Genomic DNA, 68,137 nt, shown 5'->3' on the forward strand with positions numbered 1-68,137 from the left:
TCGGACTGCCTTAAGGTCCAACCCAGAGGCCTCTGACCTCTCTCTGTATAGGGTTGGAGCTTTGGGGGATGTGGGGTTTAGAAAAACCTACTGGAAATGATGATCCTAGCTCTGGGGAAGTTGAGAAGCCACTTCAGTGAATCCGTTAAGGCTAAGGGCTTGCATCACCTTGCTGCTGGGGGGTGGGGTGTGAGGTCCCTCTGCTGATTGGCTGGGAGCCCACAGAGCTCTGTGAGGTCACTGGCTCAAGGTCGAGCCAAGCAGGAGTATGGTGGAGATGCTGCCAACTGCCGTTCTGCTGGTCTTGGCAGTGTCTGTCGTTGCCAAAGATAACTCCACGTGTGAGTAAGTGTCGGGGCACATCCATCAGGTGAAGAGGGTCTTCTGAAGAGGGGTGCCCAGGCTCCTGCTGCCTGGGGCTGAGGAGGAGGAGGTTGGGCCTGGGCCAGAGCTGTTGTAAGCTCAGACACTCCTCACTTTCAGAACTGTCACTTGGGGCCTCTGTGCCCCACTCACACACAGCTTCTCCCTGAATTGGACCCTCGGCTCCCGGAACCCCCACAGCCCCAGGAGCTTGTCCCTGCTGTGGCTGAATCCTGGCACCTTGCAAGTTTTCAGGGGCCTATCCTGTAGAATCCCCAGGGTCCTCAAAACAGGCCTTAGCATCCCCCACTCTCTTTAACCTCCCTTAGCTTAAGACACTAATGACCAACAGCTTTCCAGCTCTTGGTGGCCACATACCTGTGACCCAGTCCTCAGGCCTACCCCTTTTAAGTCCCCATGGCTCCTAACCTGGCACCTCACTTCTGTGAACTTCTATGCCTGCCCATGGCCACTCTCCTGCCACTACATGTGCACCTGCCCTACTCCACTGCCTCCAGGAACCACACAGGCCCTCTCTCTGCCCATAAGACCCTAGAAATGACCTCCAAATGGTCCCCTGCAGCTCTGTCCAGCCCCTACCCCTGCTCCCGCAAGCATGTGGAGGCTGAGGCCCAAGTGGGGCCTTTTCTCAGTTTGAGCTGTACTCTGGTCTCTCCTCAGTGGCCCCTGTGGGTTGCGCTTCAAGCAGAACCCACAAGGGGGGTTCCGGATCGTTGGTGGGCAGGCCGCACAGCAGGGAGCCTGGCCCTGGATGGTCAGCCTGCAGCTCTTCACGGCACGCAACAACCGCAGATATCACGCCTGCGGAGGCATCCTGCTGAACTCCTACTGGGTGCTCACTGCCGCCCACTGCTTCAATAAGAAAAAGTATGTGTGGGAATGTAAGGCTGGGGGTTGACAGGGTGGCTCCTATCTTACAGGGACCCTCCCAAGGGCCTCCTATGGACTCCAGGTGGGGGAAGGCCCAACCAGCCCATGCAGCGAGTGGCTGGCTGACCCTTACTCATAGAAAAGTGCACGAGTGGAGGCTGGTGTTTGGAGCCCAGGAGATAGAATACGGGACCAACAAGCCAGTGAAGCCACCTCTGCAGGAGAGGTATGTGGAGAAGATCATCATCCACGATCACTTTGACTACCTGGGTGAGGGAAACGACATCGCTCTCTTGAAGATCACCCCTCCTGTTGCCTGCGGGCCCTTCATTGGACCTGCCTGCCTGCCCCCAGCCAAGGCAGTCTCCATGAAACCTCCCCAGATCTGCTATGTGGCTGGCTGGGGGTTCGTCAAAGAGGACGGTGAGTGCGGGAGGGGCTGCTTGGGGGGGCACTGCTGCGGCTCCTCCTGGGATCTTGGGGGTGCCTGTTTGTCCTGTCCCAGGTCCCATGACTGGTGCCTGCTCCTGCTTCTTTGGGGAAGGCTGAGCTGAGGACACAAGTAGGTCCTGGCACCTTCCCGATGGCGTCTGTAATTGACACCAGAAACCCACTGGCACTGGCAGTTGGGGAAGAGCCCTGTGTGTGGTTCTGGGGCTGTGAGTGGTAGGGCTGAGTTGGTGGTCTCTGAGCTGAGCATTTCACAATATGTGCCCACCCTTGGCCAGTCAGGGCACCGGCCTTGAACCCCCAGTAGTTGGGGAGGGGCTCTCCAGAGTTATATACTCCAGCTTGGGAGGCCCCTTGCAGCTGTCCCTCAGCTTCTGTGCCCTTCAGGGTGGGCATGGCTGCCTCCTTAGATCTCTGTGTCCCTGGCCAGGAGATCTACTCACCCAGCATGACCCTAACCACTGAAAACGCAAGCTGTGACTGAACAGGGGGTTCTCATACCATAGCAGGCTCACCAGAGGTCTGGGGGAGTGACCCAGAATGACAGCTGTTGCTGCGAGTCACACTGAAAACTTTGTGGCACCATTTACTCCAGAAGCAACAGCGACTCCCCACTAACTGGCAGTAATGGGCAGCAATGCTTGGACAGGATGACAAGATCACATAAGGTCTCACCCAAAAGCTCTCCATGTCTCCTAAACAGCCATGTGAATTTTTGTGCAGACACACTTTAACTGAAAGTGCGACTGGTTGTTTTAGCCATCAGCCTCTCCTTTTCTTTGATATTGGAATATTTAAGCCCCTAATTCAAGGCAGCAACAGAGAACAACCCCAACATTCCCTCTTACCCCCAGCCTTGTCACAGAGACAGGGCTGAGTATCTGACAGGTCTGTCCCTTGCCTCATGGACACATAGGCACCCCTCCCTGGCCCAGGGTGCCAGTCTCTGCCTCAGCTGCTGATGCCCAAGGCTCAGTGCTGGTGTTGGGAGCAAGGGTGATGTTCTTCCTGTCTGAGTCTCTGACCACCCATGTGACCACACCACAACTCTGGTCATCCCTGAGAGGTGTGCTCAGGGTCCCCACTGCCGCCCCACTGTAGCCACCCCATTGCACTGGAGGGTTGTGGAGTCCCCACTGCCACCCCACTGTAGCCACCCCATTGCATTGGAGGGTTGTGAAGTCCCAGGTGCACCTCAGATGTCATACAAGACTTTTTGCTTCTAGAATCCCTTTAAAGTTCGTGGGTCTGTCTCTCTGCGTATGTTTCTGTCTCTCTCCTTTTTGTAGACACATGCTCCATCCCGAAGCCCAAGTCATACAGAAGTGTCCAGTTTCCTTATGCCTCTCATTTTCCACCTCCTTCTTCCACCTTTTTACTTTGGTGGCTGAAAGAGCTGTCCTAGGTGCTGAATGCTGGAGTTCCTGCAGCCTTTGTTTTCAGACACCAGGGCTGGCAGGAGTGTGCTTTGGATTTAAAACGTCACCCTAATAGCTGGCAGGCCAGGGCTGCTGTATGTCATTTTAGTATGTCTCAGGGCAGTGCAGGTAAGCTTCCACTGCTTCTTGGGTTGTGAGGAAGAAAAAGCTGCAGGAACCAGGAAATGGCCCAATAGCCACTGATGAAGCCCTGCCACAGGGGCAGCTCTGTTCTTCCTGCCTGCCTCCTGGCCAGCACAGCTGTGCTCTGGAGCTGCCATTCCCTCTAGCCATTCATAGACGTGCTGCATCCAGATCCAGCAGCCCTGATTCTTGGGCTCTAGGCGACAAACACGATGCTGGCTGTATGAGTTGCTGCACAGCCTTAGCCTACAAACAGCCCTGACTTAGCTTCAGGATCACCAACAGGTTCTCCTGAGTGTGGAGGGACCATCCCAGACTCCTCCTCCAAGAACCTCAAAACAACTTACCTCTATCAGTGGAGGAGCCCTGGGAGAGCAAGGGGCTTGTTGACGCATGGTTTTAGACTGAAATCCAGAAGGAGTAGCCCTGGGCCCAGTTCCAGCTCTGCCTGCTGGTGGGCCTGCATGTGCACCACTCCAACCTGCTGATCTGCAGTGGGAGTAGCAAGATCTGGTGTCTGACAACGTGTGTCTGCTTGGCACCCTGCTCCACTGCTTGCCCTCTATCCACTCTTCCTATAACACTCATTAATCACCTTTACCACCCCTTCTGCTCCATCCTTTGTGTGTTTTCTTCCCCTCTTGGCATGAGTCAGTGGCCAAGAGTACTGGCTGTGTAGCCCCTGGGTTTACTTAGAGCAACTCCTGGGATGGGTCTTGGTGGAAGCAGGGGGCCTTCTTGCATACCTTCTGTCGTCTCTGACCCTGGCATGGCCCAATGCAGCTGTCATGCCATCACCTACGCTAATGGAGGCGCGAGTGGACCTCATCAACCTCGAGTTGTGTAATTCAACCCAGTGGTACAATGGACGCATTACAGCAACCAACCTGTGTGCAGGGTATCCTTCAGGCAAGATTGACACCTGTCAGGTAATCTTCCTCGTGTGCCCAGACCCCCGGGGTGCCTGCAGGATCCCCTAGGCCCCTCTTTCTGGATCCTGAAGCTCCACTAACTCCAATCCTCTTCCCAGGACTCTTTCTGGCTTGCATTCACCAGCTTCCACACCTGGCACTGCACCCTACCCTTGAGATGACACCTCACTCAAACCTTGCTCCTGAAGACAGTATTTACGTCTCTTCCCTGAAAACAGCACTAGAATTACATGTACTCAGGGATGCCCAAGAAGTGATGCGCATGCCACATGTATTTGTGCTCTCACCACCAGGGCTGCCAAGGCAGTGCACATGCTTGATGCACCAGGCTCAGCGCTTGTGGTCCCACCTCAGACCATAGCACCCCATGTACACTCATGGTAGTAGTGCCTCACTGTCCCCTAGAGCCCTCTGCCTCTCTGCCAGGGAACAGCGGCTTGGGCAGAGAGTGAGCTCTGTGTCCTTCCGAGCAGGGGGACAGCGGCGGGCCTCTCATGTGCAAAGAAAGCAAGGAAGAGCCCTTCGTGGTCCAGGGCATCACCAGCTGGGGTGTAGGCTGTGCACGGGCTAAGCGCCCCGGAATCTACACTGCTACCTGGCCCTTCCTGGACTGGATTGGTTCTAAAATCGGTTCTGTTGCCTTGCGCATGACTCAACCAGCTACCCCACCTCCCACTAGCAGAACCCCTGCCCCAGTCCGACCCCCGCCTGGGCACCAGTCCCCGGCTCGCCCTGCTTGGTATTTCCAACACCTTTCCCGGCCAGCTGGACCTCGGCCGCAGGCGCAGGTGCAGGCGCGGCCAAGGCCACGGCCTCGACCCCGACCCCGACCCCGGCCCCGACCCCCTCAGCCATCTGCAGCCCAAGCCCCACCTCTGCCTCCACCCCCGCCTCCGCCTCCACCACCCCCGGTCCCACCTCCACCCCCACCTCCACCCTCACCTCCTGCCAAGGTTCCCCCAGCACTTTCTTTTGCCAAGCGCTTACAGCAACTCGTTGAGGCATTGAAGGAGGGCACAACCTTTTCTGGTGGCAAGATCTTTTATGACATGGCAGCAGCCGCAGTGGGTTCGGAGACCACAGAGCTTCCAGAAGTAACCCTGACTTCCTGATCCAACATGTTCTCAGTGGACCCTGAGAGGAAGAGACTAAATGAGCACATCTATTTGTAAAAATATATTCATACATATATAAACTATATCCACATACAACCAGATGCCTTGGAGTTCTTTCTAGGTGCTTTCCCTAACTCAGCCTAACCCCCATCACAGCGACACCTGCTTCGTTCACCAGTGAAATGGACATGTTTGTTCATTCCTGATTCTGGTGTTTAATAATGGAGTAAGGTGCTGGGGCTGCAGGTCAGGTGTGGCTGTTGTTTCACACAGCTGTAGCCATGTGCCTGCTGGGGTGACTCCGAAGGCAGCTGCTGCAGCTGCACTGACAGGAGAGAAGCAAGTGTCCAGGTCTGACCAGGAGGCTGTGTGCCTTTTGTGTGCAGAAGAGTTGCTTCCTTACATCACGGTCACTGGGCAGGCCACAACACAGATCACCAGCAAGCACTGCTTTGTCAGTGTTCCACAGGTTTCTGAGTGGACAGCCTGTTTAAGTCCATTACTGCCTTGTGGTTACAATTGATAGTTCCTGAATTCAAACAAGTTTTTTTAAATTATCATTTCTATACTTTGCAGGGTTACCAAGGATGCTCACAATGTGTTTTGAATGGCTTCCTTACCATCTTGAGGTATTAGGTCTTCCATTGTAAGGAAGAGAAAGCAATTTGAGCCACTTAATGATAAGGACATAACCTGATGAGTGAAGAGCTCAGCTGGGGCTGAGTGGCAGACCTGCCCTTGCTGCTTCAGGCTAGAACCAACTGAAAGCGCTCATGTGTGTTTGACAGTTTTGGGGATAAGGGCTGGGATGGTAGTGTAGCAAATTAATCTGCTACCTGTAGCGCTGGCATGGCATAAGGGCTCCTGTTCAAGTCATGGTCACTCCATTTTTGATCCAGCTCCCTGTTAATGGCCTGGAAAAGCAGTGCAGAACAGTCCAAGTCCTTGGGCTCCTGTACCCACATGAGAGACCAAAAAAAAGCTCCTGGCTTCTGGCTTCAATCTGGCCCTAGTCATCGTGGCCAATTACAGAGTGAGCCAGCAGATGGAAGAGCTCTTTCTTTGTCTCTCCGTAACTCTTGACTTCCAAATACATCTAAAAAAAAAAATACTGGGAAAGAAATCCTGATATGCTGGGGCCAACTGCTCCCTGTGGTTAGGGAGTCACTCAGATCTGGTGGCTGCATTAAAGACAGCAGGTTCCAGGGGGAGAGACAACCCTGCTGCAGAGGTCAAGTACGAGACAGCCCAACCCAGGTCACAGACAGCTGGGAGCAGATACTGAAGCTATTGGGAGGGACCTAGTGAGAAGTCCTGAAACGCAGTTCTCTGCATTTGGGTCACAGGCTGGTGCAGCAGCCATGGGTATTTGCCTTTGGGATTCCCTGGTCCTGGGTTCAAGCAAACCCCCCACTTCACTGCCAGCAGCTCTGTGTCCTTGGGCAGATGTGCCAGAGGGTCACACGACCTTGAAATAAGGACACACGGGAGGAGTCCAGGTGTGGTTTGGGATGCTGGCAGGGAATGCTTATGACTGGAGGCTGTGGTGTCGTCATCCCTCAGACTGAAAAGCCACATGCACTGGAACACACTGACACATTGTGACTTCCTCCTGCTTCGTCTCTGTTCATGTGACTCTGACTTCCTTGTTCATTGATCAAATCTAGAGATGGTTCTGCAATAGCATGTACAGACTCATTTTGGTTTTCTAAGTTTATCTTCCACAGCAAGGATATTCGTAAGATATAGTGCCGCATCTCCTTCCTAGAAGGGAGTATTCATCTTTCTGTGCATGAAAATGCCCAACTGCCCAGAATGTCCAGCTCCCACATGGTAGTGCCTGGTTCCCAATTGAAGCCCGCCTTGGGAAGCCACAGGTGACGGCTCTAGCACTTTGGTGGGAAGTGTTAGAAAGTCTAACAGGAACAGGGAGTAAGATGGGAGCCCAGAAGCTGTTGGTTGTCAGGTCTGAGGACCACATGGACCTATTTTGACCTGTACGATGCTGTAGTCTGTATTATTTTCCTGTGGACCAGTGCAATGCACTGAGTTCAGCACGCTCTTGCCAAGCTCAACACATGCACAGCTCACATATGGGACAAGATGGCCATAACCCATGTGGGCCTGCAGAGGATGGCAGTGCCATGTCAGAAGACGGGGAAAACAGGTTGGACAACTCTCCTGGCTGATCTTTGGCAGCAAATGTCTGGGTGAGTGGATGCACTGGGATGGGTTCTGTCAGCCAGTGGACCCTGGAAGGATTTTCTCAAACCTGCAGCAATGAAACCAGCAGCATCTCAGAACTATCAAAACCACTCAAGCAATACTCTTGAGACATTTTTCTCCACTTCAGGGTTTCTAGGATGACATCAGGTAGACATCTCCCATCCCTGGGTGCTGGTGTGGTTTGGCAGCTGGGGGCAGCCCTCTCTCCCCACATACATGCAGAGGGAAAGGAAAGTTAGAAGTATTCATCCCACCCACCATCCCCCATACCTCGACCCTCTCCACCCTAATCAGGGTCCTCAAGGGTGTGCATCTTGTCAACTTTGTAAGCAACATAAACAAAACAAAACAAACCCAGAAACAAACCAGGGCTTTAGATGTTGGTATCACAAGCAGCAGCCTCACCTGCTGTGCCACAACACCATCCCCAAAGCTTTGAACTCTTAAGAAAATTCTCTTTTACAGTAACAGAAAATCTGTCGTTTTAAAGCTACATCTTACCATAGCAATGGGCAATGTATGCCTGAAATTTTAGTCAAGTGAGATCTCTTAAATTGAGTATTTGAATCACTTAAATATTTTATGTATTTGAAAATAACAAGGCAGAGAGAGAGGTGATACCCACTAGGTCACACCCAAAACAGCTGCCAAGGCAGGGCCAGGCTAAGGCCAGGAGCTGGTGGTAGGGATTCAACAGTTGAGCCAGGAGTGCGATCTCTCACGGTCTACCTTGGCAGGAGGCGAGATGCAGACAGAGTAAGAACCTACATCCAGGCAATGACACCCAAAGTAGGTATTCCAAGTGGCAAACCAACCACTCTGCCAAACCCACAACCTAAGACTCATTAATTAAAAGGAGAAATAGTTGTTCTTAAGTGTCCTAACCTATAGCTTTCTGTTGGGGTCTGTGCAGTAGATGTGGGGGACATGAAGGGGTGAAGAGTGTTGTTCCATTGCAGGCAGGGCCGCAAGGAATTTCCCGCTGACCGGCAGGGCCCCCCCCCCCCCCCCCCCCCCCCCCCCCCCCGCTCGCTCGGCGGATGTCACTACAACCACCTGAATGCAGCTCCACCTTTTTTTGCATGGACACCGGACCACCCTGTGGAAGAATTCTAATCCATCCTGGCATTTGCTACTGCGAGGTTAACCTTTTGCTCAGCCTGAGCTTGGAGGTCAATATCTTGCAAAAAGGGCCCTTTATCATTCCTACTGTCTTGGCTGTCCCCATTGAGCCTATGCTAATCAAGGGATCTAGATTTAGGCTTTCATTCTTTCCTCATTCTTTAGATTTCCCTTTTCTTTGTGATACAACATTGAATTGTAGGATAAGAATTGTAGCAGGAACTTCTAGGTACTGGTAGCAGGAACTTCTAAGTAACACTATGGCAGAGTTATCTTTAGAAACACCCACTTGACCATGACGTAAAAAGTCTGAGCCAGAGTTTGATTTTGTATAAATAAAGTGGACAGCTTTCCCGCATTGTCCATTATGATCATGAAACCCTAGTGGTCTGTCTCTTTCTTTGCGCCTCATCCACGCACTCTTTGCGAGTTCTGAACTCAACTGGAGCAGGACTCTGGCAGCTATTAATGGAAGGGATCTTATTTCTCAGTTCTGTCCCATGGAATAGTACCCACACTGGTATTCAGCCAGACTTCTGGCTCCAGTTTCCTACTAAACCAGACCCTGGGTGTTAGTCTTTACCTGCAGTAAGTCCTTAAGCACGGCTAATTTCCCTCAGCCAAGTCCTCTTTTCAGGGTAAGTTTGCTGCCATAAGCCAAAATACCAGATGCATAGAGGCACTTAGGAGATCTTTTATTCTAGTAGGTTAGGGACAGGAGCGGGGATGGAGGGGAAGAGAAACATCTACCATGGTGGTAGGAGGAGGGCTGCTAGGACAGGAGAATGGGGCAATGCAGAGGAGGATGGGCAGCTACACGTGCAGGAGGAGAGGAGGAAGTGAGGGAGGAAAAGGAAGTGGACAGGAAGGCGGCTGCGAGATACTGGAGGGATTGTTGGGGCTGCAGGGGAACGGGAGATGGGCAGGGATTGCGGGGAGGAGGCCGCAAGGGATTGGTGGGCAGCTGGAATGGCATGAATTGTGCAAGATGAGGGAAAGGGAAAGCAGATATCTGAAATAGTAAAAATGGAGGTCTTCAGTGCTAATGTTCCAGTCATTCACAAGGAAAGCAGCTTTGGACTGGCTTTAACTGGAACCCTGACCCTGGGAAGCAGGAGTGAACGGGCCCGTGGTTGCCAGCCTTGGACTGGCCTGGGGTTTTCATTATGGACATCTGAGTAGTGAACCAGTGAATGAAACTGTGCTCTATTCATCAACTAAGCAAAAATAAGTAACAAATTTAAAAATCATCCTATTCCCCCTAAAGCATTAGATTTCACTGAAATAGTCTCCGTTGTGATAATCAGGAGTCAGCTTGGGTTACCTTTATAAAGGTCAAGGTAATCTCTCCTCATTATGTACCAAACACACAAATTCTTTTGTGTCTTTTTGCTCAGTACAGTTCAGACCCACAACACACATACACACACTCATTGTTTATGCAATCCAACTTTACTGTAAAAAAGAAGCCAAATAAATTAGTGAAAGCAATGCAAATGATGTACAAGATGATCATAAAATCATATTGGGAGGGGAGGGGTCACCTACAGGAGGGTTAGCAAGAACAGGAAGTTTTCTATGCTGAAATAGGGATTTGTAAAGGACATCCCTTTACACAAAGTTCCAAGTGAGTGTCTCTGACAGTGTGATTGTATTGACCCATCTGCCACTCAATACGGCCAGCTCTGCCATTGGATTGTAATCGAATCTTGCCCTTATCTATGTAAGCTCCTAAACAGAGCACATACTCAAACATGTGGAATGAGTTTGCTGTCCTTTCAATGTATTTTTTTTTTCACTTAATTGGGAGGGACCAATTTTCTGCCTGCAGTGCCAGCATCCCATATGGGTGCCAGTTTGTGTCCTGACTTCTCCACTTCTGATCCAGATCCCTGCTTGTTTCCTGGGAAAGCAGCAGATGGGACCAAAACCTTGGGACCCTGCACCCATGTAGGAGACATGGAGGAGGCTACTGACTCCTGGCTTCAGATTGGCTCAGCTCTGGTCATTTCAGCTATTTGCTGAGTAAATCAGTGGATGGAAGATTTTTCTCTCTGTAAAACTCTTTCCTTGTAAATAAATTTTTCAAAAAAGTTATATGGGAGACTGAAGAGGAAAGAGCAGAGAACTCAGGGACAAGAATGAAGGCTGCATACATTGTGCAGCAAGCTGAGCCAGCATCGGGCAGGGAGTCAGGACACTCACATCCCACACTGGAGTGCCTGTGCCTACAACTTCCTGATTCCAGCTTCCTGCAGTGTAGGCTCTGGAAGGCAGTCGTTAGGACTCAGTAGTTGGGTCCCTTGTACCCATGTGGGAGAGCCTCTGACCTGGTCTGGTCCTGGCCACTGGGAACATCCGGGGATTAAGCCAGCAGACAGAACTCTCCCTGTTATTTAAGCATTAAATAGTATGTGTGTGTGTGTGTGTGTGGGGGGAGGTGACTAGCAAACAATCCCTTGGTAGAAACAAAAGAACTAGTCCCTAACCACCCAAATTTCCTTTTATTAAAAAATTGTACAGCCTCTGCCTGTTTTCCACCTAGGGAAATATTAATGACATGACACTCAACTCCATCCAAGGACTACTGGGCAAAGATCTGGCACATCTGCCTGGAGCCTGCTGGTGCTGTTCTTACCCTGTGTTAGGGTCACAGATGCGGGAGAGGCAAACAGCATGGGAGGGCTTACAGCAGCTGGAGGAGGGAATGGCCTGGACAGAGGCTCTCTCAGAGTCCCCCATCCCTGCAACCCCTGGAGGCCATGTTAGGAGGGGGAAGGGCTCCCGATGCTGCCACTCTGCTCTTGGTGTGGTACATTCTCCTCCTTCTCTTCTAGCTTGAAATTCTGTGAACAAAGTCGCAAGTAAGGCCTAGCTCTGTGCAGCTGGGGCAGACGTGAAGTTAGCAAAGGCAGGCAACACTTGCGGTCCTGCCTATCCCTGAGAAACCTTGTGTTGCCTATCCCACCCCAAACATTTCCTGGCCTACCTCCAGCTCCTGCAACACTTCATCCATGAAGTCCTGGGAGTTCTGTTTATATGACACAGCTAACCGAATTGCATCACTGAAGAGCTGAGGGTGAAGTGCAAATGGAAGAAGTGAAGGGTGGCAGTCAGCAGAAGGCCTTGGAAATAAAAGTCACCTAAATACTAGATATGGCCAATGAATTTTAGCTTAAGCCTAACCCCATCACCCTCCTCTCTCTCCAACACATGTGGCCACACACGACCCCATCCTCCTCAACACCCCACTTCCCCTGGTGAGTGTACCACCTGGCCCCGATCTCACCAGGCTACCATTACCTTTACAACATTGGTGCCATCAGCAGCTGAGACAAAATACAGGGGCAGAGAGAATTTCTTTGCAAAACTGAAGCTTTTCTGGGTTACTTTTATGTCCGCTGTAGAGACAGGATGGGACACTGGTGTGTCTATCAAGGAAAAGGGTGAGGGATTTGGAAGGGGTTGAATCATGAATGCATCCCAGTGAGCTGTGTGGTGATGACCAAGGACTGAACCCTAGAGTTCAGGGAACTAGGAAGATGGGAAGTGCATGCAAGCAAAGATAATGGGGAATAGGGTGGATCACCCAGGGTTGCCCACCCCAGGAAGTGTAGGAATGTACACTGACGGGTTCCCCATGAACTGCTGGTGCCCAGGTGCAGGGATGGCCCCACCATCAATCTTATTGGCCACTACGATGCACGGGATCTCTGGCCTGAACTCCCGCAGCTCGGCATACCAGGTGCTCAGGTTTTTATAGGTGACCTTCCTCTGCACATCAAACACCTGCCAAGGACAAAGGAAGACAGTTCAGGGACATGGCGTCTGCACACCAGGTCCAGATGACTCACACCTAAGCAGCCAAGCTCTCGGTTTGGGAATTCACCCAAGTACGGGCTCCTCTGATCATACCTGCTCGTCTCAGGGAAGTTTCTGAGCTTTCAGATCCAAAGGTGTTTTTATAATCTTCTATTCCTTTTTGTTTTCTTGGCATGTAATCCTATTTACCTAACAAGTATAAATTTCTTTTAAAAGATCTATTTCTACATATTTGAAAGGAAGAGTGAGAGCAAAGACGAGATCTTTCATCTACTGGTTCACTTCCTAGATGGCTGCCGAGCTGACAGTACTGCGGGCAGCAGCTTAACTGGCAACGCCACAGTGCAGGTCCCTATTTTAAGATCCCTTTGTAACACTTTTGAGTGCTACTTGAATTTTCCTATGATATTACTTTCATAGTTTTCTTTAGTCTTCTATTCACTCTGTACTTTAAATATTTTAGAAGTCACTTTAATTTTCTAAATTATCCTTTAGCTTATAATTTCACTGGCTTTTTCTTGATTCAATCTATTTCAAGACATCAGGGAAGAAACATGAGAACTGAAGGCCACTCTAAGAACAGAGCTCAACAGGCAAATTCCAAGTCATCACTTCAGAGAACCCTCCGGCTCCTCATGGAAGCTCCTCAAAGGAGCTTCTTCCAGACAGCACAACAGCCACAAGGTGCTGAGCTCCAGTGTCCATGGATAAGCTCATGAACGTGGCAGGCACTGGCACAGCAGCTCACCTGCTGATGGGGGTATGCTCGCATCCCATATGGATTGCAGCTTCCTGCAAGTGATGCCTCAACTTGCTGGAGACCTGTATTTAGTTCTTAGCTGCTGGCTTTGGGCTGACTATCACAGCTGTTATAGGTATGCAGGGGGATAAACCAGTTAATGGGAGCTCTATATGTAGCTTTCTCAAGTAACTTAAAAAGAGGTTACAGGTTGGTTCGATGGCTTGGTGGCTAAATCCTCACCTTGCAACAAGCAAGAATCCCATGTGGGCACTGGTTCATATCCCAGCTGTTCTACTTCCTACCCAGCTTTCTTCTTACGGCCTGGGAAAGCAGCAGAGAATGGCCCAAGGCCTTGGGACTCTCCACTGAGAGACCCAGGCAAAGATTCTGGCTCCTGGCTTCAGATTGGCTTGGTTCTGGCTGTCATGACCACTTGGGGAGTAGCCAGACAGAAGGTCTTTCTGTCTATCTCTGCTTCTCCGTAAATCTGCCTCTCCAATCAAAATAAATAAATATTAAAAAAAAAAAAAGTTACGGAGCACAACCACTTGGTAAGCTGCTGAACCAATTTCTAAATCCCCCAGCGCAGGATCTCATCCAGCATTTGGAAGGAGGGTTAGCAGGTATACTTCCACAAAAGGCAGGAGATCCATCTGGGAGTGTTTCAGTAGACAAGTGTTGTCTTGAGTTTCCACCCAGAAGCTCTGGGAAACACATGAGGCAAGCTGTGTACTTGGTGGACCAGACCCCTTCTCCCACAATACTCCTCAGGACAGATTTGCCCAGGACCTTTGTCTACCTCCCAGCTGATCACGTACCATGATACAGGCGTGGGCCTTGTGATAGTAGGAGGCATGCATGCTCTGGAACCGCTCCTGGCCTGCTGTGTCCCAAAAGTCTGCAATAGAAATATGGTTCTACATGCCTACTGGGGTGGGAGCACGCACTTCTGTGCGGGGGTCGGTGTGAAAACACGAAATGCACACACGTGAATGCAAGTGGGGAGGACATCACCTTACATGTAAGTGATGTGCACACACATGAATGCAAGTGGGGAGGCCAGAGTGTGCAGTGAGACATGTGTGCTGGGAGGGAAGGCAGTGCTGCCAGGAAACCTCCCTGGTCCCCACACACAAGATGCAGGGCCCTGCCAGCTCTAGGCCTGACCACAGTGAAAACCCCATCAGGCCAGATATGCGGCCTGCCCTGAAGAAGGCCATGACCTTCCAGGAGGTCAAACCTGTCTGGGAGACACACGTATCCATTCTTCACACTGGCTGAATGAGAACACATGAAGCGAGGAGAGCTAGGGCCTTGTTAAAGGTCTCAGTATCCCTCCTCCCTGTGGCAGTTGCAGGAATCCTACAGACTGATTCTGGCCTAGAAGCAGGGTCAGAGAGAATGCCCTGTGCCCTCCTGCCACCATCCCTGGCAGGCTGGACTGTAACATCTGCTCCTGCCTGGGCTCTCACTCCTCTGCCTCCCATGGGCCACTCTTGCCTCTCCTCTCCTCCCAGTCCCTCTGGACTCCATGCTGCTCACCCACGAGGATGGTCTTGCCGTCCACTGTGGTTGTGTGCTTGTACAGGGTCAGGGCGTAGGTGGACAGCTGTTGTGGCTGACTTCATTCAGAAATTAAGGAGCAGAGAGGAAGGAGCCGATCTTGCATGGTGGAATAAGCCCTTTCCCACCCTGGAGTTAGATTTTAGGTGGGACAGATTTGGGAGCGGAGCATCTGGTATATGGCTAATTCTCTGCTTGGGACACCACCGTTCCTCACAGAGGTGCCTGCGTGGAGTTGAGAGGACTCTGAACAAGCTTGCTGCTCAAGTGCACCCTGGAGGCACCAGGTGACAGCTCACAGACTTGGGTTCTGATTCCTCACATAGAAGACCCAGAGGACGTCCTTGGTTCCTGCCTAGTAAGTGCTGGGGAAGTCAACCAATGGATGGAGAAATCAGTCCCCTTTCTCTGTCACTCTACCCTTCCACATAGATTTATTAAGCTGCCAAATTTTGAAATCAGAGAACCAAAGGTCATGGGAAGGATCAGGGTTTGGGTTGTGATGCCCATACCAGACTAAGTGCACTATCAATGCTACCACCTTCCTGGTACCCACCAAACCCAAACTGAGTAAAGTTGAGGGAGCAGTGGTGCCTGTGTGTTTCCTAGGTTGAAGCCAAAAATCAGGACTGTACAAAGAGCTAGTGGAGCAGGTGCTTTCAGCTGTAAAGGATACAATCCGTCCATGAGGAACCGCTCCATGAGTCTGCAAGAACAACAGGCAAGGTCAGGGTGAACCCCACATCCCCTTGGCCCTACTGGATCGCCCCCCAGGCCTGAGGCTTCTCTCATGTTCACTCCACAGCTACACAATTCCTGGATCAAGCCTGCATCCTGGGAATCACGTCAAGGCAGTGACACAGATGGCCAGTGTGAGGCCCTTAGGTATGTCATTTCCACGTCAGGGCATGACTGCATGAGGAGGAGGCAGGCCAGGAAAGCTATGTCTTCTATCCAAATGCCATCCACCTTCCCTGCATTCTGCAGCTCCTTTAAGGCTTTGATCCAATGTTACCCTTACCCTATTTATAACATTAAAGCTGTAACCCTTCAGTATACCTTCCTCTCTCTATCCGTTATCTAACACCAAGTGCTTAGACGATTTACTGTCTCAAGATATAAAACCATTTATAACTTACCAGTCAGACAGCATTAAAACTACTTAAATTTTACAACTGAAAGATACAAAAGTTCTTTCCATGTAATTTCTTATAAAGAAGTTTATTGGGAGTTTGGGAGGGGTTCGAGCCTTGGGGTTGGGGGCAACTGCTGTTCCCTACAGTGTGGCGGCTGTGGGGGGTACCCCTGCCGGGTCGGACCCAATGCTGGGGACTCATGCCAAAGACACTGCCGGAAGGCAGTGAATGAGTCCTCAGCTTCCCCCAGGGCGGCCAGTTCCCCAAGTGGTGCACGGCTTTGCCTGCTGGCCGCCCGGCGGCGAACTCTGAGGTTTTTAAGATATGTAGTTGCTGCCTGGGGACACCCATGAATAAGGCCAGTTTTAGTGTAAGTGAGAAATGAATTTTGGGTGATTCCCAGTGACAGGGTCACGAAAGTTTCAGGCATGCATGGGGACTGAGACCTGGTGGTTTGGAAGGAAGTATCCAGAAGATAATTTGGGTTAGACAGATTTACCAGCCCAATTAGGAATCCAGAGATGGGCTGTTAGCATAGAACATCACTGATCATCACACACCAGCCCACACCAAAGCTATGGATGGGGGCCTCTTTGGCAGTGTTAGGTACCACTGCCCGACTGGGTGGTAGAGTGGTCACATTTGGCAGGGTCAAGACACTATCCAGCATGCAAGAGAACTTGGCCTGGGGATAGACTCTGTGGACAACCCTCTGTGGGCCCAACCCTGTGGAAATACAAGTCCCCCTGGTGAGCTTGCAAGCTGGGGTTGCGATGGACTAAGCTAGGTGTGACCATGCCACTTGCCATCTCTCACAGGCAAAGGAATCCACAACAGTCAGGGCAGGTCGAGGCAGCACTTGAATGTGCATCCTAAAACAGGATGTGGGGTGGGCTGGGCTGCAACTGGAAGTGGGCAGAATGGGCAGGGCTGAACAAACCTTAACTCACAAGAAAGAACAGAAATCAGGTTGGAGCACAGGTCAGGCCAAGTAGGTCCTTGCACCTACTGATCTGCGTGAGACAGGGAATGCTAAGCCACAGCATCTAAGGGGCCAGGACAAGTGAGGGGCTCTGCCAAGCTGAGTCAGAGCAACCACTGGCCTGCACGTGATCTAAGACTGGGAATAGGCCCAAGTGGGGAGCCAAGGGGACACCCTAGCTGGGTTGAGTTTCCTACCAAGGAGCGCATGGGCTGGAATTGGGGCTGCGTTCTGATCAGAATACGATTGTAATCTCCCATGGCACAAGTGTGGACTGGTACTGGAAGCACCAAGCCGGGACAGACTCCAACACCACCTGGTGCTCTGGAGGACCAGGGGAGATATGTGACAGACTAGGCTAGGTCTCAGCCCTTACTGAACCATGTGTGAGCTGTATGGGGGTATGGAAGAGCCGTGGCTGGGTTGAAACATCCAACAGTAAGAACCAGATTGGGTTGAAGGCCAGTCAGGAAAAGCCTCTGTTCCTGCTAGGACAGGAGGTGAACTGAGTAAGGCTGGGTCATAGACCCACTAGTATGCGCGAAATCTGGCACTGGAGAGTTTTGATGGAGGAGCCTGGACAACTTTTCTAGCTGGACACAGACCCGGCAGGTAAGTGCAAGAAGCACAATAGGAAACATCCCAAAATAGGCAATGGAAATTATCCCACCGGCATACACATGGCATGGGTTAGGGGTAGACCAGGCTAAACCTGTTCACATCGCCTACTGGCGAATCCGAGCACTGGAACAGAGTGTGGGTTGAGCCAGGTTCAGTTGCGACACATACCAGTACACATTAAGGAATGCCAAGGTGAGATGAGCCATACCAGATGTGGTTGCAGTGCCCAAACAGCACATGTGAAAATCAGGGGGAGGAGGCAAAGCCGACAGGGGAATGTGGGTTCTCCTGCTGGACAGTCAATCCCATTGGAGAACATGAGTTAGGATGGGGGCAGACCAGATCAGGCAGGGCTACAACACCTGTGTGCCTCATGTGAGCTAGATAACGGAAGGGCCACGGTGGGCTGACTGTTCCGACTGGTGCAAGCAAAAATTACAGTGGGTGAGGATGGGTGGGCTTAGCTGCAGCATTAGCTGGCAGAGGCTGGCACTGGGGGCTAATTCTGTCAAGTCAAATGCCAGAACCACCTGGAGAGTGCATAATCTGGGAGTGGGTGTGGTCTAGAAGGGAAATAGTGGGCACCTCCCTCGGGGTTACCACTCTCACTGGACAGCACGAAAACCAGGACAGGAGCAGGGGTGGCTAGACAGAAAGGCACCTGCCAGTATGTGTGTGGGCTGGATAGTAGGTTGGTTGGGTTGAACTAGGTTTCAATGCCCATTGACATGTGTGAGAGCTAAATGGGGTGTGGGACAGACTGGACAGGCCTGCGGTACATACTGGCAAGCATGGGAACCAGGGTAGGGGGCAGAACTGGTGGGGGTTATGGGGAGTCGCCCCAACTAGGCTGCAGCTCCCACTGGTTTGCGTGAGGACCGAGTATGAAGTGGGTAGGATCGAGCTGGACTACAACACCTGTGGGTTCACGAGGAAGACAGGGCTGGAAACAGAACTGACTCAGCAATCGCAATGACTAGCATGTGCATAAGCTGACTGGTGTGACAAACGGTGTTGGACTCTGTACTAGCAAACTCACGCAAGAATCAGGCCTGGGTTAGGGTTCATCTCAGATGAAGTGTCTTTGGAGATCCCTCCAACTGAACTCCTGATCTTAGAACCCCAACTATGAAGAGACTTTCAGCCAGTAGACTCTGAATAGGTTTCATTGCAATTGGAATGGCGAGATTGGCAGCAATTCAGAACTGATGAACTATCAAAACTGTTTGAGCAGGACCCTCGGAGCGCGCCTCCTGTTGGGATCTGGGATGGGTGGGAGGCTGGGTGGGGCTTTTCTCTTTGTTACTCCCCTAACCCCAGATACAGGGAAAAATGATATTAGTGTGGAAACAATGGTATTACCCACTTTCACCCTGTAGCCCTTGACCCTTTGTACCCTAATTAACTAAGTAAAATTATTTAAAATAATTTAAAAAAAAGAAGTTTATCAGAGGGGCTGGCATTGTAGGGACCCGCCACACTGGCAGTCCTCATCGTTCTGTTTCGAGCCCTAGCAGTTGTTCTTTTGATCCCACTCCCTGCTAATGTGCGTGGCAAAGCAGTGGAGGGTGGGCCAAGTGCTCGGCCCCTGCAGCCACAGGGGAGACCTGGATGGAGCTCCTGGCTCCTGGCTTCGGCCTGGTTGAACCCCAATCATTGTGGTCATTTGGGGAGTGAAGCAGCAGACTGAAGCTTGCTTTTGCTTCCCCCTCCCCATAATTCCACCTTTCAAATAAATGAAATAAATCTTAACAACAACAATAACAAAGAATTAGAAACCTATACTTAAGATCAGAAATATGTTCTTTGGAGATCACAGACTGGGCAAAGATGTCTGCATCACACAAGACGAGAGGCTCCAGCCTGTGTGATAAGGCACAAGAACAAGGTGTATAGATCAGAAAAGAAAACACAGCTCTAATGTTTGTCCTAACAGTCTAGGTAAGAAATTCTAATAACAACAACAAAACAAGCAAAAAAAAAAAAAAACAAAACAAACAAAAAAAACCCAAAAAAGCCCCATCCAAACATGACAAACAAACAGAACTGGCAGAGTTAACTTCAGCATGGTTACAGGATGCAAGAACAACATATAAAAACCAAGCGTAGGGCCTGGTGTGATAGCCTAGCATGCGCTGAGATCCCATATGGGTGCTGGTTCGTGTCCCAGCTGCTCTACTTCCTGTCTGGCTCCCTGCCTGTGGCCGGGAAAGCAGTCAAGGCCGGTCCAAAACCTTGGAATCCTGTGCCCATGTGGGGGATCCAGAGGAAGCTCCTGGCTTTGAATCGGCTCAGTATCAGCCATTATGGTCACTTGGGGAGGAACTTCCTCTCTGTCTCTCCTCCTCTCTGTATATCTGTCTTTTCAATAAAAATAAATACATTTAAAAAAAAAAACAACCCACATTGAAGTGTATTGCTACACACAAGCAATCAACACAGATGCTGAAATGTAAAAATGACACTTATAATCACTAACAAAGAAAAATATTTAAATCTAACAAGTTACAGAACTTCTAAGCTAAAAACTACAAAACGGTAAAGAAAATTAAACAGCAATAAATAAATAAATGTATTAATATAAATACAATGATAAAAGTTTCAATCCATTGCAACAGAAGATTTGAAAAACATAATTACCTAACAACAGGGCTGAGAATATATGAATCAAATATCAAAAGAACTGAAAAGAGAAATGCAAACCTACTACGTATCCCATTTTCAACAGGCACAACCAGAAAGGATCAACAGAGAAAGGACTTGAACAACACTATGACCCAGTCAGACCTACCAGTGCACACTCCACTCCACCCAACAGCAGCAGAACACGGAACACGTCTAGAAGAGACCATGTGTGCGACCCCAAGACTAGTCTAACAAAATTAAGATTCAGCTCACACCGTCCCCCAGACACCCTGAATCTATCCTGATCTTCACATGTGGCACTCAGCTTTGTCTGGGAAGTCGCTAAAGGCTGCATGCAGGCTAGCTTGCCTGCTTTTTGTTTCCAAAGCAAAGACAGACAGGGCTGTCCACCACTGCTTCACCGCCCCCCTCAAATGCCAGCAGTGGCCTCCAGCTGGGGCTGATGCTGGAGACAGGAAATGAGTCCAGATCTGTCAGTCTTGTAGCCTTCACACCTCCCGGGGCCTGCAGCAAGGAGCTGCAGTCAGACAGGCCCATTGCAGTAGTCTAGCGGCTAAAGTCCTTGCCTTGTACACGCTTTGGGATCCCATATAGGCGACGGTTCTAATCCCAACAGCTCCTGCTTTCCATCCAGCTCCCTGCTTGTGGTCTGGAAAAGCAGTCAAGGATGGCCCAAAGCCTTGGGACCTGCAACTATGTGGGAGACCCGGAAGAAGTTCCTGGATCCTGGCTTTGGATCGGCATAGCATCGGCTGTTGCGCTCACTTAGGGAGTGAATCATCGGACGGAAGATCTCTGTCTCTCCTCCTCTCTGTATACCTGACTTTCCAATAAATAAATAAATCTTAAAAAAAAAAAAAAAGATCAGTGTGTCCTGCAGACTTGTGCTCAGCTGGGCACAGGCTGTGCTTGTGCCCCTAAGTGTGTGCAGCCCACACACCACACACGCCTCAGCAGTAGGGAGGCTCTCCTCCACACCTGGCAAGACTCAGGGCAAGGCTCACCCCCACAGCACGCTCATTCCCGGGGCTCAGCATGCTTCTGGGGGCAAGGGCCCAACACCCCCAGTCTGGTCCCTGTTTTCCAACATACTTGGATTTCCCCACAGCGCTGTCACCCAGGCAGATGATCTTCACATTGTCATCGGCATCGTATTTCTCCTGGTCCAGCTCCTCAGCTCTGCCTCCGTCTCTGGCCATGGCTCTGGACTTCAGAGCAGCCCAGCTGGGCGCGGGGAACTCTTGCCTCCCTCTGGGAAGATCAGTGTGAAGCTGCCGTTAGAAACGCCAAACCCAGGACTTCCTAACCCGGACTGGTCACACACACCTGCTGGCCCCTGGCCCAGCCCTGTTCTCTGCACCGACGAGCAGCACGTCCTCTGAGGGAGATTTCTCCACTCGGCTCCAGCCACACCCACCTCTCCCCTCCCGCCCGGACAGACACGATCCTAAAGCCGAGGCTTCACGAGGTCCATTCGCAAGTGTCCTCACGCGGACACTGGCCAAGCAGCCATGCGTGGCCCAGCGCACCGAGGGCCAAGAGGCCTCCGGGCTGCGTGGGCCGCTCCCCGCTCCCCAACTCCAACTGCACCCACGCCCAGCGCCGGACCCGCGGCCTGTTTCCAAGCCGACCTCAAGCATGCGCCCACCGCTCACGGGGGAGCGCAGCCCGGCAAGGGGGGAGCCCTCCGGAGCCTGCCAGTCCGCAGAGTGGGCATCAGCGACACACCGACCGAGCACAGGAAGGACGCGGGCACCCGCGCCGAGCCCCGCACCCGCCGCTTCGTCCTCCCGTGCAGGGCCGGAGATGCCAAGGCCGCCGCACCCACTTCCGGCCCGCACGCGTCCCCGCCGCTGCTACGCAACCGCGCAAGGCCCCGGGGAGGGCTGCCCGACTGCAGGCCTGAGGGACCCCGCCGGCATGGGCTGGCCAGCGCAGTGCCTGCCTGCCGGCCGCGCGCACGGGGCCCGTTTCAGGGCGAAGGAGAACCCGGGGAGCGGCGGGAGGCCGGGGCCGCTTGTAGGTCTCTTACCGGGCAGGGAAGCTGCAGAATCCGACTCGGTCGGGGTCAGCACGGCCCCTGGCTTCTTGGCGGAGCTGGTGCCGGAACGGGGAACCGGGCAGCAAAGGCTGTCGGAGTGAGTATTACCAGGGCAGGCCCGTGGGGAGCCGTGACGAGGGGCGTGCAACTGCTGGGACGTGAGGTGGAGTGGACGTGAGGCGGTGTGGACATGAGGTCGAGTAGATGTGAGGTAGAATGGACAAGAGGTGGATGGAGGTTGAGTGGACTTGGGGTGAAGTGGATGTGAGGTGGTGTGTACGTGAGGTGGGGTGGACATGAGGGAGTGGCTGTGAGTTCGAGTGGCTGTGAGGCGGTGTGGCCGTGAGGCTGTGTGGACATGAGGTGGGGTGGACATGAGGGAGTGGCCGTGAGTTCATGTGGCTGTGAGTTCGAGTGGCCGTGAGGTGGAGTGGAAGTGAGGTGGTGTGGATGTAGGTGGAGTGCACATAAGGGGTGGTCATGAGGTACTGTGGTTGTGAGGCAGTGTGGACATGAGGTCGAGTAGATGTGAGGTGGAATGGACAAAAGGTGGATGGAGGTTGAGTGGACTTGGGGTGAAGTGGATGTGAGGGGGTGTGGACGTAAAGGAGTGGACATGAGGTGGCATAGACGTGAGGTGGAGTGGACATGAGGTGGCATAGCTGTGAGGTGGAGTGGACATGAGGTGGCATAGCTGTGAGGTGGAGTGGACGTGAAGTAGTGTGGACATGTGTTCGAGTGGACGTGAGGTGGAGTGGACATGAGGTGGCATAGCTGTGAGGTGGAGTGGACGTGAGGTGGAGTGGATGTGAAGTAGTGTGGACATGAAGTAGAGTGGACGTGAAGTAGTGTGGACATGTGTTCGAGTGGACGTGAGGTGGAGTGGATGTGAGGTACTGTTGATGTGAGGTGGTGTGGATGTAGGTGTTAGATCTGCTGACCATCTAAGAAAATACCAGTCAAGCACAAACAGGCCTTTATTATGCAAAGAGGAGTCCCTTTCTGGGCCTTTCCCATGCAGTGGAAGAATAAACCCGAGAGAAGACTGCAAGTGGGAAAGACAAGCTGGGTAGTGGAGACAAAGGTTTTATACCCCCTGACGTGGGTGCTGGCATCAGCCCTGCTTGGGTCCTGATGGGACAAGGACTGTTAGCCTTTGTACACCATTGGTCCATTCGTGGCCTTGGCTGCCTTTGGGGTGTGCCAGATCTCTGGCTGAGGTCTCTGGTGTCCACCCACTTCCTGTAACTGCGGTAACCAGGATTCCGACCTTTTGGTAATAGGAAAAGGGTGGTGAAGTCAATCTGCCTTCTCCCTGATGGAGAGGGGTGTTGTCCCTAAGTGAGGTCTGGAAGAGGCACCAGGGGTACTGGAATGTAGGTGTGCAGTAACATCTGCTTCAAAGTTACTTGTTAGGGTCCCTGTGGCTGTCGGAGCTTCTAAGGGAAAAAAAATCTCCTAACTGCGCAGCTCCAACTGCGCTCTCCCATTCTAAGGCTGTTTGGATTTCGGAGGCGGGAAGCTGCTTGGGTGATAGACCGGAGATGGGAGACAGAACGAAGGGACTGGCCTTTTCTCAACCCGTCTGGGGAGTGCAGAGGGGGTCGATGTTTCCCATTGGTGGGCTCCTAATTAATTAAGAAATGGGTGGGCAATGCTGGTGCCGCCCACCTGAAGGAGTGGCCAAGACCTCAGACTATCCCGGATGGTCTCAGCCTGGACTGTTTTCCCGCGGCCCTTCCTGCACTCTGCCCGGAACCCTTCTTTTGGAGAGGCTCTTTGGGGAGGTGCTCCCCCGTATCCCTGCCCTCTACTCACACACTCGTTACCCCTTCCCCGCTTGCCCATGCCTTGGCCGTGCACCCCAGACCCTCCTGGAAGCCCTCCACAGCTGTCCTGCCTACCCCTGCCCGCTCAGTGCTTGATCCAAGTTGTCCTGATAGACACCGCTTTCCTGCTCACTTGCTTAGTGCTGGGCTCTAGCAACAGGTCTGTTATCCTCCTGCTTTTAGGCAGAAGCCCTGCCCTTCCTCGTGGGTGTCTTAAGGCTCCAGGCCTTCTCCGGCGCTCTCTCTGGTGGCTCCACACCCGTTTTCACAAGACACTTTCCTACCTGGTTGCTCGACAGCTCAAGCCCACGTGGATGGCTGTGGCCTCCCCACAATGGCCTGCTTGCTTGCTCTTCGTGTGTCAGTGCTCATGACCCCCTTTCCCAGGTGCTGGAGTCTGTCCCTGCCCTCCTGCCTGCCTGCCTGCCCACTGTCTTTCTCTCCTACAGGGCCTGCGTGTGTATGTGTGTGTCCGTCCATGAGGGCCCACAAGCCTCCTCTTGCCACAACCTCGGTGGCATGGGTGTCCAGCGTGGCCTCCCATGCCATCTCCGGGCATGGGCTCATGAGGACCCCTTTCCCTTTGTCAGGGGCTCCGAGGAAACACTCGAGGGCTTAGGCATCCCTGTCGTGTGCATTTGAGGCAGGAATTTGGCCCCACGGCCTCCAGCCAGATGCTGCTGCCCTCTCATTCACCAGCGAGTGCTTCACCCTCCTCCAGGGATCATCCTGGACTCAAGACTCTCTCTCCTGCAGGCCAGCCGTGGACCATCGGCCACCGCTGATGTGCCACCTGCCATAAGACACCCAACGGCTGATGTGTGTTCTCCACAGAGTTCCTTCTCACCAGGACAGGTAGAGTAGCAACATGCCTGGATCCCTCATTTGTACCGGCTGCTCTCACAGCACGCAACGGCATAAGTTGTGCAAGCCAGGGGGACAGGCACCCTCACCAGTCTGGTGAAGGAGCTGCTGAAGAAACCATCAAGGGGTGGAGTCGGGTGCTGTGGGGTGGTGCTGTGGGGTGTTGTCCCAGTGGGTCAAGCCTCAGCCTGCCAGGCGGATGGTCTGTATGGGCGCTATTTTAAAGTCTGGCTGCTTCCCCTGTGGTCCAGCTCCCTGCTGGTACTCCTGAGAGAGCAGCAGAGGATGGTGCAGGGGCTTGTGCCCCTGTGCTCCTGTGGGAGATCTGGAGGAAGCTCCTGATTCCCAGGCTTGTCCTGGCCCAGCCACTGCTGGCTCTGGTGGTGGTCCCTGGGGAAGTGAGCCAGCAGATGCAAGAAAGATTGCTGCCAGTTAAACTGCATAACCACCTGGAAAGTGCACAATCCAGGAGTGAGAGACCTGGGAGGGAAATAGTGGGTTCCCCCCCTCTTGGGTTACGACTTCCACGGGTTGGCACAAAAACTAGGACAGGGGTTGGGGTGGCTAGACAGAAAGGCACTCATCAACACCCGTGAGGGCTTGGTTGTTGAGCTGCTTAGATGGATCTAAACTTCAATGCCATTTGCCGTGTACGAGAGCCAAGGGGGATGTGGGACAGACTACACTGGTCTGCTACACATACTGGCAAACCAGGGTAGGGGGCAGGCCTGGTGGGGGTTATTGCGGGTCGCTCTCACCAGGCTGCAGCTCCCACGGGTTTATGTGAGGGCCAAGTATGCGCTGTGCAGAACCAGTCTGGACTGCAACACCCATTGGTTCCAGTGGAAAGCAGGGCTGAAAACAGAACCAACCCGGCAATTGCAACCACCAGCTGACCAGGGTGATGGACTGTGCCGGACCCTGTACTTGCTGGTGCATACAAGAATCTGGCCTGGGAACACCTCAGACGAAGTTTCTTTGGCGATCTCCCCAATTGAAATGCCAGACTCAGAACCCTAACCATGAAAGGACAGAAGATGGAACAAGTTAATCAACGACCTCAGCTATAGGTTGGCAACAAAATACCGGGCAAATAGAGACGCTATGATGGACAATGTCAATCAGTGGATTTTTCAACGACCTCATCGTGTTTGGAGGGGCGAGATTGGCAGCGATTCATAACTGGTGAACTATTGAAACCTCTTGAGCGAATATCTCAGAGCATGCCCCACTTGCAGGACTTGGGGTTAGGGTTGTATCCGCCTTTCCAATGAAAAAATAATAAAAATAAATCTTTAAAAAAAAAAAGCATCCCATATAGCCTCCATTTCCCATATAACTCCCTGCTTGTGGCCTGGGAAAGCAGTAGAGGACGGTCCAAAGCCTTGGGACCTTGCGCCCATGTAGTAGACCTGGAAGAAGCTCCTGGATCCTGGCTTCAGATCGGCTCAGCTCTGGCAGTTGTGGCCGCCAGGGGAGTGAACCAGAGGACAGAAGATCTTTCTCTCTGTATCTCTTTCTTTCTGTATATCTGTCTTCCCAATAAAAACAAATCTTAAAAATCCCTGAAGTCACAGGAGAAGAGATGCCCACAAAACAATATGGGAGAGGGGGCCCAGCACGGTAGCCTAGTGCCTGAAGTCCTTGACTTGCGTGCCTGGAGTTCCCATATGGGCACTGGTTCGTATCCCCACAACCCACACTTCCCATCCAGCTCCCTGCTTATGGCCTGCGAAAGCAGGTGAGGACAGCCCAAGCCCTTGAGATCGTATCCTGCACCCATGTGGGAGACCTCAGAGAGGCTCCTGGCTCCTGGCTTCAGATCAGCTCAGCTTCGACCATTGCAGTCACTTGGGGAGTGAATCATTGGATGGGGGAATCTTCCTGTCTTTCTTCCTGTGTATTTGACTTTGCAATAAAAATAAATAAATCTTTAAAAATAAATTTGGGAGAGAAACTAGTTGGAGTCACTCTATGCGTATCAGGAAATGTACATTGAACAGAAAGCTCAGAGGTGTGGCATATGCAAGGGCACATACAGGCAGCTATTTCACACACACAAAGCAGAAAATACAGAACTCTGAATTCAGCCACCCTACAAAAATTTCCATAAATAAGTCATATGTTTTATTTAAAGATTTATTTTTATTATTATTTTTTTTATTGGAAAGGCAGATATACAGAGAGGAGAGACAGAGAGGAAGATCCTCCGTCCGATGATTCACTCCCCAAGTGAGCGCAACGGGCCGATACTATGCCGATCCGAAGCCAGGAGCCTCTTCTGGGTCTCCCATGTGGGTTCAGGTTCCCAAAGCTTTGGGCCGTCCTCTACTGCTTTCCCAGGCCACAGGCAGGGAGCTGGAAGGGAAGCGGGGCTGCCGGTGCCCATATGGGATCCCGGGCGTGCAAGGCGAGGACCTTTAACCACTTGCGCCACTGCGCCGGGCCCAATAAGTCATATGTTTTAAAAGTTTATACACATAGGGCCCGGCACGGTGGCCTAGGGGCCAAAGTCCTCACCTTGAACATGCCAGGATCCTATATGGGCTCTGGTTCTAATCCTGGCAGTCCCGCTTCTCATCCACCTCCCCGCTTGTGGCCTGGGAAAGCAATCGAGGACACCCTAAATCTTTGGGACCCTGCACCCACATGGGATACCCGGAAAAAGCTCCTGGCTCCTGGCTTTGGATTGGCTCAGCTCCAGCCATTGCGGCCGCTTGGGGAGTGAATCATTGGACGGAAGATCTTCATCTCTGTCTCTCCTCTTCTCTGTATATCTGCCTTTCCAATAAAAATAAAATAAAATTGTATTCAAGTCTGACCTGGCCCACCTTGGAAACCTACGTGGTCGGTCTGCAGCACAAGAGTCATGTGTCCCCGCACGCAGGGGCGAGGCCAGATCGTGGGGGCCGGTGTTGACGACAGGTGCCTAATGTCTTCCTCGGTGCGGTGGTCTCTAGGGCTCAGGCCCTAGGGTCGGAACCCCTCCCTGCCCACAAGCAGAGCCCTTTTTGGGGCATTCAGAACCGTGCGCGTGTGGATTCCAATAGCGCCTTCTCCGGGGAGGCTGGGGACGGGGAGCGGGTCTCGGGGAGCAGCGCCCAGCGCCCGGAAACCGGGAGAGGGGCAAGTGCGTGGGGCGAGCGCGTGGGGCGAGCGCACCTCTTCCCGCCCGCCCCGGGCAGAGGGCTCCCACCCCAGGCAGCTCCACTCCTTCCGGCTGCCCCTGAGCGCCCCCGCCCCGCCAGTCTCCCCCTCGTGATTGGCCGCGGGTGGATACATTGAGCGACCACTCCAGTCCTGGGTCAGCGGGCGACCGTGCCTCCGGTCCCGCGGGAGTGAGGAAGTGGTGCGGCACGTCCGCGCAGCGGAAGCGGGAAGTGGACGGTATTGCAGGTGAGTCGGCGTGGCGGGCGGGAGCCCTGGACGCCCAGCACGGGGTGTGAGCCTGGGCCTCAGCGGGCACGGTAGGGCAGGTCGGTGAGCCCGGTGGAGGCCCCGCCCGGTGCGCGCTCCTTCCTTGCCGTCTGTCTTCCGGAGCTCCCCCACCTCCACCGCCCTGGTCTCCCGGAGCCCCGGGTTCTCGGAGGACGCGGGTCCAGGGCTTGGGACGCTGGCGCCGGGAGTGAAGACCCGTGAGAAGGTGACCCCGTGAGGGGGCGTCGGGACCAGGTGAGGGGGCGTCGGGACCCTGAGGGGGCGTTGGGAACCTGAGGGGGCGTCGGGACCCTGAGGGGGCGTCGGGACCGGGTGAGGGGACGTCGGGACTCTGAGGGGGCATTGGGACCGGGTGAGGGGGCGTCGGGACCGGGTGAGGGGGCTGACCGGGTGAGGGGGCGTTGGGACCCTGAGGGGGTGTCGGGACCGGGTGAGGGGGTGTCGGGACCCTGAGGGGGTGTCGGGACCTTGAGGGGGCGTCGGGACTGGGTGAGGGGGTGTCGGGACCCTGAGGGGGTGTCGGGACCCTGAGGGGGCGTCGGGACCGGGTGAGGGGGTGTCGGGACCCTGAGGGGGTGTCGGGACCCTGAGGGGGCGTCGGGACCGGGTGAGGGGGCGTCGGGACCCTGAGGGGGCATTGGGACCGGGTGAGGGGGTGTGGGGACCCTGAGGGGGCGTCGGGACCCTGAGGGGGCGTCGGAACCCTGAGGGGGCGTCGGGACCGGGTGTGGGGGCGTCGGGACCGGGTGAGGGGGCGTTGGGACCCTGAGGGGGCGTCGGGACCGGGTGAGGGGGCGTCGGGACCCTGTGGGGGCATTGGGACCGGGTAGGGGGCGTCGGGACCCTGAGGGGGTGTCGGGACCCTGAGGGGGCGTCGAGACTGGGTGAGGGGGCGTCGGGACCCTGAGGGGGCGTTGGGACCGGGTGAGGGGGTGTCGGGACCCTGAGGGGGCGTCGGGACCGGGTGAGGGGGTGTCGGGACCCTTTGGGGGCGTCGGGACCCTGTGGGGGCGTCGGGACCCTGAGGGGGCATCGGGACCGGTTGAGGGGGCGTCGGGACCCTGTGGGGGCTGACCGGGTGAGGAGGTGCTGGGACACGGGTTGAGGATATGTGAAGAGCTGCTGGGACTCGGGGTCAGGACCCAGTGAGGAGGCGGTGAGGGGTCAGGACCCCATGAGGAGAGAGCTGGCACTGTAGTGAGACCTGGCGGTGGCACAGGGCACCAGGTGAAGTGGAGGCCTAGGCTTTAGCCCGGGAGCGTTTTTGGTAGGCTCTGGGTACAGACCCCGTTGCTCATGGCCGCCCTTTCCGGGCTAACCTGTGGAAGCTGAGCGTTTTCAGTGAGCAGCAGCGGCAGTGGGCAAGTGCCCCGGAACGCCTTGGGGGCCTCCCTGAGGAAACAGAATCAAGTTTATCTCATGCGGAAAAGGGAGGCTCAGGGAAGTCAGGTGACTGGGGGCAGGCTCTGGAGTAACGGTTAAGTCTGCTGGGGATCCCACCTATTGTTGTGAGGTATCTGGGTTCAAGCCTGGCCCCCAACTGCACCCTGGGAGGCAGGGAAGCAGCGGGTGATAGCTCAGGTGCAGGTGGTCGGTTTGTGTTGTCCACGTGGGAGGTCCATACTAATTTTCACCTGGCTTTGCATAGCCTCTTGTGGATATTTGGGGAGTAGACTAGCAGGAGTTCTCTCCCCACCTCATTCCAATGACATCAGTAATAGTGTTGACAAAGAGGTGGACTAGTGCTGGCCACTCTCCCGTGGGGTCACCCTCTCAGGATTCAGACTTTTTCTGGTGGAGGGTAGAAGGAAATTTTGCAGGCGTGTGGTCCTTGGCCATTCCCAGTTGGGCACCACAGCTGATCTGGCATGGAGGTTGCAGTGTGGCCTGCTGTGTGCACATGGTCTGATCTTGGTCTTTGTTGGCAGAGTGGTATGATGCAGAGCTTCTTGATGTTGCTGAGGGAGCACGGGAACACCCACCCACCCCCGGCGGAGCTGGTGCCCCTCGCGGGCAGCCTATGCCATGACATCCAAGATGACCTCACTCAGATGCAGCCTTTGGTTTCTGCCATTCTGGACAGCCAGCTGTGCCCGCACCTCCTGGACAATGCAGATGTGGCCCTGGTGTGTGCCCGTGTCCTGGCCCAGCAGGAGCAGCAACAGGCAGCCTGCCGGCTTCTGGAGGTACATGTGGGCTCAGTGGCCATTGGAAGGAGGGGCAGGGTGCACCATTCAAGCATTATCCATATGCCGGGAGCTAGCAATGAGTTGCTGGCCCACATCTCACAGACCAACCCCTTAGGGCTGCCTGGGAGAGGTGTTTTATACAAAGATTAGTTCCGGTAATTCTCACTTGAGTGAGTTACAAGCAGCTTGGGAATCTGAGTACTGGATGTGCATCAAGTGGTGCCAGCTCATAAACACAGCAGGTGGAGTGAAACCTGATTTCTTTCTGGCTTTGAAGCGCTGACAGTGATCAGATGGCCAGGTACACCCATCATCACCCCGGTCCCCAGTCTGGCGGCACCTGGAATCCCTCTCAGTATGTCATTCCCTCTGCAGGAGGCCAAGACCTTGCTCTGTGCAGTTGATGCCTCCCTGGCCGCTTGATGTCACTTGTTCCAGGTTCTAGCTTGTGCCTGTTTATTCCTTTCCCACTGTAGCCCTCAGCACTGCTAACCGTGGGTCCATCCAGATCTGGTTCTTCCTACCAACATGTGGCTTTAGTGGACTCTCCTTGACAGGGTTGTCGGGTGCCAGGAGGCAGCCGTGAGCTGGTGCAGCTCTGGAACGACATTCACTACGACCTGGCCAGGAGGAAGCTGGGTGTGGCTGCGCTGACCCCGGTGCAGAAGTTCCGCTGCAGGAAGAGGTACTGCTGGGCTTTAGCTCTGTGTGTCAGGGGCTCCTGAGGGGTTGGCCATGCCCTTACGTTATTTTCTGTTGCCAAGCAAGGCTCACAGGTCTTGTTCTGAGTGCTACCCCACCCCTCCCTGTGGCTCCTGGAAGAAGAGGTGGATTGTACTACAGAGGCTTGCTTGCAGGGAGGCCAATGTGAGGCAAGTCCTTTAGAGTCCAGCAGTCAGTGAGCCTGGGACCGCTAGGGCTGTGTGACCCACCACACAGAGGCTGACAGCCTGCCAGTGGAAGCCCAGCAGAGGCAGCCACTTGGTGACCAGTGTAGGGGTGGCATCCTGTCACTCAAGCTGTTTGGGGAGCACTCCCTGGGTCTGGATGCTGGGGCACCCTAGGCTTTGCTTTCCTGCAGGTGGCACTGACATGAGACCACGAAGTGCTAGCGGATCGATCATCGCTAGCAGGCAGGTCTCTGCAGAGACCGTGGTCTGAGGGGGCTGGGCTGTGGGGAGGGGCTTCTTCAGTGTTGGTAGTGCAGGTCTGTCCCAGCCTTGGAAGGAGACCCTACCTGAGGGATGGTGGTGGTCTTGTGAGCACCAGTGCTTAAGGCAGAGGGAGTGGCAACCTCAGAGGTCTGGCTTAAGACCTCTGGTTTAGGGGATGTCCGCTGGCTGAAGGGGTGTTCACAGCCTTTGGAAAATGCAGCAGTGACCTTCGCCTGTAACCATAGGGACAGGTGGTGGCTGAATTTTCACCTGCGGGGAGAGTGACTGATGAACCACAAGGAGAGCCCAGGGCTGTATTCTGATGGTGCTGGCTGACCCTGAGGGCTGTCAGGAAGGGTGGTGTCTCTTTGCGGCTCAGGCAGTTGTCCAGGACCCAAATCATGGCCCAAGAACAGTTGTATGCAGTGAAAAGGGAAGAGATTCCAGGGCTTTTGGCCCTGGGTTGGAACCAGGAGTGTGGTGGTTCTTGTTAAGGCACACAGGGCAGGGGTGGGGTGAGTGGTTCCAGGGAGATGAGCTGCATTTGGGATGTGTAAGGTGCCCACTGCATTATGTACGTCCACATAGGCTTTGCAGCTGAAATCTTCAACTGAAGTGATATTTGTCCTCAGTAGAAATGAAGATATATTCAGTGGTGGCGAAAAACTGTGACCAACTTGGACATGTCCCCTGCCTAGCTCCAGGAGGCTTCAATCTCAGGAGTAGTGCTGGGGATGTTGTCCAGTGGCCTGAGCAGCCTAGCTGCTCCTCATACCCCCTGCAGTGGTCAGCTGAGGAGTGGCCAGGGGGTGAGGGGAAGTGCGGGGTGTGGCATGCAGGGAGGGAAGTCCAGGGTGATAAAGGAGAACAGCAGTGACCCTCTGCTGCCCGTGGTGAGGGGAGGAGCTGGCTCAGTGACCCTGGGTGAAGCTAGAGAAGTTTTACTGGGAGAGCCCTGACTGAGGCAGCAGCCGGAGGGCTGGGGGGAGGTGAGAGCCGCCAGAATGTTTACCAGCCCCGATGCCTCTGGTGCAAGAAACACTTGAATTGGAATGGAATCTGGAAAGTCCTTAGGGAGGCAGGGAAGTGGAGCCAATACACAGAACATCAGCTGCAGCCTCATTGCCGGGGTCCCCATGTGTTTGAGGGGTGCAGTGGGCTGGCAGGCGCCATGGTGGCAAGTCAGTGATGATAACTCAGTGAAATCTAGGGAGGAAGTGCTGGGCAGAGAAGGGCGCAAGGGTATGGGGGTGGGGCTGCACTGAGAGATGGGTGGGAAGGCCAAGGACTTTGCCTCATAAGTCCCATGGGCAGACAGGGAGGACAGGGAAAAGCCACATGGAAATGTGAAAACATAGGGGTGGGAACCCAGATCCTGGAGCCCTCTTTGGGGGTCTTGGGGCTGAGCTCCCCGCCATGGCCTGCAGGTGTGTGGGTTAGACGCTGATTTTCACTTGTGGGACAGCCTTGCCTCAGAAATGTTGCTGTCACAGGGCAGGGGACCGCTGGGCCCCCTCACTGTGCTGTTCTCATCTCCTCCAGGAATCCCCCACCCGCAGGCCTCTGCCCGGATGGCCTCAAGAGTCGGAACTTCCCCAGAGAGGTCCGCAGGAGGCTTCAAGACTTTGCCTTGGCCGTGAGCATTAACCCCAGCAAGGCTCAGCGGGTAAGAACAGGTGGAAGCCTTACCTCTGCCTCAGCTGCCTGTCCCTGGGCCTTTGCCCCCACGCCTGTTCTTTATCCTCTTTTGGGAGGGCGTGCCCTGTGCCTAGTCTACAGAGGGCAGTCCCAGTCGCCTTCTTAGGTTCTCAGTGTGGCTGTAGGCATGGAGGCTGAGATGGCTGGTACTGGGTGTGGGTTGAGGGTAGGGGCATTGGCCCACAGTGCCTGGTTCCTGCTCCCTCAGCACATCCGTCCCGCGGTCGCATGGCTCCTCCTGGTGGCCTCTCCTGTCTGCTGCTTACTGGGCTGGGTCCCCCCTCTCTGCTGGGGCTTTTGCTCAGGGTCGCCCCATGTGTGGGGTGCATGGTGCTGGGGGCGGTGACTGCACACAGCGGGCCCCTCCCGAGGTTCAGGACACTGTGGGCCTGCTCTGCAAGGTTCAGGACACTGCGGGCCTGCTCTACAAGGCCTGCTGAGGCTCGGCTCCCTACGACGCTTGGCCTGGCCTGACTCCCGAACTGAGCCTGGGCCTGGGAGGTGTTGTGTCTTCTCCAAGCAGGTGGCTAGGAGAGGCCCTGGTCAGCCACCAGCGCAGCTGGTGCCGATTCTGCTGCCTTTGGAGAGGTCAGCTTGGTTTCTGTGGAAGTGTGGGCACGGACCAGGAGTTAACAAAGCTAATTGTGCTGTTTTCGGACAGGAGAGTTTGGCTTTGGAGACAAGCTTGACTGCAGAGCAGGTCTACAACTGGTTTGCTAATTACCGGCGGTGCCAGCAGTCCCTGCTCCAGCATGTGCAGCCAGCCCAGCGGGTGGTGGCCGAAGACCCCAGTACAAAGGAGAGACGTCTGGACCGCTGGTGTCATTGGTCCGGTGGGTGTCTCCAAGGCCCTAGCATCATGGTATCTGGAGGTTTGCTTTCTGACAAGCCCCCTCGTTGCATTAACTGTTACGGGACACTGGAACAGGGGCACTGTGGCTATAGGTGCAGACCTCACCAATGTTCAGCACAGTCAAGACCTCACCTGGTGGCCAGCTAATCCTGAAGGTAGAGAGAGTCAGACTGTGCCGAGGAATGGTGTAGGTGAGGTTGTAGGTGCCCGGCCCCCCACCCGTGTGCCCAGATTGCCATGTGGAGATAGATGGGCATCGGTGTGGGGATCAGGGAGTAGATGTGGGTCTGGGGATAGCTCACAGCAAAGATTGATGACCCAGTGGCCACACCCTGCTCTACTTGCTGGAAGGGAGGCCGAGATAGAGTCACGAAGCCTCTCCTTCCCTCTGTTTTTTCCAGCCTGACCCAGGGACGGCGTACCTCCGCAGTCTCCAGACGCCCTCCAAAGACCTTGGGAGGCCCTGGCCTTGGTCACAGACCTTCCTGGAGCTGAGACGATCTCAAGGCCCCTGGCTCCCAGGTACTGTTGTCCTCACGTGCTATGGGGCCATCTCACCTGTTCGTTCGCCTTCTCAGCTGAAGGTGAGGATGGGGAGTGGGCATGAGTGTGCTGGGGCCACCGCACAGGTACCAGGTCAGTGACTGCTGATTGATTGGAGGAAGGGAAGCCACGTCAGAGACAGAGCAGCTGTGACTCTGGAACCTGACATGGAGTGAGGCCCACCTTCATGTGTGTTTGGGAAAAGGGGGGAGATTGACTTCGCCTGCAGACGACCCCAGCTTTTGTGGTTTGTGAGTCTGCTGTAGTCTGTCTGTTGTGCATTCCGTGCAGTCAGCACCTTTCTCCTTTGCAGAATGCTGTCTGAGCACTCTGCTTTGTGTACTGCCAGGAAGACCTCGCAGAAGTAATGTGGGAAGGAAGAAGCTGAGCACCTGTAGCAGGCATTTTTGAACCTTGGAGAAGAAGTATATGGCTTTATTACAGGAAAACCAAGTGCACTTTTTAAAACAATATATTTGAAAGGAGAACAAGAGATTTTTTTTCTATTTTATGGTTCATTTCCCAAATGGCTTCAACAGTTGGAGCCAGGCGAGGCCAAAGCCAGGAACCAGCTCTTTCCGGGTCTTGCACTTGGGTGGCAGGGGTCCAGGCACCCAGGGCATCTTTCATTGCTTCCCCAGGTATATTGCTGGGGAGGTAACTTGGAAGTGGAGCAGCTGAGACTGCTGGGTCCAGTATGGGATGTCAGAGTTGCAGGCCACAGCTTAACCCAACACACTTCAACACCAGCTTCGAAAGAGTGTAAGTGAACCAAGAATCCAAGCTCAGACCAAGGCTGAGGCTGAGTCCTGAGGGCAGCTGGGGGTGTGGTTTCCTAGTGGTGAGGTGTCCAGAAGTCACCTAGGGGGAGGCCATGCTGCTGCTAAGTGAAGGATTTTTAAGCGTGTAGTGTTTTTTCTTGGCTTATTTAGTTAGTCCTTCTCACAGTAGGCAGATAGAGAAAAGGAGGAACAGGTCATGAAAGAGTTTTAGAATTTGATTTTTGCTGCTTTTCCAACCAGCCCATATTTGCTGCCTCATAAAGATAAGGAAAGTACAGAGAGCTCAGTGTTTGTCAGCTGTGGGCCTGAGGTTCATGTCAGGTCTGATCGTTAGGTCACACGCTTGTGTTGCATGTGGTCCCTCCTGAGGACATTTGTACCTGGGCCTCTGGTAGGTTCGTATGACCTCGATTCCAGCTGTAAAATGGTGTGTTACTGAAGTCAAGGGAGGGGATGCAGTGAGCGTTCCTTGAAATGCAATGCTTCGTTACCAACTTCTGCCTTGTATGCCTTTAAAATCAACTGGCATTTATTTTCTGGACTATTGGGCTTTTGCTAATCATGTTAAGTTGCCAACACTGCATTGAAGCTCATTGTAAATAAACTATGAATGCTTTTGTGGTTGGTCTTCATGAAGTATCTCTGGAAGCCAGGTCTGGTGTAGTCTAGCCCTGGGTCTGGCGTTGCAGTGTGGTGCGTAAAGCTGCCCCTGCAGTGCCGCCATTCTGTGTGGTTGCTGGTTTAAATTTTAGTTGCTTCCTGCTGATAGCCTGGGAAAGCAGCAGAGGATGGACCAACTCCCTGGGTCTTTGCACCCATGTGGGAGACCCAGATGGAATTCCTGGCTTCAGACCAGCTCAGCCGAGCCATTTGGGAAATAAACCAGTGGATGGAAGATTTGTCTCTATGTGTTTTCTTTCTCTTTCTATAATTCTGCCTTTCAAATTAATCAATCTTTTACATAAATGTCTTTTGTATTTCTAGATTTTTTTCTTAGGAATACAGTCCTTGTAGTGGCAGTCATAGGTTTAGAATAGGGGCCTGGCGCGGTGGCGCAGTGGTTAGGGTCCTCACCTTGCACGCCCGGGATCCCATATGGGCGCCGGTTCTATCCCGGCAGCCTCACTTCCCTTCCAGCTCCCTGCCTGTGGCCCGGGAAAGCAGTCGAGGACGGCCCAAAGCTTTGGGACCCTGCACCCGCGTGGGAGACCCAGAAGAGGCTCCTGGCTTCGGATCAGCATAGTATCGGCCCGTTGCGCTCACTTGGGGAGTGAATCATCGGACGGAAGATCTTCCTCTCTGTCTCTCCTCTCTGTATATCCGCCTTTCCAATAAAAAAAAATAATAAAAATAAAGAAAACCCTTCTTCTTAAAAAAAAAAAAAGAATAGGAGCAGTGTGTTAGTGCTGTGCTGGGCCTTTGTGGTTGAACCTAGACGAGCCTACATTGTGTAGCCCCCACTGTCGACTGAGGGACAGTCTTTGCTATGTTTTCCAGGTTCCTGCAGGGTGGTGAGATGCACCAGGAAGAGCATGGCCATGATCCTGCCTCCGTCCTCACCATCTGCCCTGGCTCTGGTCTCTGCACTCTGCCTGCCAACAGTAGTGTTGTGGAGCCCTCTCTGGTGGCCTCTGAATCATGGTTGATGTCCCTTGCGCTTGCATCCTCCAAGGATATTTCCTTGCAGGCTGGACATCTGGTCCCCAGTCACAGGCAGGACTTTGTGATGCACCCTGCAGATGATGCTCTGGCTGTGTCTGTTGCTGCCCTCAGCGATCCTAACCTTACAGGTGAGTCTACTTGGAGCAGACCGTGTCTGCACCCGGTACTGACCTACTTAGATCCTGTTTGTTGGTGGGGAGAGCCAGGCTCTTCTGCTGGGACTCCTGGTCTTTAATTAGACCCAGACTCAGTGCCACCATAGCAGAGACTGCCCCACAGGCATCCTGGATCACTCATCCTCTCTTGTAAAGAATGTGTGCCCAAGCCTGAGAAGCAGGAGAGTTTCCACCCTTCATTCCCCTCTGTGGTGCTTGACTCACTGGGGCACCGACTGCTGGAGGAGACCTGAGCTGCATAGACCCCTCTGTTAGTGTACTAGTGTCTCTTACTACCACTTAGCTGTCAGTGACATTTAAGAATATTTAGACATGGTTTGTACTCATCAAATGTAATGGAGTTGGAGTCCCTACCTTGTGAATCACAGTGCATTCACCCCCCTTTCTTACTGCTCAATGCATGGGTACCTCTCTGCAGTGTCTATTTGTTGGGAAGGTAGATTGGCAGAGTGAGAGAAACAGAAAGATGGCTTCCACTTGTCAGTTCATTCCCAAATGATCACAACATGAGCTCTGGGCCACACCACGGCCAGGGGTTGGCAATTCCATCCTGGCCTCCCACAGGAGTGGCAGGCAGCCTGGCTTGGGCCATGTTCCCTACCTTCCAGGCACATTAGCAGGAAGCTGAATGAGAAGCAGCCAGAATGGAAGCTGGCGTTCCAGTGTGGGACACCAGCAGGTGCTACAGGCTGCCTTCTGAGCTACTGTGCTGCAGCACCAGACTTGCTTTTGTTTCTTACAGTTGTGCTTTTTTATTTTAAAAAAACATTGTCGGACCTGGCAGCGTGGCCTAGCGGCTAAAGTCCTCGCCTTGAACGCACCAGGATCCCATATGGGCACCGGTTCTAATCCCGGCTGCTCCACTTCCCATCCAGCTTCCTGCTTGTGGCCTGGGAAAGCGGTCGAGGACGGCCCAAAGCCTTGGGACCCTGCACCCGTGTGGGATACCTGGAAGAAGTTCCTGAATCCTGGCTTCAGATTGGCATAGCATAGGCCGTTGCGCTCACTTGGGGAGTGAATCATCAGATGGAAGATTTTCCTCTGTATCTCCTCCTCTCTGTATATCTGACTTTCCAATAAATAAATAAATCTTTTTTAAAAAATTGTCTCCCTTTGTAACAGGGATACTGTGTTTCACACCTTCTGTTTGGAAACTCGTTGCTGGGAGCCTCCTTTTGCCCTGTCATTTTTAGGTGAAGTGTCTGCAGGCCTGGTTGGAACCATGGTTCCCAGAGCTCTGAGCAGCTCCAGGACTGCTGGTTCACTGTCCAAATGTCTGCAACAGGAACCAGGAGCCAGGGGCTTCTTTCAGGTCTCCTTTGGGGCTACAGGGATCCAAGCTTGTGGACCATCCTCTCCTGTTTTCCCAGGGACTTTATGAGGAGCTGGATCAGAACTGGAGTAGCTGGGACTTGAACTGGTGCCCATATGGGTTGCTGGCATCACAGGCAGAGGCTTTACCCACTATGATATAAACTGGCTCATTTATTTGTTTTAAAGTGAGAGTTACAGAGAGATAGGGAGAGGCAGAGGGAGGTTTTCCGTCCACTGGCTCACTCCCCAAGTGACTAAAATGGCCAAGGCTGGGACAAGCCAAAAGCAGGAGCTTCATCTGGGTCTCCCACATGGCTACAGTGTTCCAGCCACTCACACCATGCTCTGCTTTCTGCAGGCCTTTACAGGCAGTTGGATTGGACTTAACTTTATTGCTACTCCAACATGCCTGCTCCCACCCTCCAGTTGCAGGTTTAGTTCTTTTCAAGATTTTTTTTTTTAATTTAATAAGAATGGTGTCTGCAGACCTGGGCCTTTTCAGTAACAGTCTGCTCTGCTCTATGTCCCAGCTCTCTCTCTCAGACACCAGTTGCCATGTGACACACCAGTCCTGGCCAATGTGCCAAGACTTTCCACTTTTGTCTTGAAGAAGATGGAACCCATCTTTCCACTATGTCTGAGCCCTGATATCCAGACTTTCCCCAGCTGGTCTGGAAGGCCTCCTTGGTCTGGGCAGGTAGCTACCAGGTAGACAGGAAGGAGGACAAAATGAGCCTCCCTGCAGGTTCTGAGATGAGGGCTGTTCGCATGCTGCTAGACTCGGGTCAGAAAGGATCACCCAGAACTGACCAATCCATCATAACTATTTTTTTTGTTTGTTTTATATAGTCTTATTTATTTGAATGTCTGAGTTCCAAAGAGGGGCTGGGAGAGAGGTGGATCTTCCTTTAGCGGGCTCACTCACCAGTGACTGCAGTGGAGCCAAAGCCAGGAGCCTGGAGCTTCACCCAGGACTCTCACGTGGGTGCAGGGGTCCAAGATTTGGGCCATCATCTGCAGCTTTTTCAGTTGCATGTTCAGGATGCTGGATCAGAAGTGGAGCAGCAGGGATGCTAACTGATGCTTATATGGAGGGACAAGTGGCTGAGCAGTACTGGGGAGGGAGGTGTAAGATCTTACATGACAAACAAACCTTTGTGTTTGTCTCCTAAGGACTAATAAGGCAATTACCAGTTGTGGTTGCAATGTTTTTTTCCTGAGTTTTTATGTTGCCACCCCAGCTAGCTGTGCTGGACTGTGTCACTTTCTCCACTCAGCTGTCTTTGTGTCCTCTGTGGGCTGAAATTGGTTTCTCTGCAGGATTTACTGACCCATCCAGTGGCAGTCTGCCGAGTGTGTACCTGGAGCAGGGCCCTGGCTCAGGCAGTGGAGGGGCAGTCCAGGTCGGTGGTTTCCTGGTGACGCAGCCCCTCATGCCAGCTCCTGACTTCTTTCTCCCCCAGAGGTAAGTGCCCCAGTCACAGGCTGAGTTGATGCCTGGCGTGTCGATGGGCATCAGCAGCTGGGGACTTCGGAAATTCTTCTACTGAGACTTCCGTGAGCCCCAGAAACCTTTGCTGTCGTTTTTTCCCAAGCAAACGCTGTCGGTTTCTAAGTAGGATCAAGATCTGATTTTATTCTCCCAGTCATAGGTTTATTTAAAAAAAATTTTTTTTAATTTATTGGAATGGCAGACATACAGAGAAAAGGAGAGACAGAAACATTTCTGTCCACTGGTTCACAGAGAAAAGGAGAGACAGAAACATCTCTGTCCACTGGTTCACTCCTCAAGTGGCCACAGTGGCCAGAGCTGAGCTGATCAAGAGTCAGGAGCTTCTTCTGAGTCTCCCGTGTGGGTGCAGGGTCCCAAGGCTTTGGGCCATCCTTTACTGCTTTCCCAGGACACAGCAAGGAGCTGGAAAGGAAGTGGGGCAGCTGGGACATGAACAAGCACCCATATGGAATCCCAGGCATGCAATGCAAGGATTTAGCCACTAGCTATCACACTGGGTCTCTGAATGAGTTCTAAAGGGACTTCGGGGAGGCTCTTAAGTACCCTGTGAGACTTTGCTGGTGGCATCAGTGCTGTGGACAGGTGGAAATGGAGAACAAGGCTGCCAGGGTCAGCAGGCTTGTGACTGGGTGTGCAGTCCTCCAGTGGAGGAGGGAGCAGCACTGCCTGTGGTGCCGCAGAATGGCAGCCCCAGGACCATGTCTTCAGAGTACAAGTATTGTAATCTGACCAGTGAGAGCAGAATTACAGGAGCCCCGAGTGTGTATGTGGCTGTACTCACTACAGCACTCAGGTTGTGAGAAAATCCGTACCTCAGAGGTGGATGGGAGCAGAGATGTGGCAGAGGCTGCCACCAGCAGTCTGTCCACATGGCCGTTGTGACACTTCTTCGTTCCTCTGACTCCTTACTTCTTCCTGTATAGAGGATTGCGAGTCCCTTGCTGAGCTGTGATTGGTGTGTGTCACACTGATGTCTGTGGCTTCCCTGGGTTACCTCTGTCCACCAGGAAGCCACAGCTGTGCTGAGAGCTACATCCTGGTTTGGGGCAGTCACAGGCTACTGTGAACAGGCCTGTGCTGTGCCATCTGTGTGTTTGCTGTGGTTTCTCAGGGAGTGTGGTGGTGGATCCCATGGTGGACATGTGGTGCACATGTTTAGGAGTGCCAGTTCATTTCCTGGTCAGCTGAAGTGCTGGGATGTCACTGTTGTGCTGAGTGACTGCCGGTTGCCTGCTCAGATTCCACTGCAAGCACATGTTGTGTGGCCCTCGTCCCAAATGACTGCCTGTGAATTCCCTATTGTTCCTCCCATCTCCTTCACACACCCCAGGCACTGCTGTCCCCCAACTCTTTGCTCCCAGCTTCTGCTGGAGCCTGTTCTGACCCCTCACAGGTACCCTCTGTGACTAGTGAGTGACTTTGCTGGATGTGTCCTGTTCTGTTAGCTGTACAGCCATGAGGGTCCTGGAAAGAGCATCATGTGTGATGTATGTCAAGCCCTTAGAGTGGCTCCTGATAGGGCCTTTCCCCACCTGTTGCTTCAAAACAGGGCCTTGCCTCACACCCCCTCTTCTAGCCCTCCAGATCTGCTGCCAGCCTCACCCACCTTCCTTGACTCTGGGTCTGCTGTGGAGCTTAGCCAGCACCTGCCCCCCAGCCAGGTGAGGCCTTCCTACAAGCTTTGGGATATGTGATCCCCAAGTCACATGCACTCAGCCAGTGCTGTTTTTGGGGATTTAAAGTGGGCAGAGAGGAACAGGCTGTTGGTGGGCTAGGAGCTGGGATGTGGCATGCTGTGGGGCAGCATTCCCTCCTGAGTTCATGTGTGGGTCTATAGGTGCCAGTTTTCCAGATGGGAAGGCAGCTTCTGTGTGTAAGTCCATGTTTTGTTCCGCCCCGCAGGTGCAGTGCTTTAGTGGCCAAGCTTGGTGAGATGGTTTCTGGGGAGCCAAGATGCTCCTGGAGTTCTCAGGGGGCAGTCTCAGCTGAACTGTCCCTCTGGAGCCAGGCCAGTCCCTAGGACAATGACATGTGTCCAACACAACCAGTTGCAGTATTCTGGATAGAATGCAGAGGGTCCTGTTGGATGCCAAGAGCTGCTTAGCTTGCAGCCATGTGTGAACAGTTTGGTCAGCAGCTCCTTGTGTTGGGGAATGCATCTGGGAAAAGTTGGCGGCTCAGCAGCTGGAGGTGGATCTGTCCACTGAGGCATGGATAGACTGGACTGGAGCTCCCTGGGTTTCTGCAAAGAAGGACAGTCCACTGCAGCTGCTCTCGCCTTTCCTGCTTCAGGCCAGGTGCCCTCATGTCAGGTAGCTTTGTGAGGAAGGCCTGGCGGGTGATCATGCTGACTGCCTTGTGGTTGTGGAGACTTTTCTGAGTACTGGGGTTTTCTGCAAGGTTGAATGGGGTGTGTTTTCAGATTGTAATTCATTGTTTGCTTAACAACTATTGTGTTCAACCAAATTAAAGTTTGTTTTGAACTCCCTGTGTTGTTTACTGAAACTATGTCCTGATACGTGTGCTGAGGTGCAGATTTACAGCTGCCTTGTTTGTCCGTGGCCAGCGTTTGGCGGTGGTGTGCTGACTGGTGTCTCAGTCGGCTGATGGATGTTGGGGTTGTTTCCAGCATCTCTTTGATGAGCAGCACTAGGGCGGGCATCTCTTCCTCTGCCCGTTGCTCCTTTTGTGGTTGTTGGCCGAGGGTTCCTTCCTGAAGCCTGCGGTGTGGACTGTGGACCTTGGGAATGTGTATCAGCTAGCCCTGGGCTCACATGCACATGTGCCCGTCTTTGAGGGGAGCTGTGTGTGGATCAGGCTGGGATTCAGAGCCTCGCCTGACTCAGAAGCTTCCAAGCTGGCTTGTGAGGAAGGTGCAGGCAGTTGTGGGCACATGGCTGTGGGAATGAGGAGTCACAGCTGAGAGACCAAGGGCCAAGGGTCAGGAAGTTGGAGAAGCTTTCCTGACGTTGGAGAAGGTCATCCGGGCCCAGGGCAAGGGATGGAACAGCAGGAGCCTAGGGGTGCCCCTCCCAGAAGCCATCACAATTCCATGGGACCCTGCATGACCTGGCTGTTCCCAGGTCTGGAGGAGGAGGATGTTGGCACAGCCCCAGGTCCCCAAGCTGGCATGATGTGTTTGTTTCCCTGTTGCAAGTGCACCAGTCCCCCCCCCATGCCCCTGCCCACCACATTTCCCACAAGGCTGGACCCCTCAACAGCCATAGGAACTGGTATGCTTTGGAGTGGTACAGGTATATGGGAGAAGTTGGGGGTGGCTCTGTGGCCCCAGCTGGGGCTTTCCTGCCATAAGCAGGGCAGGTAAATGGTGGTGGTGGAGTGCCTGTGGGGAGCTGGTTACAAGCAGCTGAGACCACACCAGCCCTGCTGTAGGAGTCTCCTTTTGTGTCTGTCTTTGCTCTGGGGCTTGCTCCTATTTCACTGGGGAGGAGGATTGGTTCTTGTGTCTGCTTCTCCCTCTTAGTGTAGGAAGGAGGAAAGAGGAAGGGAACCACTTCTGGTGCCCACCCATGCCTATGTTCCCACTGAGCCCTTGATCCCAGTCAAGGATATGTTGCTTCCCTTCACAAAAGGGTGTTGAGCCTCACAGACCCAAAACCCAACCCAGCCCCATGACAGATAAGACCAGACCAGCAGGAATTCAAGTCCCCAATCCTGATTTTACCTGAGACTAGGGGGTAAACAGATCCCATTCCCAGGATGTCCAGTATCTCTATGAGCTGATTGGTCATTTGTGCTGGAGAAAGACCTACCCCAATCCTCTGCCTTTTTTGTCACAGAGCCTTTTGTTGTTGATTTGTAAGTGTTGTTTCTATGGGGTGGCCTTTGTGTGCTGTGATTTGCAGATGTTTTCCCTGTGGATTATCTGTCCACTCGGTAGCATCCCTGGAAGCATCAAGTTTTTCTCAGTTTATCTGGAATAGTCCATGCTTGTGTGATGCATTTAAGAACCCAGGACCAGTGGAATTGTGTCCCAGGGTCCAGGTTCTGGCATAGCACACTTGCATCCCGTATCAGAGGGGCCTGGGCTTGGATCTGCAGACCCTGGAGGCAGCATTGAGGGCTCAAGTCCTTGGGTTCCTGCCACCCAGGCGAGAGATCTGGCTCTTGGCTTCAGCCTGGCTGAGCCCAGCTGTTGCAGGCATTCAAGGAGTGAACCAACAGGTGAAAGATCCCATTCTGTCTTGCACAGTCTGTGTGCCTCTGCCTTTCAGATACAATCTAAATACAAAAGAGTTGTAAAAAATCACAAGAAGCCATGGCCAAGCTCAAGGGCACACAGACAAAGCAGCAAGCATGGGGACCACTGAGCACAGTCATTGGGTGCAGAACGTGATTTATCCTCATCCTGAAGCTTAAGTGGGACTTGGTGGTGGTGAAAGAGGGATGGAAGAAGGAACCTTTTAGAACAGGGAATAGCCAGTGCAAAGGAGGTGCTGCCTTATATCTCTCCTATCTCACAGATACCATGCTCCCTCCAAAGAGAGGCACTGGGAAGGACCTGGGCTGGAGTCCTGGCTCAGCCACTTAGGAACTGTGTGATCTGGAGCAGGTTATATCTCACCTGGGTGCCTTGTTGTGTTGATCTGTAAAATGGGATATGCAGTACTACACCCCTCCAGGGCCACTGGGAGCAGCCATGAAGCAGATACCCACATGTTTGGGTTACTGCTACCATCGAATTCCTGTCTTTCCACCGGGTCCCCTGCTTCCTCAGCTAGGCCAGCCTTGGCATCTGTTTGCTTTTAGATCCTTACTCCTATTGGTGGCAGGGGATTGGGACCATGCAAGGGTTGAGGGGACTCAGGGAAGGCGGGCCAGGAAGGCAGTGACTTGCAAGGAAAAAGCAGGAGGGTGTAAGTTGAGCAGGAAGGGGGACAGAAGCCATATGGGAAGAGTCTCCTGAGGCCTGAGGGACAGGGGTACAATTCAGCAGCTGAGGGACCAAATTTTCTCTTCACTGGGGCAGCAAGGGGAGGCAACCTGTGTGAGTAGATGGTGGGCATTGTGATTCTAAATGGACCTAGAACTAGATAGTTCTAGCTTTGCCACTGTGACTCCAGTCTGATTCCTCCCTGTCCCCACCCAGGCTGCAGGATTGGAAGCAGTAGTGGGATTGGCCTCCTTTCGTGGGAGGCAGGCATCCCAACCACATCACATGGAGGGCCTAACTCCTTGAGGAGCATAAAGGTCATAGCCATGGTCAGGGCTGGTGACCAGAACAGAGGCCTCCTCCTTTCTGAGGGATGGAGAAGAGATGGGACAGTCAGGCTTGCTCTTGTAATGTGGCACAGAGTGGGGGCAGCTGGGACTCAGTCTCTTGGGAATTCTGTGGAAGGGACCAGGCTTTCCACAAGGTCATGGCCAGGGCTGGAGCTGTGTGAATGGGCCTGTGACTCCTCAGGAGACCCAGCTGCCATGAGGCCTGTGTTGAGTCATTGGTGTGCCTGGCTCTGCTGGCATGTGGAACAAGGACAATAGAAGAGGTCATTATTCCTTTCTTGTGCCATCACCTCCATCTGGCCAGTTGCCCCACATGCAGCCTCCAGGCCCCGTCACACCTGTAAGCAGTGAGGCTGGGAAGTGCTGGCAGGAGTTGGACAGCGGGCCCACAGCCAGAAGAGCCCATATAATAAGCAGCAGCCTGATGCCGATCTACTATTAAGTGGTCACTGGTGGTATTTGTGCTTTAATTTATGCACTGCTCTTTGAGGTAGCAACAAAATTAAGAACTGCTAAAGCTACCAAGGTCAAGGAACAAGAAATTCCTGAAAAATCGCAACCACAGTAAACTGTTAGTTGGTCTCTGGAGCCTTATGCAAAGATGGAGACTATGATGGGAACATCTGAAAAATGTCAGTGGGAGACTTTGGGTTTGGGTTAGTGTTTAGTGTGTCAAGCGGTGGCCTGCAAAGTGATTGCCCTATATGGCTGAAGCTTCAGGTCATGGCCACTTCCGCTGCAGTCCAGCTCCCTGCCGGTACTCCTGGGAGAGCAGCAGAGGATGGTGCAGGGGTTTGTGCCCCCGTGCCCTGTGGCCCTGTGTTCCTGTGGGAGATCTGGAGGAAGCTCCTGATTCCCAGGCTTGTCCTGGCCCAGCCACTGCTGGCTCTGGTGGTGGTCCCTGGGGAAGTGAGCCAGCAGATGCAAGAAAGATTGCTGCCTCTCCCTCTCTGTTGCTCTGTGTTTCAAAGCAAACAGGACAGAGGGAGGCTAGCAGGCAGGCAGGCAGGCAGGAAGAGACAGAAAGCTGCCGGGATCCTGGGAGGGAGCATGCTATGTGCTGTGCTGTGTGCTGTGGCTCTAGACTGCTTTTTCCGTGCGAATGCAAACCCCGAGGGCGTGTGTAGGGCTTCTGTCATGGAACTCCTGTGCAACCTCTGTAAAGAGGGTCTTGAGAGAAAGTGCCTCTCTGGGCTGGGTCGGCTTCCCTTGATCTGGCAGGAGGAGCGTCCTGCAGTGAGTGCTATTGGCCACGAGAGGGCGCGCAAAGCTGCCCTTTGTATCCCGGATGGGCTTAGGCCTTCAGAGCGCTAGACAGGCCGGCCCCTAGCCATCCCAGCGTCAGGTGGGGTTCCCGGACAGTGCTCCCAAAAAAGAATCCTAGGAAGATCAGGGGTGCAAGGCCAAATGACCCACATACCAAGGCCCGATAGGGGATGAGGGCACTGTGAGATGCAGGCCTGTGCGTTCTTTAGCAAGTAGAGCAGTGTTGTGGGCTAAGGAGTTGACTAGCACTCGTTAAGCCCAGCACTACAGTGAGTGGGCTTGGGGCTAGAAGCACCTGGTCTCAGCTGTAGCCAATCTGCGCTAATGAGGGTGTAGGGTAAAGAGTAAACAAGAAGCAGCTGAAAGGTCAAGAGAGAAGGGAAGAAAGGTAGGCCTCAGAGAGACTTCCACCATCACTGGTCTCCGCTTGGTGCCTCAATCTCTCAGACCCTTGTCGTGTCCCATGTTCCTGGAGCAGCCGGCCGTAACAGAGCAGTTTCCCGATAGATGGGCTGCAGAGAGGGCTTCATGTATTTTTACATGTGTGGGGTGGAGTTTAAGAAGGCCGACTCCACTTGGCCTTCCTCTGCCTAGGTGGGTGGTGCCTGGGCATGGGGCTCATAAGCCAGGAGCAGGTGGATGGGTAAGTAGGCACCAGAGGTCACCAGCCATCTGGAATAGGAGGTCCCAGGCCCTAGCTGCTCTGAGAGCACCCTGGAACATGCAGTCCTGCTGCCCAGCAGGTATGACGGTGGCTGGGGAGCCACCAAGGCCTGCACAACAGAGGGCTTTCAGGGCCTGTGCTCCCTGCACAGGAGAGGGTGCGCAAAGCTGCCCTTTCTACCCCTAGCTAGCACTTGAGGGCTCAGGCATCCCTGTCATGTGCTTTTGAGGCAGGAATTTGGCCCCACAGCCTCCTCCCAGATGCTGCTGCCCTCTCGTTCACCAGCGAGTGCTTCACCCTCCTCCAGGGATCATCCTGGACTCAAGACTCTTTCTCCTGCAAGTCAGCTGTGCACCATCGGCCGCCGCTGATGTGCCACCTGCCACAGGACACCCCAACAGCTGACGTCTGTTCTGCACAGAGGTCCTTCTCACCAGGACAGGTAGAGTAGCAACATGCCTGGATTCCTCATCTGTAACGGCCGCTCTCACAGCACGCAACGGCATATGTTGTGCAAACCAGGGAGGCAGGAACCTTCTCCGGTCTTAGTGAAGGAGCTGCTGAAGAAACCGGCAGGGGCTAGAGTCGGGTGGTGTGGGGTGGCGCGGGGTGTTGTCCCAGTGGGTCAAGCCTCAGCCTGCCAGGCAGATGGGCTGTATGGGTGCTGTTTCAAATCCTGGCTGCTTCCCTTGCGGTCCAGCTCCCTGCCGATCAACCTGGGAGAGTAGCAGAGGATGGTTCAGGGGCTGGTGCCGCTGTGCCCCTGTGGCACTGTGGCCCTTGTGTCCCCTGTGGGAGATCTGGAGGAAGCTGCTGGTTCCCGGGCTTGTCCTGGCCCAGCCACAGCTGGCCCTGGTGGTGGCATTCGGGGAAGTGAGCCAACAGATGCAAGAAAGTTTGTTGTCTCTTCCCTCTCTGTTCCTCTGTGCTTCAAAGCAAAGAGGACAGAGGGAGGCAGGAGGGAGGGAGGAAGAAAGAGACAGAAAGCTGCCAGGCCTCCTGGGAGGGAGCTTGCTGTGTGCTGTGCTTTGGCTCTAGACTGCTTTTGTCAGCCAATGCAGACCCCGAGGGCGTGCGTAGAGCTTCCACCATGGGACTCCTGTGCAACCTCTCAAAAGAGTGTCTGTGAGAGAGAAAGCCTGTGTGGCTGCGCTGCTTCTCTTTTTTGGGCAGGAGAGCCTAGATGAGCATCCTGCAGTGAGTGCTGGTGTCCACTGGAGGGCGCACGTAGCCGCCCTTTCTACCTCTGCTGGGCTCAGGCTTTCTGAGCTCTAGACAGCCCAACTCAAGGCATCCTAGCATCAGGTGGGGGTCCAGGACAGTGTTCCCGGACACGAATGGTAGGAAGATCAGGGGTCCAAGGCCAAACGACCCACATACCAAGGCCCGGTAGGGGAGGAGGGCACTTGGGCCCTTGTATCAGCCTGGGTCTCTGTGATAGGAAGTGGCAGGGTGCCTTTAACAGCAAGGTACTACGTCACGGCACTGAGAGAATCCTGGGATAGGGTCCCACGTCAGCGTCCCCACAGGCCCTCTGGGAGATAGAGTCCCACGTCAGCATCCCCACAGGCCCTCTGGAGCCGGAGTTACACAGCAGCTGACTGGCGTTGAACTTTGGCAGATGAGGTACCAGAAACCTTACCACCACCACCCTTCCTCGCAGAGCACCGTGAGATGCAGGCCCGTGCGTTCTTTAGCAAGTGGAGCAGTGTTGTGGGCTAAGGAGTTGACTAGCACTTGTTAAGCCCAGCACTACAGTGAGTGGGCTTGGGGCTAGAAGCACCTGGTCTCAGCTGTAGCCAATCTGCGCTAATGAGGGTGTAGGGTAAAGAGTAAACAAGAAGCAGCTGAAAGGTCAAGAGAGAAGGCGAAGAAAGGTAGGCCTCAGAGAGACTTCCACCATCACTGGTCTCCGGTTGGTGCCTCAATCTCTCAGACCCTTGTCGTGTCTCACGTTCCTGGAGCAGCCGGCCGTAACAGAGCAGCTTCCCGGTGGGCTGCGGAGAGGGCTTCATGTATTTTTACATGTGTGGGGTGGAGTTTAAGAAGGCCGACTCCACTTGGCCTTCCTCTGCCTAGGTGGGTGGTGTCTGGGCATGGGGCTCATAAGCCAGGAGCAGGTGGATGGGTAAGTAGGCACCAGAGGTCACCAGCCATCTGGAATAGGAGGTCCCAGGCCCTAGCTGCTCTGAGAGCACCCTGGAACATGCAGTCCTGCTGCCCAGCAGGTATGACGGTGGCTGGGGAGCCACCAAGGCCTGCACAACAGAGGGCTTTCAGGGCCTGTGCTCCCTGCACAGGAGAGGGTGCGCAAAGCTGCCCTTTCTACCCCTAGCTAGCACTTGAGGGCTCAGGCATCCCTGTCATGTGCTTTTGAGGCAGGAATTTGGCCCCACAGCCTCCTCCCAGATGCTGCTGCCCTCTCGTTCACCAGCGAGTGCTTCACCCTCCTCCAGGGATCATCCTGGACTCAAGACTCTTTCTCCTGCAGGTCGGCTGTGCACCATCGGCCGCCGCTGATGTGCCACCTGCCACAGGACACCCCAACAGCTGACGTCTGTTCTGCACAGAGGTCCTTCTCACCAGGACAGGTAGAGTAGCAACATGCCTGGATTCCTCATCTGTAACGGCCGCTCTCACAGCACGCAACGGCATATGTTGTGCAAACCAGGGAGGCAGGAACCTTCTCCGGTCTTAGTGAAGGAGCTGCTGAAGAAACCGGCAGGGGCTAGAGTCGGGTGGTGTGGGGTGGCGCGGGGTGTTGTCCCAGTGGGTCAAGCCTCAGCCTGCCAGGCAGATGGGCTGTATGGGTGCTGTTTCAAATCCTGGCTGCTTCCCTTGCGGTCCAGCTCCCTGCCGATCAACCTGGGAGAGTAGCAGAGGATGGTTCAGGGGCTGGTGCCGCTGTGCCCCTGTGGCACTGTGGCCCTTGTGCCCCTGTGGGAGATCTGGAGGAAGCTGCTGGTTCCCGGGCTTGTCCTGGCCCAGCCACAGCTGGCCCTGGTGGTGGCATTCGGGGAAGTGAGCCAACAGATGCAAGAAAGTTTGCTGTCTCTTCCCTCTCTGTTCCTCTGTGCTTCAAAGCAAACAGGACAGAGGGAGGCAGGAGGGAGGGAGGGAGGAAGAAAGAGACAGAAAGCTGCCGGCCTCCTGGGAGGGAGCTTGCTGTGTGCTGTGCTTTGGCTCTAGACTGCTTTTGTCAGCCAATGCAGACCCCGAGGGCGTGCGTAGAGCTTCCACCATGGGACTCCTGTGCAACCTATCTAAAGAGTGTCTGTGAGAGAAAGCCTGTGTGGCTGCGCTGCTTCTCTTTTTTGGGCAGGAGAGCCTAGATGAGCATCCTGCACTGAGTGCTGGTGTCCACTGGAGGGCGCACGTAGCCGCCCTTTCTACCTCTGCTGGGCTCAGGCTTTCTGAGCTCTAGACAGCCCAACTCAAGGCATCCTAGCATCAGGTGGGGGTCCCGGACAGTGTTCCCGGACACGAATGGTAGGAAGATCAGGGGTCCAAGGCCAAACGACCCACATACCAAGGCCCGGTAGGGGAGGAGGGCACTTGGGCCCTTGTATCAGCCTGGGTCTCTGTGATAGGAAGTGGCAGGGTGCCTTTAACAGCAAGGTACTACGTCACGGCACTGAGAGAATCCTGGGATAGGGTCCCACGTCAGCGTCCCCACAGGCCCTCTGGGAGATAGAGTCCCACGTCAGCATCCCCACAGGCCCTCTGGAGCCGGAGTTACACAGCAGCTGACTGGCGTTGAACTTTGGCAGATGAGGTACCAGAAACCTTACCACCACCACCCTTCCTCGCAGAGCACCGTGAGATGCAGGCCCGTGCGTTCTTTAGCAAGTGGAGCAGTGTTGTGGGCTAAGGAGTTGACTAGCACTTGTTAAGCCCAGCACTACAGTGAGTGGGCTTGGGGCTAGAAGCACCTGGTCTCAGCTGTAGCCAATCTGCGCTAATGAGGGTGTAGGGTAAAGAGTAAACAAGAAGCAGCTGAAAGGTCAAGAGAGAAGGGAAGAAAGGTAGGCCTCAGAGAGACTTCCACCATCACTGGTCTCCGGTTGGTGCCTCAATCTCTCAGACCCTTGTCGTGTCTCACGTTCCTGGAGCAGCCGGCCGTAACAGAGCAGCTTCCCGGTGGGCTGCGGAGAGGGCTTCATGTATTTTTACATGTGTGGGGTGGAGTTTAAGAAGGCCGACTCCACTTGGCCTTCCTCTGCCTAGGTGGGTGGTGTCTGGGCATGGGGCTCATAAGCCAGGAGCAGGTGGATGGGTAAGTAGGCACCAGAGGTCACCAGCCATCTGGAATAGGAGGTCCCAGGCCCTAGCTGCTCTGAGAGCACCCTGGAACATGCAGTCCTGCTGCCCAGCAGGTATGACGGTGGCTGGGGAGCCACCAAGGCCTGCACAACAGAGGGCTTTCAGGGCCTGTGCTCCCTGCACAGGAGAGGGTGCGCAAAGCTGCCCTTTCTACCCCTAGCTAGCACTTGAGGGCTCAGGCATCCCTGTCATGTGCTTTTGAGGCAGGAATTTGGCCCCACAGCCTCCTCCCAGATGCTGCTGCCCTCTCGTTCACCAGCGAGTGCTTCACCCTCCTCCAGGGATCATCCTGGACTCAAGACTCTTTCTCCTGCAGGTCAGCTGTGCACCATCGGCCGCCGCTGATGTGCCACCTGCCACAGGACACCCCAACAGCTGACGTCTGTTCTGCACAGAGGTCCTTCTCACCAGGACAGGTAGAGTAGCAACATGCCTGGATTCCTCATCTGTAACGGCCGCTCTCACAGCACGCAACGGCATATGTTGTGCAAACCAGGGAGGCAGGAACCTTCTCCGGTCTTAGTGAAGGAGCTGCTGAAGAAACCGGCAGGGGCTAGAGTCGGGTGGTGTGGGGTGGCGCGGGGTGTTGTCCCAGTGGGTCAAGCCTCAGCCTGCCAGGCAGATGGGCTGTATGGGTGCTGTTTCAAATCCTGGCTGCTTCCCTTGCGGTCCAGCTCCCTGCCGATCAACCTGGGAGAGTAGCAGAGGATGGTTCAGGGGCTGGTGCCGCTGTGCCCCTGTGGCACTGTGGCCCTTGTGCCCCTGTGGGAGATCTGGAGGAAGCTGCTGGTTCCTGGGCTTGTCCTGGCCCAGCCACAGCTGGCCCTGGTGGTGGCATTCGGGGAAGTGAGCCAACAGATGCAAGAAAGTTTGCTGTCTCTTCCCTCTCTGTTCCTCTGTGCTTCAAAGCAAACAGGACAGAGGGAGGCAGGAGGGAGGGAGGGAGGAAGAAAGAGACAGAAAGCTGCCGGCCTCCTGGGAGGGAGCTTGCTGTGTGCTGTGCTTTGGCTCTAGACTGCTTTTGTCAGCCAATGCAGACCCCGAGGGCGTGCGTAGAGCTTCCACCATGGGACTCCTGTGCAACCTATCTAAAGAGTGTCTGTGAGAGAAAGCCTGTGTGGCTGAGCTGCTTCTCTTTTTTGGGCAGGAGAGTCTAGATGAGCATCCTGCAGTGAGTGCTGGTGTCCACTGGAGGGCGCACGTAGCTGCCCTTTCTACCTCTGCTGGGCTCAGGCTTTCTGAGCTCTAGACAGCCCAACTCAAGGCATCCTAGCATCAGGTGGGGGTCCCGGACAGTGTTCCCGGACACGAATGGTAGGAAGATCAGGGGTCCAAGGCCAAACGACCCACATACCAAGGCCCGGTAGGGGAGGAGGGCACTTGGGCCCTTGTATCAGCCTGGGTCTCTGTGATAGGAAGTGGCAGGGTGCCTTTAACAGCAAGGTACTACGTCACGGCACTGAGAGAATCCTGGGATAGGGTCCCACGTCAGCGTCCCCACAGGCCCTCTGGGAGATAGAGTCCCACGTCAGCATCCCCACAGGCCCTCTGGAGCCGGAGTTACACAGCAGCTGACTGGCGTTGAACTTTGGCAGATGAGGTACCAGAAACCTTACCACCACCACCCTTCCTCGCAGAGCACCGTGAGATGCAGGCCCGTGCGTTCTTTAGCAAGTGGAGCAGTGTTGTGGGCTAAGGAGTTGACTAGCACTTGTTAAGCCCAGCACTACAGTGAGTGGGCTTGGGGCTAGAAGCACCTGGTCTCAGCTGTAGCCAATCTGCGCTAATGAGGGTGTAGGGTAAAGAGTAAACAAGAAGCAGCTGAAAGGTCAAGAGAGAAGGGAAGAAAGGTAGGCCTCAGAGAGACTTCCACCATCACTGGTCTCCGGTTGGTGCCTCAATCTCTCAGACCCTTGTCGTGTCTCACGTTCCTGGAGCAGCCGGCCGTAACAGAGCAGCTTCCCGGTGGGCTGCGGAGAGGGCTTCATGTATTTTTACATGTGTGGGGTGGAGTTTAAGAAGGCCGACTCCACTTGGCCTTCCTCTGCCTAGGTGGGTGATGTCTGGGCATGGGGCTCATAAGCCAGGAGCAGGTGGATGGGTAAGTAGGCACCAGAGGTCACCAGCCATCTGGAATAGGAGGTCCCAGGCCCTAGCTGCTCTGAGAGCACCCTGGAACATGCAGTCCTGCTGCCCAGCAGGTATGACGGTGGCTGGGGAGCCACCAAGGCCTGCACAACAGAGGGCTTTCAGGGCCTGTGCTCCCTGCACAGGAGAGGGTGCGCAAAGCTGCCCTTTCTACCCCTAGCTAGCACTTGAGGGCTCAGGCATCCCTGTCATGTGCTTTTGAGGCAGGAATTTGGCCCCACAGCCTCCTCCCAGATGCTGCTGCCCTCTCGTTCACCAGCGAGTGCTTCACCCTCCTCCAGGGATCATCCTGGACTCAAGACTCTCTCTCCTGCAGGTCAGCTGTAGACCATCGGCCGCCGCTGATGTGCCACCTGCCACAGGACACCCCAACAGCTGACGTCTGTTCTGCACAGAGGTCCTTCTCACCAGGACAGGTAGAGTAGCAACATGCCTGGATTCCTCATCTGTAACGGCCGCTCTCACAGCACGCAACGGCATATGTTGTGCAAACCAGGGAGGCAGGAACCTTCTCCGGTCTTAGTGAAGGAGCTGCTGAAGAAACCGGCAGGGGCTAGAGTCGGGTGGTGTGGGGTGGCGCGGGGTGTTGTCCCAGTGGGTCAAGCCTCAGCCTGCCAGGCAGATGGGCTGTATGGGTGCTGTTTCAAATCCTGGCTGCTTCCCTTGCGGTCCAGCTCCCTGCCGATCAACCTGGGAGAGTAGCAGAGGATGGTTCAGGGGCTGGTGCCGCTGTGCCCCTGTGGCACTGTGGCCCTTGTGCCCCTGTGGGAGATCTGGAGGAAGCTGCTGATTCCTGGGCTTGTCCTGGCCCAGCCACAGCTGGCCCTGGTGGTGGCATTCGGGGAAGTGAGCCAACAGATGCAAGAAAGTTTGCTGTCTCTTCCCTCTCTGTTCCTCTGTGCTTCAAAGCAAACAGGACAGAGGGAGGCAGGAGGGAGGGAGGGAGGAAGAAAGAGACAGAAAGCTGCCGGCCTCCTGGGAGGGAGCTTGCTGTGTGCTGTGCTTTGGCTCTAGACTGCTTTTGTCAGCCAATGCAGACCCCGAGGGCGTGCGTAGAGCTTCCACCATGGGACTCCTGTGCAACCTATCTAAAGAGTGTCTGTGAGAGAAAGCCTGTGTGGCTGCGCTGCTTCTCTTTTTTGGGCAGGAGAGTCTAGATGAGCATCCTGCACTGAGTGCTGGTGTCCACTGGAGGGCGCACGTAGCCGCCCTTTCTACCTCTGCTGGGCTCAGGCTTTCTGAGCTCTAGACAGCCCAACTCAAGGCATCCTAGCATCAGGTGGGGGTCCCGGACAGTGTTCCCGGACACGAATGGTAGGAAGATCAGGGGTCCAAGGCCAAACGACCCACATACCAAGGCCCGGTAGGGGAGGAGGGCACTTGGGCCCTTGTATCAGCCTGGGTCTCTGTGATAGGAAGTGGCAGGGTGCCTTTAACAGCAAGGTACTACGTCACGGCACTGAGAGAATCCTGGGATAGGGTCCCACGTCAGCGTCCCCACAGGCCCTCTGGGAGATAGAGTCCCACGTCAGCATCCCCACAGGCCCTCTGGAGCCGGAGTTACACAGCAGCTGACTGGCGTTGAACTTTGGCAGATGAGGTACCAGAAACCTTACCACCACCACCCTTCCTCGCAGAGCACCGTGAGATGCAGGCCCGTGCGTTCTTTAGCAAGTGGAGCAGTGTTGTGGGCTAAGGAGTTGACTAGCACTTGTTAAGCCCAGCACTACAGTGAGTGGGCTTGGGGCTAGAAGCACCTGGTCTCAGCTGTAGCCAATCTGCGCTAATGAGGGTGTAGGGTAAAGAGTAAACAAGAAGCAGCTGAAAGGTCAAGAGAGAAGGGAAGAAAGGTAGGCCTCAGAGAGACTTCCACCATCACTGGTCTCCGGTTGGTGCCTCAATCTCTCAGACCCTTGTCGTGTCTCACGTTCCTGGAGCAGCCGGCCGTAACAGAGCAGCTTCCCGGTGGGCTGCGGAGAGGGCTTCATGTATTTTTACATGTGTGGGGTGGAGTTTAAGAAGGCCGACTCCACTTGGCCTTCCTCTGCCTAGGTGGGTGATGTCTGGGCATGGGGCTCATAAGCCAGGAGCAGGTGGATGGGTAAGTAGGCACCAGAGGTCACCAGCCATCTGGAATAGGAGGTCCCAGGCCCTAGCTGCTCTGAGAGCACCCTGGAACATGCAGTCCTGCTGCCCAGCAGGTATGACGGTGGCTGGGGAGCCACCAAGGCCTGCACAACAGAGGGCTTTCAGGGCCTGTGCTCCCTGCACAGGAGAGGGTGCGCAAAGCTGCCCTTTCTACCCCTAGCTAGCACTTGAGGGCTCAGGCATCCCTGTCATGTGCTTTTGAGGCAGGAATTTGGCCCCACAGCCTCCTCCCAGATGCTGCTGCCCTCTCGTTCACCAGCGAGTGCTTCACCCTCCTCCAGGGATCATCCTGGACTCAAGACTCTTTCTCCTGCAGGTCAGCTGTAGCACCATCGGCCGCCGCTGATGTGCCACCTGCCACAGGACACCCCAACAGCTGACGTCTGTTCTGCACAGAGGTCCTTCTCACCAGGACAGGTAGAGTAGCAACATGCCTGGATTCCTCATCTGTAACGGCCGCTCTCACAGCACGCAACGGCATATGTTGTGCAAACCAGGGAGGCAGGAACCTTCTCCGGTCTTAGTGAAGGAGCTGCTGAAGAAACCGGCAGGGGCTAGAGTCAGGTGGTGTGGGGTGGCGCGGAGTGTTGTCCCAGTGAGTCAAGCCTCAGCCTGCCAGGCAGATGGGCTGTATGGGTGCTGTTTCAAATCCTGGCTGCTTCCCTTGCGGTCCAGCTCCCTGCCGATCAACCTGGGAGAGTAGCAGAGGATGGTTCAGGGGCTGGTGCCGCTGTGCCCCTGTGGCACTGTGGCCCTTGTGCCCCTGTGGGAGATCTGGAGGAAGCTGCTGATTCCTGGGCTTGTCCTGGCCCAGCCACAGCTGGCCCTGGTGGTGGCATTCGGGGAAGTGAGCCAACAGATGCAAGAAAGTTTGCTGTCTCTTCCCTCTCTGTTCCTCTGTGCTTCAAAGCAAATAGGACAGAGGGAGGCAGGAGGGAGGGAGGGAGGAATAAAGAGACAGAAAGCTGCCGGCCTCCTGGTAGGGAGCTTGCTGTGTGCTGTGCTTTGGCTCTAGACTGCTTTTGTCAGCCAATGCAGACCCCGAGGGCGTGCGTAGAGCTTCCACCATGGGACTCCTGTGCAACCTATCTAAAGAGTGTCTGTGAGAGAAAGCCTGTGTGGCTGCGCTGCTTCTCTTTTTTGGGCAGGAGAGTCTAGATGAGCATCCTGCACTGAGTGCTGGTGTCCACTGGAGGGCGCACGTAGCCGCCCTTTCTACCTCTGCTGGGCTCAGGCTTTCTGAGCTCTAGACAGCCCAACTCAAGGCATCCTAGCATCAGGTGGGGGTCCCGGACAGTGTTCCCGGACACGAATGGTAGGAAGATCAGGGGTCCAAGGCCAAACGACCCACATACCAAGGCCCGGTAGGGGAGGAGGGCACTTGGGCCCTTGTATCAGCCTGGGTCTCTGTGATAGGAAGTGGCAGGGTGCCTTTAACAGCAAGGTACTACGTCACGGCACTGAGAGAATCCTGGGATAGGGTCCCACGTCAGCGTCCCCACAGGCCCTCTGGGAGATAGAGTCCCACGTCAGCATCCCCACAGGCCCTCTGGAGCCGGAGTTACACAGCAGCTGACTGGCGTTGAACTTTGGCAGATGAGGTACCAGAAACCTTACCACCACCACCCTTCCTCGCAGAGCACCGTGAGATGCAGGCCCGTGCGTTCTTTAGCAAGTGGAGCAGTGTTGTGGGCTAAGGAGTTGACTAGCACTTGTTAAGCCCAGCACTACAGTGAGTGGGCTTGGGGCTAGAAGCACCTGGTCTCAGCTGTAGCCAATCTGCGCTAATGAGGGTGTAGGGTAAAGAGTAAACAAGAAGCAGCTGAAAGGTCAAGAGAGAAGGGAAGAAAGGTAGGCCTCAGAGAGACTTCCACCATCACTGGTCTCCGGTTGGTGCCTCAATCTCTCAGACCCTTGTCGTGTCTCACGTTCCTGGAGCAGCCGGCCGTAACAGAGCAGCTTCCCGGTGGGCTGCGGAGAGGGCTTCATGTATTTTTACATGTGTGGGGTGGAGTTTAAGAAGGCCGACTCCACTTGGCCTTCCTCTGCCTAGGTGGGTGATGTCTGGGCATGGGGCTCATAAGCCAGGAGCAGGTGGATGGGTAAGTAGGCACCAGAGGTCACCAGCCATCTGGAATAGGAGGTCCCAGGCCCTAGCTGCTCTGAGAGCACCCTGGAACATGCAGTCCTGCTGCCCAGCAGGTATGACGGTGGCTGGGGAGCCACCAAGGCCTGCACAACAGAGGGCTTTCAGGGCCTGTGCTCCCTGCACAGGAGAGGGTGCGCAAAGCTGCCCTTTCTACCCCTAGCTAGCACTTGAGGGCTCAGGCATCCCTGTCATGTGCTTTTGAGGCAGGAATTTGGCCCCACAGCCTCCTCCCAGATGCTGCTGCCCTCTCGTTCACCAGCGAGTGCTTCACCCTCCTCCAGGGATCATCCTGGACTCAAGACTCTCTCTCCTGCAGGTCAGCTGTAGACCATCGGCCGCCGCTGATGTGCCACCTGCCACAGGACACCCCAACAGCTGACGTCTGTTCTGCACAGAGGTCCTTCTCACCAGGACAGGTAGAGTAGCAACATGCCTGGATTCCTCATCTGTAACGGCCGCTCTCACAGCACGCAACGGCATATGTTGTGCAAACCAGGGAGGCAGGAACCTTCTCCGGTCTTAGTGAAGGAGCTGCTGAAGAAACCGGCAGGGGCTAGAGTCGGGTGGTGTGGGGTGGCGCGGGGTGTTGTCCCAGTGGGTCAAGCCTCAGCCTGCCAGGCAGATGGGCTGTATGGGTGCTGTTTCAAATCCTGGCTGCTTCCCTTGCGGTCCAGCTCCCTGCCGATCAACCTGGGAGAGTAGCAGAGGATGGTTCAGGGGCTGGTGCCGCTGTGCCCCTGTGGCACTGTGGCCCTTGTGCCCCTGTGGGAGATCTGGAGGAAGCTGCTGATTCCTGGGCTTGTCCTGGCCCAGCCACAGCTGGCCCTGGTGGTGGCATTCGGGGAAGTGAGCCAACAGATGCAAGAAAGTTTGCTGTCTCTTCCCTCTCTGTTCCTCTGTGCTTCAAAGCAAACAGGACAGAGGGAGGCAGGAGGGAGGGAGGGAGGAAGAAAGAGACAGAAAGCTGCCGGCCTCCTGGGAGGGAGCTTGCTGTGTGCTGTGCTTTGGCTCTAGACTGCTTTTGTCAGCCAATGCAGACCCCGAGGGCGTGCGTAGAGCTTCCACCATGGGACTCCTGTGCAACCTATCTAAAGAGTGTCTGTGAGAGAAAGCCTGTGTGGCTGCGCTGCTTCTCTTTTTTGGGCAGGAGAGTCTAGATGAGCATCCTGCACTGAGTGCTGGTGTCCACTGGAGGGGCGCACGTAGCCGCCCTTTCTACCTCTGCTGGGCTCAGGCTTTCTGAGCTCTAGACAGCCCAACTCAAGGCATCCTAGCATCAGGTGGGGGTCCCGGACAGTGTTCCCGGACACGAATGGTAGGAAGATCAGGGGTCCAAGGCCAAACGACCCACATACCAAGGCCCGGTAGGGGAGGAGGGCACTTGGGCCCTTGTATCAGCCTGGGTCTCTGTGATAGGAAGTGGCAGGGTGCCTTTAACAGCAAGGTACTACGTCACGGCACTGAGAGAATCCTGGGATAGGGTCCCACGTCAGCGTCCCCACAGGCCCTCTGGGAGATAGAGTCCCACGTCAGCATCCCCACAGGCCCTCTGGAGCCGGAGTTACACAGCAGCTGACTGGCGTTGAACTTTGGCAGATGAGGTACCAGAAACCTTACCACCACCACCCTTCCTCGCAGAGCACCGTGAGATGCAGGCCCGTGCGTTCTTTAGCAAGTGGAGCAGTGTTGTGGGCTAAGGGTTGGAGATATGACAGCTACTTGTTAAGCCAGCACTACTGTGAGTGGGATTGGGGCTAGAAGCACCTGGTCTCAGCTGTAGCCAATCTGCGCTAATGAGGGTGTAGGGTAAAGAGTAAACAGAAGCAGCTGAAAGGTCAAGAGAGAAGGGAAAGAAAGGTAGGCCTCAGAGAGACTTCCACATCACTGGTCTCCGGTTGGTGCCTCAATCTCTCAGACCCTTGTCGTGTCTCACGTTCCTGGAGCAGCCGGCCGTAACAGAGCAGCTTCCGGTGGGCTGCGGAGAGGGCTTCATGTATTTTTACATGTGTGGGGTGGAGTTTAAGAAGGCCGACTCCACTTGGCCTTCCTCTGCCTAGGTGGGTGATGTCTGGGCATGGGGCTCATTAGCCAGGAGCAGGTGGATGGGTAAGTAGGCACCAGAGGTCACCAGCCATCTGGAATAGGAGGTCCCAGGCCCTAGCTGCTCTGAGAGCACCCTGGAACATGCAGTCCTGCTGCCCAGCAGGTTATGACGGTGGCTGGGGAGCCACCAAGGCCTGCACAACAGAGGGCTTTCAGGGCCTGTGCTCCCTGCACAGGAGAGGGTGCGCAAAGCTGCCCTTTCTACCCCTAGCTAGCACTTGAGGGCTCAGGCATCCCTGTCATGTGCTTTTGAGGCAGGAATTTGGCCCACAGCCTCCTCCCAGATGCTGCTGCCCTCTCGTTCACCAGCGAGTGCTTCACCTCCTCCAGGGATCATCCTGGATCAAGACTCTTTCTCTGCAGGTCAGCTGTGCACCATCGGTCGCCGCTGATGTGCCACCTGCCACAGGACCCCAACAGCTGACGTCTGTTCTGCACAGGGTCCTTCTCACCAGGACAGGTAGAGTAGCAACATGCCTGGATTCCTCATCTGTAACGGCCGTCTCACAGCACGCAACGGCATATGTTGTGCAAACCAGGGAGGCAGGAACCTTCTCTGGTCTAGTGAAGGAGCTGCTGAAGAAACCAGCAAAGGGTGGAGTCAGGTGGTGTGGAATGGCGCAGGGCATTGTCCCAGTGGGTCAAGCCTCAGCCTGCCAGGCAGATGGGCTGTATGGGTGCTGTTTCAAATCCTGGCTGTTTATCCTGTGGTCCAGCTCCCTGCCGATCAACCTGGGAGAGTAGCAGAGGATGGTTCAGGGGCTGGTGCCGCTGTGCCCTGTGGCACTGTGGCCCTTGTGCCCCTGTGGGAGATCTGGAGGAAGCTGCTGATTCCCGGGCTTGTCCTGGCCCAGCACAGCTGGCCTGGTGGTGGCATTCGGGGAAGTGAGGCAGCAGATGCAAGAATGTTTGCTGTCTCTCCTGTCTGTTCCTCTGTGCTTCAAAGCAAACAGGACAGAGGGAGGCAGGAGGGAGGGAGGGAGGAAGAAAGAGACAGAAAGCTGCCGGGCCTCCTGGTAGGGAGCTTGCTGTATGCTGTGCTTTGGCTCTAGACTGCTTTTGTCAGCCAATGCAGACCCGAGGGCATGCATAGAGCTTCCACCATGGGACTCCTGTGCAACCTATCAAAAGAGTGTCCTTGAGGAGGGAATGTTTATGTGGCTGGGCTTCTTGCCTTGTTTTGGGCAGGAGAGCCTAGCTGAGTGTCCTGCAGTGAGTGCTATTGTCCACTGGAGGGCGCACATAGCTGCCCTTTCTACCTCTGCTGGGCTCAGGCTTTCTGAGCTGCCGAGAGCTCAGCCCAAGCCATTCCAGCATCAGGTGGGGTTTCCAGAAAGTGTTCCCAGACATGTATCATTGAAAATTGTGTGGTCTAAGGCCGATGGTCCCTTTATCAATGCCGGGAGTGGACGAGGTCACTTGGGGCCTTTCATCATCCCCAACCTCTGTATACAAAGTTTCAGTGTGTGTTTAACCGCAAGGTACTATGTCAGAGCACCAAAAGAACCCTTGGAGCTGGAGTCCCATGTCAGCGTCCCCATGTGCTCTCTGGGAGCTGGATTCTCATGTCAGCGTTCCCACATGCCTTCTAGGAAACTGAGTTCCACGTCAGCATCTGCACAGGCCCTCTGGGCGCTGGAGTTACACACTAGCGGACTACCATTGAACTTGGGCAGATGAGGTTACGTGAAACCTTACCACCACCCCCTTTCCTCGCAGAGCACCCTGAGATGCAGGGCCTGTGCATTCTTTAGTAAGTGGAGCAGCTCTCGGGTGGGCTGAGGAGATGGCTTCATGTAGGTTTCTTTCATCCTGCAGTGTGTCCTGATAGCCATGAGCGGGTGCACAAATCTGACTTTGCTGGCACTAGTCCACTTAGTCATCATTTCTCAGTTAGTTATCATGCGTCTTGTGATTCACTCAGGCCTGATGGTTAACCTTCATGGCAGGTTCCTCTTTCTGACACCATGCTGTGGCAAGATTGTGATAACTGTTTGTGTGCAGGGCTCTGTCCTCAGTGATGCGTGATTTTTAAAGACCATGAGAAAATCCTGTAGCTAAAACGTATGAGCAGGCTGGGTGTTGTGCAAACCCCATCCCAATATGATGCCATTGCTGTAGGCCTCTGTCCTCTGTAATTAGGGGTGGCTCAGGCTGGGTGTGGGCACAAGGTGGTGAAAGGGTTTCCGGGTTTTGTGTGTGTTGGGCTTGGTACGCCCAGTGGCATTGCCACATCAGTATGAAGTCATGGTGCCTGCAAGGACCTCCGGAATTGAAGTCCCCACCTTGTCAACTCCGTGGTGCAAATGGCTGAAGATCCAAGCAGGAGAGAAGGTAAGTGGTTCTGGGATTGTGATGTGGTATTTGGTCGTTAGTGGTTAGGATTTACCTGTGAGTTTTATTGGATAAATTTTGTTTTTGTAATTAGTGCTTATGATTAGTGCTTACGGTTAGGGTGTTTAGGGCTTACGGTGCTAGGGTTGGTGTTTAGTGGTTCGTTAGGGGTTAGAGGGTTAGTGTTAGAGGGTTAGAGGGTTAGGGGTTAGGGATAGGATTAGGGGTAGGGTTAGGGGGTTAGGAGATAGGGTAGTGGCTCGGGGTGAGGGTTAGGGGTTTAGGGGTAGGGGGTTAGGGGTTAGGGTTTAGGGTTTAGATGTTGGGGGTTAAGGCGTAGGGGTGGGGTTAGGGTTAGGTTTGGGTTAGGGGTTAGGTCTTAGGGTTTGGGGCGTTTGGGTTAGGGTTAGGTTTAGGGTTTGAGGTTAGGGGTTAGGGGTTAGGGGTTTAGGTGTTAGGTGTTAGGGTTCGGGTGGGGGGTCTCAGGGTCTGGGGTATGGGGGTCAGGGTTAGGGGTTAGGTGTCAGTGTTAGGGGGTCAGGTTTAGTGGGTCAGGGCTTAGGGGTTTGGGGTTTAGGGGGATTTGTGATTGGCAGGTTAGTGTTTGGTTATGATCAGGCGGTTAGGGTTAGGGGGTTAGGGTTAGGGTCAGGGGGTCAGGGTCAGGGGGTCAGGGTCAGGGTCAGTGTCAGGGTTAGGGGTTTGGGGTAGGGTTTAGGGGTTAGGATTAGTGGTTAGGGGTTAGGGCCCGTTTTAGTTTTATGGCCAGTTTGAGGCTGAGGGCCAGTTTGAGGCTGAGGGCCATTTTGAGGCTTAGGGCCAGTTTTAGCATTAGGGCCAGTTTGAGGCAGAGGGCCCGTTTTAGTTTCGGGCCAGTTTGAGGCTGAGGGCCAGTTTGAGGCTAGGGCCAATTTGAGGCTGAGGGCCAGTTTTAGCGTTAGGTCCAGTGTTAGCGTTAGGGCCAGTTTGAGGCTGAGGGCCAGTTTGAGGCTGAGGGCCAGTTTGAGGCTGAGGGCCAATTTGAACCTGAGGGCCAGTTTTAGCGTTAGGGCCAGTTTGAGGCTTAGGGCCAGTTTGAGGCTTAGGGCCAGTTTGAGGCTTTGGGCCAGTTTGAGGGATAAAGCCAGTTTGAGGCTTAGGGCCAGTTTGAGGCTGAGGGCCAGTTTGACCTTAGGGCCATTTTCAGGCTGAGGGCCAGTTCGAGCTGAGGGTCGGTTTTAGGCTTAGGGCCAATTTTAGGTTTAGGGCCAGTTTGAGGCTTGGGGCAGAATGAGTTTTACGGTCAAATGAGGGATAGGTCCAGTTTTAGCATTAGGTTCAGTTTTATGGTTAGGGCCAGTTTTAGGCTCAGGGCCTGTTTTAGCATTAGCGCCAGTTTTAGTCTGAGCACCAGTTTGAGGCTGAGGGCCAGTTTTTTTGTATAGGGTCAGTCTTAGGTTTAGGGTCTGTTTGAGGCTTAGGGCCAGTTTTAGGGTTAGTACAAGTTTGAGGCTTAGTGCCAGAATGAGGCTTAGGGTCAGTTTTAGGGTTAGGGCCAGGTTGAGGTTTAGGGCCAGTTTTAGGCTGAGGCCAACTTTGAGGCTTCGGGCCAATTTTAGGGTTAGTTTCAGTTTTAGTTTTAGGGCCGGATTGAGGCTTAGGGCCATTTTTAGCGTTAGGGCCAGTTTTAGGGTTAGGGTCAGTTTTAGGGTTAGGGTCAGTTTTAGGGTTAGGGCCAGTTTTTGGCTGATGGACAGTTTTAGGCTGAGGGCCAGTTTTATCGTTAGGGCCAGTTTGAGGCTGAGGGCCAGTTTGAGGCTGAGGGCCAGTTTGAGGTTGAGGGCCAGTTTGAGGTTGAGGGCCAGTTTGAGCCTGAGGCCAGTTTGAGGCTTAGGGCCAGTTTGAGGCTGAGGGCCAGTTTGAGGTTTAGGACCAGTTTTAGTCTGATGGCCAGTTTTAGTCTGAGGGCCAGTATTAGTTTAGGGCCAGTTTGAGGCTGAGGGCCAGTTTTAGGGTTAGGGCCTGTTTGAGGCTGAGGGCCAGAATGAGGCTTGTTGCCAGAATGAGGCTTAGGGCCAGATTGAGGCTCAGGGCCAGTTTGAGGCTTATGCCCAGAATGAGGCTTAGGGCCGATATGCGGCTGAGCTCCAGTTTGAGTCGAGAGACATTTTTAGACTTAGGGCCAGAATGAGGGTTTTTGCCAGTTTGAGGGTGAGGGCCAGAATGAGGCTTAGGGCCAGAATGAGGCTTAGGGTCAGTTTTAGGTTTAGAGCCAGTTTGAGGGTTAGGGCCAGTTTGATGCTGAGGGCCAGTTTGAGGCTTAGGGCCAGAATGAGGCTTAGGGCCAGTTTGAGGCTTAGGGCCAGTTTGAGGCTTAGGGCCAGTTTGAGGCTTAGGGTCAGTTTTAGGTTTAGAGCCAGTTTGAGGGATAAAGCCAGTTTGAGGCTTAGGGCCAGTTTGAGCGTTAGGGCCAGTTTGAGGCTGAGGGCCAGTTTTAGTTTCAGGCCAGTTTGAGGCTGAGGGCCAGTTTGAGGCTTAGGGACAGAATAGGCTTAGGGCCAGTTTGAGACTTAGGGCCAGTTTTAGGGTTAGGGCCAGAATGAGGCTGAGCGCCAGAATGAGGCTGAGGGCGAGAATGAGGCTGAGGGCCAGTTTGAGGCTGAGGGCCAGTTTGAGGCTGAGGGCCAGTTTGAGGTTGAGGGCCGGTTTGAGCCTGAGACCAGTTTGAGCCTGAGGGCCAGTTTGAGGCTGAGGGCCAGTTTGAGGTTTAGGACCAGTTTTAGTCTGATGGCCAGTTTTAGTCTGAGGGCCAGTTTTAGTTTAGGGCCAGTTTGAGGCTTAGGTCCAGAAGGAGGCTTAGGGCCAGAATGAGGTTTAGTGCCAGTTTTAGGCTTAGGGCCAGATTTAGGTTTAGGGCCAGTTTGAGGCTTAGGTCCAGAAGGAGGCTTAGGGCCAGTATGAGGCTTAGGGCCAGTTTTAGTTTCGGGCCAGTTTGAGGCTGAGGTCCAGTTTGAGGCTGAGGGCCAGAATGAGGCTGAGGGCCAGTTTGAGGCTTAGGGCCAGTTTGAGGCTTAGGGCCAGTTTGAGGCTTAGGGCCAGTTTGAGGCTTAGGGCCAGTATGAGGCTGAGGGCCAGTTTGAGGCTGAGGGCCAGTTTGTGGATGAGGGCCAGTTTGTGGATGAGGGTCAGTTTGAAGCTGAGGGCCATTTTTAGCATTAGGGCCTGTTTTATGCTGAGGGCCAGTTTGAGGCTGAGGGCCAGTTTGAGGCTGAGTGCGAGTTTGAGGCTGAGGGCGAGTTTTAGCGTTAGGGCCAGTTTGAGGCTGAGGGCCAGAATGAGGCTTAGGGCCAGTTTGAGGCTGAGGGCCAGTTTGAGGCTTAGGGCCAGTTTTGGACTTAGGGCCAGTTTTAACGTCAGGGCCAGTTTGAGGCTTAGGGCCAGTGTTAGGCTTAGGGTCAGTTTGAGGCAGAGGGCCAGTTTTAGTCTGAGGGCCTGTATGAGGTTTAGAGCCAGTTTGAGGCTTAGGGCCAGTTTTAGAGTTAGGGCCAGTTTTATGCTTAGGGCCAGTTTGAGGCTGAGGGCCAGTTTGAGACTTAGTTCCAGAAGGAGGCTTAGGGCCAGAATGAGGCTTAGAGCCAGAATGTGGCTTAGGGTCAGTTTTAGGTTTGGAGCCAGAATGAGGCTTAGGGCCAGTATCGGCTGAGGTCCAGTTTGAGGCCGAGAGCCATTTTTAGGGTTAGGTGCTGTTTGAGGGTTAGGGCCAGTTTGAGGGTGAGGGCCAGTTTTAGGGTTAGGGCCAGTTTGAGGCTTAGGGCCAGTTTTAGGCTGAGGGCCAGTTTGAGGCTTAGGGCCAGTTTTATGCTGAGGGCCAGTTTGAGGCTGTGGGCCAGTTTGAGGCTGAGGGCAAGTTTGAGGCTGAGGGCCAGTTTGACCTGAGGGCCAGTTTGAGCCTGAGGGCCAGTTTGAGGCTTAGGGCCAGTTTGATGCAGAGGGCCAGTTTGAGGCTTAGGGCCAGTTTGAGGCTTAGGGCCAGTTTGAGGCTGAGGGCCAGTTTGAGGCTGAGGGCCAGTTTGAGGCTGACGGCCAGTTTGAATCTTAGGGCCAGAATGAGGCATAGGGCCAGTTTTAGGGTTAAGACCAGTTTGAGGCTGAGGCCAGTTTGAGGCTGAGGCCAGTTTGAGGCTTAGGGCCAGTTTGAGGCTTAGGGCCAGTGTGAGGGGTATGGCCAGTGTGAGGGGTAGGAGCAGTTTGCAGCTGAGGGCCAGTTTGAGGCTTAGGGCCAGTTTGAGGCTGAGGGCCAGTTTGAGGCTTAGGGCCAGTTTGCGTCTGAGGGCCAGTTTGCGTCTGAGGGCCAGTTTGAGGCTGAGGGCCAGTTTGAGGCTGAGGGCCAGTTTGAGGCTGAGGGCCAGTTTGAGGCTGAGCGCCAGTTTGAGGCTGAGCGCCAGTTTGAGACTGATGACCAGTTTCAGGCAGAGGGCCAGTTTGAGGCTTAGGTCCAATTTGAGGCTTAGGAACAGAATTAGGCTTAGGGACAGTTTGAGGCCGAGGGCCAGTACGAGGGTTAGTTACAGTTTGAGACATTAGGTCTAGTTTGAGGCTTAGGGCCAGTATGAGGCTTAGGGCCAGTTTGAGGCTTTGGGCTAGTTTGACTTTTAGGGCCAGTTTGAGTCTTAGGGCCAGTTTGAGGCTGAGGGCCAGTTTGAGGGTTAGGGCCAGTTTGAGGCTGAGGGACAGTGTGAGGCTGAGGGCCAGTTTGAGGCTTAGGGTCAGAATGAGGCAATAGGCCAGTTTTAGTGTTAGGGCCAGTTTGAGCCTGAGGGCCAGAATGAGGCTTAGGGCCAGTTTGAGGCTTAGGGCCAGTTTGAGGCTGAGGGCCAGTTTGAGGCTGAGGGCCAGTTTTAGGGTTAGGGCCAGAATGAGGCTTGTTGCCAAAATGAGGCTTAGGGCCAGATTGAGGCTGAGGGCCAGTTTGAGGCTACGGGTCAGAATGAGGCTTATGGCCAGTTTGAGGCTGAGGGCCAGTTTTAACGTCAGGGCCAGTTTGAGGCTTAGGGCCAGAATGAGGCTTAGGGCCAGATTGAGGCTGAGGGCCAGAATGAGGCTGAGGGCCAGAATGAGGCTGAGGGCCAGAATGAGGCGGAGGGCCAGAATGAGGCTGAGGGCCAGTTTGAGGCTGAGGGCCAGTTTGAGGATGAGGGCCAGTTTGAGGCAGACGGCCGTTTTAGTTTAGGGCCAGTTTGAGGCTTAGGGCTAGTTTGCGGCTTAGTGCCAGTTTGCGGCTTAGGGCCAGTTTGCGGCTTAGGGCCAGTTTGCGGCTTGAGGGCCAGTTTGAGGCTGAGGGCCAGTTTGAGGTGAGGGCCAGTTTGCGGCTTAGGGCCAGTTTGCGGCTTAGGGCCACTTTGAAGCTTAGTGCCAGTTTGAGGCAAAGTCCAGTTTGAGGCTTAGGGCCAGTTTGAGGCTGAGCCAGTTTGAGGCTTAGGGCCAGTTTGAGGCTCAGGGCCAGAATGAGGCTTAGGGCCAGTTTGAGGCTGAGGGACAGTTTGAGGCTGA

The 68,137-nt window shown here is 54.4% G+C and overlaps 3 protein-coding genes across 3 annotated transcripts; 2 read left to right on the plus strand and 1 right to left on the minus strand.

The window, feature by feature from the left end:
- Window positions 1–268: 268 nt before the first annotated feature.
- Window positions 269–5,398, plus strand: ACR (acrosin). The gene is made up of 6 exons (XM_040991861.1): window positions 269–345; window positions 1,045–1,251; window positions 1,394–1,677; window positions 4,050–4,195; window positions 4,672–4,946; window positions 5,022–5,398. The coding sequence occupies exons 1-6, from the start codon at window positions 269–271 to the stop codon at window positions 5,308–5,310; spliced, it is 1,278 nt and encodes a 425-aa protein (XP_040847795.1). The 3' UTR covers window positions 5,311–5,398.
- Window positions 5,399–10,702: 5,304 nt separating this feature from the next.
- RABL2B (RAB, member of RAS oncogene family like 2B) lies at window positions 10,703–21,987 on the minus strand. Its single transcript, XM_040987893.1, has 9 exons — window positions 21,805–21,987; window positions 21,266–21,424; window positions 15,465–15,494; window positions 14,768–14,847; window positions 14,044–14,123; window positions 12,339–12,450; window positions 11,965–12,062; window positions 11,651–11,734; window positions 10,703–11,507 (listed from the first exon to the last, which is right to left on the minus strand). Exons 2-9 carry the CDS (start codon window positions 21,370–21,372, stop codon window positions 11,427–11,429), a joined length of 672 nt encoding a protein of 223 aa, XP_040843827.1. The 5' UTR covers window positions 21,373–21,424; window positions 21,805–21,987; the 3' UTR covers window positions 10,703–11,426.
- An 8,295-nt stretch (window positions 21,988–30,282) lies between these two features.
- On the plus strand, window positions 30,283–35,107 carry LOC121161819 (anomalous homeobox protein-like). The gene is made up of 6 exons (XM_040988452.1): window positions 30,283–30,531; window positions 31,092–31,219; window positions 33,231–33,354; window positions 34,048–34,219; window positions 34,762–34,823; window positions 35,096–35,107. The coding sequence occupies exons 1-6, from the start codon at window positions 30,283–30,285 to the stop codon at window positions 35,105–35,107; spliced, it is 747 nt and encodes a 248-aa protein (XP_040844386.1).
- The last annotated feature ends 33,030 nt before the right edge of the window (window positions 35,108–68,137 follow it).

This window comes from Ochotona curzoniae, unplaced genomic scaffold (assembly GCF_017591425.1).
Source record: "Ochotona curzoniae isolate NIBS_2020 unplaced genomic scaffold, NIBS_Ocur_1.0 contig_1014, whole genome shotgun sequence".
NCBI classification, from domain to species: domain Eukaryota; kingdom Metazoa; phylum Chordata; class Mammalia; order Lagomorpha; family Ochotonidae; genus Ochotona; species Ochotona curzoniae.

Excerpts from the sequence above, each read along its gene's own strand:
- ACR (XM_040991861.1), top strand. The coding sequence starts at position 269 with ATGGTGGAGATGCTGCCAACTGCCGTTCTGCTGGTCTTGGCAGTGTCT. Across the intron at positions 4,196-4,671 it reads GCAAGATTGACACCTGTCAG|GGGGACAGCGGCGGGCCTCT; the intron begins GTAATCTTCCTC and ends CCTTCCGAGCAG. Across the intron at positions 4,947-5,021 it reads CGCCCTGCTTGGTATTTCCA|ACCCCGACCCCGGCCCCGAC; the intron begins ACACCTTTCCCG and ends GCCTCGACCCCG.
- RABL2B (XM_040987893.1), bottom strand. The coding sequence starts at position 21,372 with ATGGCCAGAGACGGAGGCAGAGCTGAGGAGCTGGACCAGGAGAAATAC. Across the intron at positions 12,063-12,338 it reads AGTGGCCAATAAGATTGATG|CGGACATAAAAGTAACCCAG; the intron begins GTGGGGCCATCC and ends CTGTCTCTACAG. Across the intron at positions 11,508-11,650 it reads AAGTGTTGCAGGAGCTGGAG|AATTTCAAGCTAGAAGAGAA; the intron begins GTAGGCCAGGAA and ends CTTTGTTCACAG.
- LOC121161819 (XM_040988452.1), top strand. The coding sequence starts at position 30,283 with ATGCAGAGCTTCTTGATGTTGCTGAGGGAGCACGGGAACACCCACCCA. Across the intron at positions 33,355-34,047 it reads ACCCCAGCAAGGCTCAGCGG|GAGAGTTTGGCTTTGGAGAC; the intron begins GTAAGAACAGGT and ends GTTTTCGGACAG. Across the intron at positions 34,220-34,761 it reads CCGCTGGTGTCATTGGTCCG|GTACTGTTGTCCTCACGTGC; the intron begins GTGGGTGTCTCC and ends CCTGGCTCCCAG.